This window comes from Haliotis cracherodii, unplaced genomic scaffold, assembly GCF_022045235.1.
Source record: "Haliotis cracherodii isolate W230 unplaced genomic scaffold, xgHalCrac1.p SCAF_14, whole genome shotgun sequence".
Taxonomy (NCBI): domain Eukaryota; kingdom Metazoa; phylum Mollusca; class Gastropoda; order Lepetellida; family Haliotidae; genus Haliotis; species Haliotis cracherodii.
The window spans coordinates 39,588,909-39,660,997 of NW_027266269.1; the positions used below are offsets into that span (position 1 = coordinate 39,588,909).

Below are 72,089 nucleotides of genomic sequence, written 5' to 3' on the forward strand. Positions count from 1 at the left end.
GTTCTTAAAGTGAAACACAACACCAGTCTCTGAGAAAATGCCATCAAAAGTCAGTATCTCGTGTGTCCACCATGTGCATTGATGACTGCCGTGCAACGTCGATACATGGAATAGATGAGGCGGTTGATGAAGGCCATAGGCACTTGAGCCCTCACTCTTGAAGAACGCCTGACGCAGTTCAGCTGCAGTTGTCGACCTTTGTCGGACGTCATTCAGCCGTCTTTGAATCTCGTCCAACAGGTGCTCAATAGGATTTAAATCGGGACTGAAGACGGTGCAGGCGATAACGTGGTGTCAGAATGGGTCCTCGGTGTGGCCTGTGACAGTGGAGGTGTCTGCTCGTCAGTCGTCGACGCACGGTGTCCGCACTAATGTGTCGCTGGTGTGTCCCATGGTCTGTCGAGCAGTTTCCGCAGCTGTAACAAAGCGATCTTGAAGATGCTGTCGCACAATCTGACGATCCTGACGTCGGGTGGTGACCCTTCAACTACGTGGTCGGCCATTTGTAGTATTGATGGTCTGGTACCGTTGCTGGAGCCTGTATATGGTCCTTACGTAGACTTGAAATGCATTGGCTACTAGCAGTGGCTTGTCCAGCTTGCAATCGTCGCTTTCTTCTCAATCTTGGCATGTGGTAGCAATTCAATAACGAATGGATGTTTTCCGATCTGGGTGGAATTTTATAGGGCAAGAAATCGGTGAACGCATGTGCATATCAATTTGCACGGAACTCATGTGCATCGGGTTAACATGGCCGTTGCCGTGATGCTTTTGGGCGATCGGTTTTATTGTCATCTGCTTTGTTTTTTCTTCATCAAATTTCATTTTTCCGGACAAGGTAATGTTAAATTTTAGAAACTTTGACAAAAATTACCCAGATATTTAAATGACAACTTTTCGTGCAATGTTACTTGGGTGACGTTTCTTTTGCGGTTCAGTATATTTGTCATGAGCTTTAGCTTTCACCCATGTCTGTGTGTACTCATAGTGACAGCAATGTGCAAATGAAAACAGGCTACGACAAGACAGAAGTAGGCCAGCATTACTTCCGGCTTGCGAACAAAAACATTCATGCAAACTGAATGTTGAGACTGATGAAATGTTTGGGAAGTCCAACCACATGACAAGCTTCTGTCACAGCATAGTCGTCTTCAGTTACTTCTTGGTGATGTATACATTGAACATACATCGAACGACAGGTTTTATCGAGGAGATAAACTTACTTCTACTGATTCTCAATTGGATGTAGTCCCACTGTATTTGGAAATATATCATTATAATTTGGAGAATTTGAAGATATCTAAGAAGAAGAAGAAGACAATTGTTTTATTAATGCGTTACACTTTTCATTTACAGTGCATAGAATCATGACAGCAACATAGGTAAAACAAGAAAGAAGTGAGCAAAGCTCACATACCCCCGTTATCCCCGCTGGTCAACATCAAATAGTTAATAGTTTGTAAATTAATTAAATATTACATATTTCTAACTGATTTTAACTTCAATGTTTTAAAAACTAAGATTGAATTCCAGTGACAATTCAACCCCCCCCCCCCCCTCTCCCCAATCTCCTATGATACCAGTGTTCACTACGAGGAAGTAGATCAACATGAACACCTTTGAATAAACATTTGATTGAGGAGTTACATAAGAAGAATTATCAAAAGGACCACACATTGTTGATATAAAAAACACATAAAAAATGGAACAATATCATATAAGAAAATCAATAAATAAATAATTTCCATCTAGCCTTAACAGATATGGTAAAGAATTCTTAAATTCAAACTATCACAGAGCACAGATACTTATGATGATCTACATGTGTGGAAACAATTTTTGAAATTATATTAGCTATACAAAACTAGTCATCAAAATTTCTAAATTCCATCATGTTTCCATGAAAACAACAAAAGAGAAAACTTTCAGAATCTTATAAAAAGATAAAAAAAACAATCATAGCGGTTAATGTAGCAAGTTTACTGAAGCTAGGATACATAATATTGTAAACATGGATCGTACAAAAACTCTACCCCAAATTTATGTTTCACCATGATTCCATGGAAACGGCAAAAATTAAAATCTTCAAACTAGCCAAAGGCACAACTACTCCTTGTGGTAAATGTGTGTAGCAAGTTTGGTGAAGCTAGGGTGCATGGTTAAAAAGTTATGGGCCGTACAAAACACCCACCCTAAAAGTTTAAGTTTCTAATGTTTCCATGGAAACGGCAAAAATTAAAAAGTTTAGAATCTTCAAACTAGCAAAAGGCACAAGTACTCATTGTGGTAAATGTGTGTAGCAAGTTTGGTGAAGATAGGGTGCATGGTTAAAAAGTTATGTGCTGTACAATATCACAGTGTAGACATAAAACAAACATGAGCAATATCAAACAAAGAAGTTTTCAGTCAATTAGTTATTAGAAAATAAAACCAGGCTATACACCACAGGCACCCAAAGCTAGACCACCTAACTGGGGATCATGGGGACTTACAGTGCTTTTGCTTCTGATTCCCAGCAGGATTTATGCCATCACTTTGGACACGAATGGTTGTACGCAATGTTAACCAATATTAAAAAATCAAAGCACAATCAAGGAATTAAAACACTATGGCTATTTAATAGTTCAATATAGATGGACTCACGTGCCACTGTTAGGGGAACAATAAATTTACACTACTTTAACCCCCTCAGTGGCACCGCCATCATACATCTCATTTGACAATAATATCCCACTATTCTAAAACAATTCAAAATTATCAAATAATACTATTTCTTTTAAAAATACGAGAATTAAATGAGCACTGATATTATATAAAATAAAATATCCTAGATGTTGAACGATAATAGTTATCCCTTATGAGAGAAAAATCAACGCAGTCAAGCAAAACATGCTTGACTGTGATTATCTCATCACAAGGGACACAGAATGGAGTATCCTCGCCTTTTAATAGATACTCTTGGGCATATCGACTGTGTCCAATACGACATCGTCGCAAAACTACTTCGTCATGTCTCAAATGACAACCCAGTAAGTATATCCAACGGTTGTTTTTTTAGCATGAAATTTGTTTATACCTACTTGAGTGTTTCACTTCTTTTGCATTAGGTCTTTGATGTGGCATCTAATTATTGGCTTGTAATCACTGTATGGTAACAGAATTGGTTTTACTGATTTTTTTTAGTGCTGCCTTTGCAGCAATATCAGCCATAGTGTTGCCGGCGATTCCAACCAGCAAAAGACGATGTCGTATTGGGAAGTAGCGAGAAATTATGCAATTCTAAAATAATAAGTATCAACGGATGCTTGGAAGAAAAAGTATGCATTGTCTGAAGGCATGACAAGGAATCAGAAATGATGATGAACGGTTGAGATGATTGGTTAAACCAGGAACTAATATTTAATTAATGTACAAATTTTCAGTTGTGTCCTGTACATGACACGACTGATAGGGAAATATGTTTATGACGTTGTAATATTGTTTTCAGTTCAGTTCAGTCGTAACTACTTCACCTGGACTCACATTCTAATACTTAAAACAGTTTAATTTCACATGCTGTTACGTGTCGATTCCCAAATTGAAGCATAATGTTAATCCTGAAGTCTTGCCCAAAATAAACGCTGTCTATAGTCATCAGAAATCTTTACTGAAAGCAGTCAGCTGAACGACGTATAAGTATGTGTTTACGAATCACTATCTGATAGTGAGGATACCTGAGGCGAAAAGCTGAGCGTATCCTCCCAACCAGTGGCACAGGGCACAAACGCAGGCAAAGGCAAGTCTAGTGTTCAGTTGAACAGACACGGACACATGGTGAACAAGTCGAAATAGGGAATTGCATCAAACCATTACATTCTCGTCACAACTTTTAAATATATATGGGGTTGGCAATTTGATCCAATATGTGCCTATGGCGGAAAATGCATCATCTTCCCGAGGCAAGTAAGTGAACTGACTATAAAAGTCCAGTTTCCACCCTTGCCGAACTAGGCTGGTATTATGGAGTTACATTTTTGCTGGGCTAACGAGTCTATGCATAGTCGAAATCCGGTTTGTAAAATGTCGTGCAGATTTCTGTCGATTGCAGGATTTGCAAAGCATGTGCACCGCCAACTCGTTGTCAACAAATATTTTCCAAGTCTTTTCATGTTTTTAATCAAGGTGCTCACGTGATTTGATGCACTTCGCGATGTAAGACCCGTTTTATCACAATATAGATCTTGATTATCAATCAGATCGTTTTGACTGGGCGTCACCATTTTGTTTGAAACAAATGCAAGTGATTCGAGAGGTGGAATCTGATTGGTCCATAAAAGAGGCTTAGAAGAAAAATAACTCGTAATAACCACTGGTGGCGCTACGGTCGAGCCCGGAAATTCCAGCCTAGTTCGGCAAGGGTGGAAACTGGACTTTTATAGTCAGTTAACTCCCTTGCCTCGGGAAGATGAAAATGCATATGGACAGCAATATGTATATAAGTAAGACCATACATATAAGTGTGATACCCTATCGTTGATACGCGTTGCATGCTACACGTGAACTGAAGAAAGGCACTAAATCGCAAAACAGAAATATCGTTGCGCATTTATAGATGGATGAATGTAAATATCTGATAATGATTTCTTGGTGATTAAATAAACTGCAACACTCTCATCGAAATGAAAATTTCTTTAAGAGATGATCTATATTATTTTAAGACGCGTACCAACCAGTGACGTGGTCATGAAATTCATAGTATTTGAATTTAAGGTATACATCGGATTATAAATATGATTTCACCTTCGTTTCTCTACAATTGCATCGATCAACGCAAGTGGGATACGATGACATGCATCAACCAAGTCAGCTAGTCTGACCACCCGATCCCGTATGTCGCCTCTTTCGACAAGCATAATCACCTTTTACGACAAGCATGGGTTGCTGAAGACCTATTCTATCCCGGATCTTCACGGGTTGGGATCTTTTCTTGAGGCCTTTGAGACGATGTTTTGGTGTCTGCATCTTATGCGTGACAACGGTATAAGGATCTATATCGAAACGTCGGCTTAACAGTAATTACAGACGTAATTTATCCATAAATTGGGTCTACTTTGTCATCCGTGAACTTCCCAGAAACGCCTATCAAACAATTCAGCTTTAGTGAGGCCTTGTAATGTTGTAACCTTGATCAAACAACTTCTGCGCAACAGTCGTATGACGCTATTTAAAAGCTTGAGAAATATATTAACACCCGTCAACACTCTGGTGATGTTATATATTCTCACAACATAGGCGGTTGTTTCAATAGCTACCACTGAGCTAGAATGTCCAAATATTACATCATGGAGACTGAATAGGCTATGTACATTATACGGAACACATTCAATCATTGACATAGACAAATAGACAAATTACCGGTATATACAAATCATAGAATGTTCAAGCTGGGAGGGGGGGGGGGGGGGGGGGGGGGGGGGGGGGGAGGGGGGGTGAGGGGGGGGGGGGGGGGGGCAGAGTTGCGTCCCTTGGACCAGCCAGAAACCAAGGATCGCTGTTCTAGGTCCATCAGTACTCCAACCGTTCTCGTTGGTTTCACCAAGGTGATAAATATCTGAGACCTGCATCATATCGGGCTTTCCTCCCACATCAGCATTAAAACCAACTCACTCAATCACTCATTCACTCACGCAAACTGTGAAAGGAAAATAATTATTACTCTTTTCCGGTCAAACAGTAGGTGCTTTCAAATGTACAAACTGCGTGCTTCAAAATAATTTGATTATTCATTGATACCGATTTCTAGGTTAACCTTTGCATTTCTAATTTGGAAATCACCCCATAACAGTTTCACTGATACATAACAATCGTTATATTAATAACTAGTATAACGTTGTTTGGAGGTATCATATTAAGGATACATCACCTCTTCTATATACACAGTATACACGTGGCAAAGCGAACCAAAGGATCTTTATGACATCCTTTTCAGTGTGAAATATGTACAAACACATTGTCACATATATCACATCAAACATGTACCATAGAATTATGATGAAGATATACACTGACATGGACAGGCAGTGTATTGATGCCTTGGGAACAACGGGAATACACAGGTATCAACCAAGAGTTGGAATATTGATCAGAAAGTGATTACCATTGTTAAGAATAGGTATGCACATGTGAAAGCATTTGTCTGTATATTCCAGAGGTTTTCTGGACCTTTGGTTCAGATGAGGTAAGACCAAAATAATGATTTGAAATATTCATCAGGGAAGCTTCATGTTTAAGAACGGCACTGCACTGGAAAATGTTATAACTTCAGCGAAACATCATGTCGGCTCATCACTTTGGCACCTTGTGCGCAGATTTGCCCATATCTTTAAAGTGAAAGTTGTTTAGTTGCCGGTTATCCGTGGGTTGTCTTTTGTTATCTTTCCGAGAAATTCGTCTTTTTGAATGTCCCCACAACTGCCAGCGAACATCAGTCTCTCCACCACAGTGTCATGTGAGCCGAGAACCGCAAGGTGCAAAGCTGTTCTGTTCTTAAGAGTACGTAGGTTGACATCACTACGGTCAGCAAGTAGTACCTCCACAACCTCCGTATGGCCATACAGTGCAGCCAGGTGAAGGGCACTGATACATTCCCTGTCATACTCTGACGTGCATGTGTCATTTGTAATGTAATTTTGCCATATGTTTATGGACGCATCTAAGTAGTTATGTGATTCTCCTCCAGGTGATCTTGAACTCGTGAGTCCTGCATCTTCTCTATATCTTGTGGATCTCGGTTGTACCTTTCCTGTTGGTTCTGAGGGTATCTGTTGCATATGTTGCGGTTGTTGCAACTTTTGTTGTACCGCCTCTGTTGACCATGAATTTATTTGTGTGCTGCTATCGGGGCCTGTTGAGTTCACTTGTACTGTAGTATCTGGACTCATTGAAGAGTCCGACACTGCAATAATTGTACCATTGTTCCATGTCTGTGGCACCACCGTGGGAAATGTTTTAACGTTAGTCTCATCATCAAGATGAAGTTTCTCATTTTCCGCGGAAACAGACAATTGTAGACTGTGTGGTGGATCATATGGCTGATTCTGTACGTTACCTTTCCTCAATTCAGATGCTTTATTGGACCTATGCATTCTCGTATCAGATACCCCTGCTGTCAGCAGTGCCTTGACTACACATGCGTATCCCCCTTTTGCTGCTAAGCGTAGAGCAAGTGGGAGCGGGGAGCATTCAGTCGTCCCACTCTTGACTTCATTTTCCTTGTCAATGAGAGTCATAGCCAAATCAACACGTCCACATTCAAGTGCTGTGATGAGTGGATTCGTTGAACATGTTTTGGCACAGCTGTGATATTCACACTTTTCAATAAAGAGATTAACGATACCCAGGTGTCCGTTCATGCAACCAACTTCAAACAGACTGAATCCTCTATGATCTCTTTCATTAATAGCTTCTTGTGGTGTGTAATATTTTAGCAGAAGCCCAGCAATGCCAGTATGTCCCTTCTCTATTGCAAGATGCAGAGGAGATTTCTTTTGGAAATCTTGTACTTTTCTATTGGGCATGTACCTTAATGTTTTTTCCAGGAATTCTTTATTTCCAGATAAGGCTGCCAAGTGGATAAATTGTTGGCCATTCTGTAGACTCATTTTCACATCTGCCCCAGAACTTCTGAGTATGTCAAATACATCAAAGCTCTTCGTTTTAGCTGTTAAGTGTAGAGGAGTGATGCCGCTTTCGTTTGATTGGTCAATTAAGAACCCATCTGTTCCTAAGAACTCATTGATTAAATATTCCACCGAATCACTGTTGTCGCTCTCCACAGCTAAATGTAGGGCTGAGTTTCCATCATTGTCTACTTTTCTGACGTCACAGTTGGTTCTCAAAATGTGTTCAATTATATCACAGTTGCCTGTAGCACATGCCAAAAGAAACTGAGTTTTCCCTTGTTTGTCCTCTATCTCATCACTGCAGCATGGAAGAAGTATATCAACTATTTCCAGATGTCCATTTTCAATTGCCAAATGAAGTGCAGTTTTGTCATTTTCATTTTGACAATTTACATCTGCACCATCATCTAACAATACCTGAACACATGGTGTGTGTCCAGCTTCTGCGGAAATATGCAGTGCAGTGTTGTGTTCATTATCAACTGCATTTGAATCTGCAGAATTACGCAAGAGCAGTTCTACGATGCCGGTGTGCCCAAACCGACAACACACATGCAAAGGTGTTTCCCCAAACTGACTACAATCCACAATTGGTATTTCTGCCCATTTGGCTAATATGCCTTGTAATCCTTGTATATTCCCAAACTCACAGCAACCATACATAGCATTTATTAACAACTCACATGACAGTTCTGTTGTTGACAGAACGTTATAAAGAATGACGTTGGATCCACCGTGTGATATCAGATAAACGTTCATTTTCATAGATGGTGGATCTCTCCCGAGCAGGAACGTTTTATCAACAAACACAGGCATCATTCTCTGCATGAGTTCCGTATTTCTCAGCAGCCTGCTCTTCAATGCACCAAGAAGATCACTTTTTGCCAAGTTAGTTAATCTTTGCAGAACAACATCCAGTAAAATGTCTGGCACAGAAATATCCATGTCAGATTGCGAATTAGCTTCCATGGTAAGATGTTCTTTGAGAAAGCTATCATCTCCATGATGCACAATGAACTCAGGATCTTCCTGTCCAATAGCCAATGCTGTGCTGTCATACACATGTCGGTGACAAAAAGTGGCAAAGTTACCTTTTACTTCTATTATGGTTTCTGACAGGTTGTCCAGGCACCTTGCAACTGTCCTCAGTGGCGTTTGTAAGTCCACGTCTGCCAAAATATCTTCATATTCCTTTCTCTGTAACTTAGAATTTGATTTTAGTTTTACAACATCTAAGCGGCCTCCTTCAGACAACATCAAATAGAAAAGACTTTTCTTCACCTCGTCTCTTGTCAGCGATTGCATCAGTGGTAAGAAGAATTTCATAGAGAAGGTGTTAGCATTCTCTAGGGTGTCAAGCATTTTGAATATCCATGGATATCCAAGCTGCGGGACAATGGCACACACTGTGCTAATGTCCACACTTCTCTGTAGAAAATGTTTTGCAAATTCGGATTTCCTCAGTTTTCGTTCTGCATGATCATCATACAACTTGAAAACAGTAAATCTGCTTATCAGCTGTACAGTTCTTTCACGTGTGTCTCCCCTTGATTCTTTCAAAATATAATCCCTGCTGAGCAGTAGTATTCTTATATTGGTTGAGCTGGTGTCTAATTGGTGGAGAGCAGAAGCCCATTCCTTTGCTATTTGCCTGTCAAAATTGTGGTGACCAAAAACATCATCAATCATGATAACAACTTTCTGTCTCAAACGTATTTGTAACATTTCGTTAGGTACTTTACATATGAATGGCGTAAACCCATCGCTACACATCCTGCTCAGGACTTGATACCCTATGGTTGTTTTGCCCTCTCCGGCCGGCCCAGTGAGCATGACAATTGGATTATCAGCTAGGCAAGTTGATAGTTTCTGAACGACCTCTGTGTCCTGGAACAATTCCTCGAGACCTATCATCTCCTTTCCGGTTCTCTCTGAAATGTAGATATAAAAATATTAGATACAACGGCATGTATTACACCTTGTCATGACCACCTGGTACCACAACTATTTGATAATGATACAGTCGGGATCGTTCAACAGTCTGCTCTCAGCCCAGATATACTATGATTAAATGAAATGTATATATAGAAGTTCATTGAAACAACGTCATGTAATACACATTTTCGCGAGCACCTGGTATCACAACTATTTGATAGTGATACAGTTGGAATCGTACAACAGAGATATACTTTGATTATGGAATAGGTTTTGTCGCATTTAGTATTGTGATAAAGTAGAAATCATACAATGGTCTCTGGTTTTAGCAGACAAGTCTTATATTTATTGAAAGGGTTTTGTCACTGTCTTGCATATTTCCAATCAACATAAATAATAGACACGTCCAACGTTCTTCATGACATCAGTATCATTGTACTTAACATAGCCCATGGCTGGGACAAAAATAATTGTGTAATATCAATCAGTACGTTATAAGCGTGTTCGTTATAAACGTAGTTTTACTGCACGTGGGTACAACCACTGACAACGAGCTTACGCTACTTGTAGTAATTTTTAAGTATCACAGCGGGACGCACAAGAACTGAACTTAACACATTCCGGATAACTAAGTCCCCGGCGTTGGCGTGACGAGCAAACGTTTAAATCACAGGGGATACTCAACAAGATATAGCAATAATCACCACAATTAGTCTTACCTTGTAATTGTCGACTGATATTGGCATCTGATGGCTCGTCATTGCGATTGGGATCTTGCTTACCGGATGGTAGGTTGTCTCCAGTATATGATCTTCCCACCCCTGTTGGTAAGATGATAAGTTAATAGATACACCTGTTTGGTGATTTTACAAAGATAATGACAAACGTGTTTGGTTGAATGATTTTTTAAAGGAAGTAATAATCAATTATGTAATGTAATTATTGATTACACACTATTGCTATTTACTTATGAGAGGAACACTTCATCAGATATTTCTCATGATTCATTCACACCGTTTTCAATTGATTTAATTCGGTGAATTCAGGCTTGTCATCTTCTTACCGTCACAACTGGCCACTGTGTATGGCTGTCTTTCAAATATCCAATCGTTCGACTCGATTGCTATAGAAAATCAAGTAAACATCATTTAAATTGACATCGTTATATGTGACATAGATCTACTATTATGTAAATTAAATATTTTTGCTAATTTGAATTGCGCACCATGGTTATATCTTTTTTATTCATATTAATTTTCAAGTATTATCTACACATGCCCTTAAATCTCAAATTAGCAACTACCAAATTCAAGGATGATTCTTTGAATTTACGCTGATTATTTCCAGACATTCGTTGACAAAATCCAAGACGCTTATCTGTATTTTACGGATTACGACTGGATACAACGAACTGTGTTTTCAAATAGCTCACTTTCAAGGAAAATAACTATTATCATTCCTTATAGGGTTTTGTAATATTCGTTATGGCATACAGGTTGCTATGGTTCTTTAATCTAAGCAGGTTGCTATGTTCTTTATCTAAGCATGTTGCTTTGTTTCTTTATCTAAGCATGTTGCTATGTTCTTTATCTAAGCATGTTGCTTTGTTCTTTATCTAAGCATGTTGCTATGTTTTTCATCTAAGCAGGTTGCTATGTTCTCCATCTAAGCAGGCTGCTATGTTCTTTTATCTAAGCAGGTTGCTATGTTTTTCATCTAAGCAGGTTGCTATGTTCTTCATCTAAGCATGTTGCTATGGTCTTTATCTAAGCAGGTTGCTATGTTCTTTATCTAAGCAGGTTGCTATGTTCTTTATCTAAGCAGGTTGCTATGTTTTTCATCTAAGCAGGTTGCTATGTTTTTCATCTAAGCAGGTTGCTATGTTCTTTGTCTAAGCAGGTTGCTATGTTTTTCATCTAAGCAGGTTGCTATGTTTTTCATCTAAGCAGGTTGCTATGTTTTTCATCTAAGCAGGCTGCTATGTTCATTATCTAAGCAGGTTGCTATGTTCTTTATCTAAGCAGGTTGCTATGTTCTTTATCTAAGCAGGTTGCTATGTTCTCCATCTAAGCAGGTTGCTATGTTCTTTATCTAAGCAGGTTGCTATGTTCTCCATCTAAGCAGGTTGCTATGTTTTTCATCTAAGCAGGCTGCTATGTTCTTTATCTAAGCAGGTTGCTATGTTCTTTATCTAAGCAGGTTGCTATGTTCTTTATCTAAGCAGGTTGTTATGTTTTTCATCTAAGCAGGTTGCTATGTTCTCCATCTAAGCAGGTTGCTATGTTCTTTGTCTAAGCATGTTGCTATGTTCTTTATCTAGGTGTTTGTTATTAATACGTACGTATCCTGTGTTTGCTTGATAAAAAATCTGAAACAGCAGAGTAAATGTATATATGCAGCAAAGGATGTAGGGTTAATAGGACACTTGTTGGCGACTTTAGTTGAACACCGCCTTGAACAGTTTTTCAGTTACGTAACGGCGTGTGAGCTTAATTTGGGATGGAAGCCCGAAATAATGTTCGATTGCAAATTGGTGACATCCCCGAACACCGATATGGTGCTGACAAACCTTAAAACATAATCGGGGCGAACTGGGATTCGACCCGACGATCATTGTTTGCACAAATTGCCGACTGGGCTACTTGTGTCTCTCCACTCTCTCTCTCTCCCACCCCCCCCCCCCCCCCCCCCCCCCCCCCTCCCTACGTCCCCGACCCGTCCCACACCCCGCCCCAATATGAATGGTAAAGATAAAGATTACAATTATTTTGACATGTTTTCATAGCTTTATTACCGTGAGATTATAGATACTTGCGTTGCATCGATAGTTTGATCAATTCATCCAAACTATCAAACATCAATAGCATAGGACATATTTATTCGGTTTGGAATAAAAAAAACAGAGAACAATATCTCTGTAGCAGTTACACAATTCAAACATACAAGATGTTTCGGTCATACATGTATTTGTGTCCTGACTCTGTATACAATGTATTCAGTGGGCCTGGGAAGATCTACGAAAAGAGCAACGTAAATGAAAACATTTATTATTGTGTATATGTATTTTTCATAGCAATATAATTACAGTAAACTAAAGTTATAACGAACTCAAATTAACCACTAATTTTAGTTCGTTATAACCGTAGTTCGTTATAAGCGTATAACGAACATCTATAGAGCAAATGGCTGGGACCAAAATTGAAGTTAGTAATATCCGTCAGTTCGTTATAAGCGTGTTCGTTATAAACCTTTTTTACTGTATTGATAATATTCACTATGAGAAACTAAATTGGATATGCAGTAGAAGCCCATTGTCTCAAACCAAGCGTGAACGTGATGTCACTTCGAGATATCCGGACATGCCAGATAACGAGACATGAATATTGAGACGGATCAAGTGACAGTATTATAGATACGCAGCAATACGATTACATGCACAAGAAATTAGAAACTTAACACGTGGATGTGATGACATATTGAAATCTATTTCACCAGCAATAATTAATAGTGAGTGAGTATGGTTTTACGCCGCTTTTAGCAATATTCCAGCAATATCACGGCGGGGGACACCAGAAATGGGCTTCGCAAATTGTACCCATGTCGGGAATCGAACCCGGGTCTTCGGCGTGACGAGCGAACGCTTTAACCACTAGGCTACCCGACCGCCCCCAATAATTAATAACAACTGTGACAAAGTATGTACAGAGTACCTGTACCTCATTAGGCATAGCAACCGACACTATATAGTCTGGTCACCTGATAAAATAACAAAGGACCATTCTTGCCTCAAGCTTGTTAATTCACACCTTGAATATTGTGAGTAGCGTCAAACCTGTGAATGTGGCAAAGCCAACTTCGAGATAAAGGTACAAAACTCAATTCAATACTAGAAAACTAGAAAACTAGTAAATATATATTGTCAATGCAAGACAAAGTAAGGACCTACTACGACTTAATGCATTTTCTATCTAGGATTCGAGATAAGCCGAAACATTTATATGGTGTGACGGTCGGGTAGGGAGAATAGGTTCGACTGTATCAACACAATTACATTGATCTAATAACACATTACGTTATGTTGAAGATACGTCAATGTATATATTTCTAAATACACTTCTTATTCCTTCTTTTACTTTACTTTTCAAATCATACCAACCTCATTATTCTTTTCATACAGTGTAGATGCATCCACGTTCTTCAATAAATCATCTTCATCTATGAATGTAAACATAATACAACCCTTTGTGAAAATCCTTCCATAATTTGGATGCTGGCAAATAATAATAAATTAAAGCAAGAAAACACTGTCCTGATTCAAAAGAAAGCTCTGCCAACGGCAGAGTCGATTGTACGATTTTAACTTTATCCGGAGCATGCGTTTATGAATCATGTTCAAGTAGTGATGATACCAGGTGTTCGCGAAAAGTTGGGGGTATCCAGCCCCACCAGTGGCACCCGTCACAAATACATGCAAGGCAAGTCATTTGTTCACACGAAAAAACACAAGAAAAAAGGTACAAGTAATCTTTGTCACCGATGCGTCAAATTTGGAAATGTCCTCCACATGTCTACCATAAAACCTTATGAAAGCTCTACTGCATCTTCCTGAGACAAGGGAGTTAATTGACTTTAAAAGTCCAGTTTTCACCCTAGATGAACGAGGCAAAAATTGTGGTTTTACATGGCATAGTCTTATAAGGTTTATAATATAATTTCGTGTAACGAAATCGACAACAGGTTCATAAAGAACATGACAACTGCCGTGCAGATTTCGGTCGATTGCACAATTTGCAGAGCATGTGTGCCGTCTACAGGACGTCGACAGATATCTTCCATTTTTTTCATGCTTTTAATCAAGGTGCTCAAATGATTTGATGCACATCGGGAGGTAAGACCTGTTATAGTACAAGAGAGATCTTGATTATCTTGATTTTGGTGCCGCCATTTTGTTTGAAGCAAAAGCAGATAATTTGAGAGGCGGAATCTGATTGGTCAATAGGAGGAACATACTACGGACATTACTCGTAATAGCCACTTGTGGCACTACAAGCGCGCCACGAAATTCCAATCTTGTTCGGCAAGGGAGGAAACTGGACTTTTATAGTCAGTTGATTGACTGAGGCCTTGAATATTGTAACCTTGATCAAACAACTTCGGCGCAAGAGTCGTGTGAATTCTTGGTAGAAAGTACACGCTTGATTGTACCTCAAAAGTTGTGAAATGTAAACCAAAAAGTATGAAGCCGAAGAAATATTAAAGGGATTCATAACTAATATAATGTGTATTATAACTATTTTACTGACGCCTCAATAATTGTACTAATCACCTAGATTGCATGTGTTGTTCGCCAAACAACGTCGTGTCTCAAGAAACATGGGTCATGTAGTGTTGACAGAACTGTGGTCGTGTATGACGAGACAGACAGTATTACAGTGGGCAATCAATTATTAAAAAAAAATGTATGTCTTCTTGTTCTTCCATCTTGTAAATACTTCAAAAACATTATCAACAATAGTCTTTAGTCGGTATGACTTTTGTGTATTTGAGAGGGAAAGTCAAAGACAATCAATCAAATAACATTGAAGAGAGATAACAAGCAGCTCTCACTATGGAGACAAGCAGCTATCATCTTTATGTGTCAAGAAAATATAAAAAGTATAAATACCTGATTTTGTATTCAGTGAAGGAACCAGTTTGTTGTTTCGGAGATTGTGATCACTGCCACCTAACACTGAAAATAATAATAATAATAATAATAATAATAATAATAATAACAATCTGTACATAATTAGTTTAATCTGTACAAAATAATGATAATAATCTTCACATTCTCCGAAGTCATCGGATAATCATGTACAACGCTTAATGACAACGTGTAAGAGCTTAATTGAAGTAAACCTAGGATGGGTGGGTTTGACTAGGCAGCGCTGCCTGGGAGAAGTCCCATTCTCTGTCTGGTACGCATGTAGAGTAGGGGGGCAAGGGCCCTGAGCTGATGATGAGCCTAACTAGTATGACTGTGCCAGAATCAACCAAACCCTCTTTGCTGCATTTTCTTTTATTTTAGTCTGTACAAAATAATAATAAGAAGAAGAATGACGGATGAAGTCGTCTGGCCTGAAAAGTGAAACAGATAGTTTTCTGTTTGCTGCTCAGGACCAGTCACTATGAAATGTAGATCATGCAATGAGTTTAATGAAACTGTCCAACACATTGTCAGTGGATGCCCAGCTTTGGCACAAACACAGTATCTTAAACGACATCATGGTGTAGCTCGATCATTTTATTACCGTCTTTGCCATGCTTGTGGTTTTGACACAGAGGTCCATCCATGGTACGACCCGGAATATGTAGAGGGCATCATGGAAAATGATAAATACAAAATTCTTTGAAATAGGCCCGTTTACAGCCTCAGACCTATCGAGGCCAACAAACCTGATCTTGTCTTTTTTATAAATCCAATGAATTCATTTATATTATAGAATTTTCTGTCCCTGTTGACACTAATGTGATTGACAAGATTGAAAAAAAACATGCAAATTTGCGGACATCGCTTTCGAAACGTCATGCTTGCATCCCAAGTACCAAGTTGTCCGACTCCCCATTGTTCGGGGTGCCTGAGGTTTTGAACCTCCCAATCTGTTGACTGACATTAGGAGAGTACCCCGGTTTGCTAGCAGGAATACAGCCCTGCTCACAATCTGGATAATGCAGAAGGCTGCAGTGTTGGGGAGCCTTCACATGTGACAATATATGCCCAATTCCATCAGTGGAAAGCCAGTGATTTCAGAGAATTTGTAAAAATGATAAAAACTTGAATTTAAACGTCACTTTCAAACACAAGAATACGCTAACAAATGTCGGCACATCCCTTATCCCTTGTCATAGGATGGAACCCCTGCCACAAGATCTAAATTACATTGTTTATAAAGCTTTAAGCAGGATACTAATTGAGTAGAACTAACCTTGTTCTGTTGCTTGGTCCATCACTTCCCTACTGGGATGATGTCTTTGCGTCGCTACAAAATACCATGCTCATTTCAGGATATTTGGGTAATTCATGTTCATATACATTAGTCTTCTTGGGCTTACATATTGTATCTCCTGATCAATAGTTCGAATTAAAGGCATTAAATGAAGTTACGACATATATCTATTTCTATCCTTCTTGCAATGAAGTAATTGGTTATCGCTAATCACCACATATACATGAGTTGAGTCGTTGCATGCAATAGTTGAGCCTCATCAGGATAACTTGTATATAACTGTGCTTGGACAGGCAAAACGCATGTAACAAGAGGGATGGTGTAAATGCCCGAGTAAAATTCAGGTAACACACGTCCCCATGGTCCCCAGTATAGTGGCCAAACTTTGGTTGATGACATATGCCCTGATAGTTATGGCTTCGTTGTCTGATTGTCTAAATGTAAGTAAATATGTAATATATTACTCAGGATTGTCCTTGACTTCAGCTATTATAAGATACTGTTTTGTGTATACTTGTTCACTATTGTAACATATTTCGGATTAGTTTTATCAATCCATAATTTATATAATAACCAGAGGAATTCCACTAAAATGTATAATATACACCAAAGGCAATAGTGTAACATGTGCGAGGGATCTACAATTAATTCTAAAATGTCATCTGGGTCAAGTGTTGATATGTAATGCCCATCAAAAGATGGCAACCCTGTGGCGGAAATGTGGCCAAGATTACAGTAATTTGAACTCACGCACTTTCTTTTACCTGTTAGAAATCAAGGGAATGGTAATGAAACTTACAATTGTCATGGTTGAAAAACCAGGCATTAGAAATATGTCCCTGATGTATGATGTCATTCATCATCTCTGCTTCAATATCCAATGCTACAATATTCACAAAGTCTTCTTGTGGTTGGTTGTGAAACTCTGAGACCTCTGTCACTTTAGAACACACCTTCCAACTGGAGAAGAACATCATGTTATCATTCATATAGCTCTTGCCACCATCACGTAGAACTGGAACTTCCTGACTTACTATTATTGAACCTTCAACCACTTCTATCAATTTGATATTTTACATTATATGATCCAGGTCTGTGTGCTACAGATATTTCCCTCATATACTGTAAATATATTAGATTTTACTCAATTTAGAATAGAAACGAAAGTTTATCGAAATAATCTAACCAGTTATAATTGAGAACAGATGATGCAAACAAATCATATTCGAAACAATATTACTTTCAATAATTTAGCAAAAGGAATAATCACCTTTGAATCTGTGCCATGTGCCTCTTGGTTGTTATTACAAGAGTTTTCCCCAAAATTGTCAATCTATTGATTACCTCCCTTGTAATATCTAGCATAGAATGTTCACTTCTGCCAATAACTAAAACCCGGCTGTGATCAATGTTCTCTGAAATGACACAAAAATGTTCTTTACAAAGGAGTGACAAACCATCGTTTGCATTTGAACTTTTGACATGAGCAGTCCTGGTTGCTGCAGATGCTATGAGCGCGTCAGTCAAATGTCTGCACTTTTTATCTCCCATGCTCAGAGACTCTGGGATTGCGAACTTCGAGCCCTTCTCCTCTATGCACCGTATAGCATTTTGAAAGAGTTCTTCTGACTCTAAGTCAGATTCACTGATGACACCAGACAATAGAGTGAAATGTTCATCTGTGAATCCCTTCATTGTTGTGATTAATTCTTTGGTGAGAAACAAGTTGTAAGCTTTGGTATCCTTGGATATCAGGATACTTTTGCTGAGAGTCAGCACCAGTCCAGTCTGTCCTGGGACAAGAATACAAACATCGAGTACAACATCCTCTGTGATAGGTTTGTTTGTCTTTAATCCAAAGGAGACTTTCAGTGATCGCCCAATATACACCAAACCTTTCTGACCAATATTTGGCAGTGCATGTATTCCTCTCAGAAGGGATGCCTCTGTCTCTTTTAGGTATTGAGGTATTGTCCGTGGAAATGTCCTAAATGGAACTGCAAGGAAATAACAAGCATGTACACAAGTAGGATCGTCTGATTCATGGAAATAGTGGTAAGTACAATCACATATTACCCTAAAAGGGTGTAAGAATTCTGATTGATTTTTGTATTTTGATTTATACCCTTAAATGAATATATATATAAACCAAATACAGCACACGACATCCTTTGAGTTAAGATATATATATATATATATATATATATCTGTGTGTGTGTGTGTCATTTTGGGGTTATCATCGTAACGTACAGGTACAATTGGATCCGCGCTTCATAGGCTATGCACTGGCTTTCAGATCTTAAAGTACTTGCTCTTGTGTGTAAGGTTCTGTATGGACTGCCACTAGAGAGCCTGGCTGACCTTACAGAACCAAAGAAACCCTTCATGTCCATCCATCATTCTACTCGCAGTGCAGAAAGCACACGCCAATCTGATGGCGATCGGGAATTGCTCACAGACGAACACCTTTGGTACGTTCCAGCTCAGATCACAGTGGGAAGCCGAGTACATCTTAGTGTATACTGAAGACCCACTGTTTTAGTGTGGAATATATTATCTTCAGCAACAGTGAACGTTTCAGGTCTGTATCATAGCGCTCACTCACTCACTCACCCAACTAGAGTGAGGCACATGCTAAACAAATTCACAATCTATACTTACACTCCTGCCCATCGTTCATGAGAACATAGTTTACAATTTGATTCTTCGCATCTTTAGGTTCTTTGACAGAGGATGCAAAAGGGTATGAGGTCGGCATGCCCAATTCCACCAGATTACCATAGTTAGTGCAGTCTGGAATAAGGATTTTACTTTAAAGCGTACTGGTGCAAAAATGTAAGCAAACTTATATGCTCATGCTATATAATGAATTTACTATTGTCACATATTTGCGTCAATCATGATGGAACGTGATACAGGAAGCAGGGTATGTTAAATCCCTGTCATCCCCAATAAGCTGCTCTAGATATCTGACTTTGCACCTGGTCAACAGCCATGTTTATTTGATAAGACTTGTTGTACTGATAAATAATCTGCTTTAATTTTGACAAGGATTGTTTTGTCCCAAAGTGTCATACCCGAATGAACTCCTTTACCATCCTTTGTCTTTTCTATGTTCTCACCGCGTTATGGTTGAAATATTGCAGATTTTAAGACACTCAAACACTGGATTCACTAACTCTTTCCTGTCTGGCTCTGAATATGATAATGTCTCACCTGATAACTGAACTCTACGGATCCCTTCTAGTCGGCTGGTATCTGATAAAAAAAGTCATATTTTAAACCTGCCCAAGAGTTTACTCGTTTATCCCGTCTAAGAATTATGCGATGTCTTTAGTTTAAAAAGAAGTTGTATGACCTGTTCATAACACTATGTGGGGCGTTAACACCATTTAGATTAAGTGTGTTTGTTTAATGCATTCAGCATTCAGAATTTTAGAAATATGACGGAGGCCTGTATATAATCAAGTCTGGACCAGACAATCCAGTGCTTGATGTTATGAGCAACGATCATTCACCACGCGATCTATGTGGTCGCCTCTTACGACCAGCGTAGGTTGTTGAGGACTGTTCTAACCTGGACCCCCCATGAAGCTGTATAAACATTATGCAGAGGCCTACCAGCTGAGTGAAACCAGTGACTGATATTACGAGAAACACCCCACGCCATCGGACTACAATGGTAATGTAAGTACAGTTGTCATCAAATACGTTCTGAATAGACAATGAAAATTAAAAAAGATATTGGTATTCTTATGAATATATTGTATATCGTTACCGTCTTTGTCCATAGTTTCGCTTGAAGTGGACGATATTGAGATGACACAGGCGCCTGAAACAGAAATCTGTGATACAGGTCATTCCACTACAGAGATGACAACAATGAAAAAAATAATTTCATTCGGACATTAATTTATTACCACACAAACTTACATGACCACAATGAAAAAAATAATTTCATTCGGACATTAATTTATTACCACACAAACTTACATGACCACAATGAAAAAAATAATTTCATTCGGACATTAATTTATTACCACACTGTTATCCACTAAATTATGTCTATTTGTAAAATATGTATCGAGGGATGTCAGTGTGAATGGGACAAAGGAAAGACTAGAAACAACCAATAAAGACCACAGGGATCGGTCGTCTGAAAATATGAACGTCAGTGACGGGTCCAACACGTGAACGCCGAGTATGCAGACTAGCTGCAGGCAGACGAGTTACATTCTTCTGGTCAGTAAACTTGAACTAAGCTGGTCTGCTGCAACTATAGAGAAAGCTGATTGGCTGTTTGGGCTTGATCTCTGAAAGCATGGTGAATGATTATTCGATGCTGGGCTTATGTTGTTGACCTAGGGCGCCGCGTTCTCGTGCCTTAAAGATTTGGTGAATTTTAAACGTCCATATTTGAAACAGATATGTTTAACTTTCATGTGAAAAAAGGTATTGTTTCATTCTGTTTATACTTGTCTCTGGCTAGGTACATTTGTGTATGTTTTAACATGTTGATAGGGACTTTTTACCACATTGAATATACAAATATTTTATGTTGCAGGTTTATTTGCTATTTGACATGCTATAATTCTATGAATGTTTAAATCCATCGTCACCGGTGACGTTCACAGATAAACACGGATTCTAGACAAGTTTGGTCGTCTTTGACATAGAATATATGAACTGGTTGAGTGGTTTCCCACAAAGAATGAAAGGATTAAAAATCCTTCGGACATCCTATCTGAATAGTGTTCACAAGTATTCACTGCTAATTTCTTCTAATAATAAATTTTGGTATTCGCAAGCACCAATACTCGGTATGGTCATTAAGCAATTGGAAAAAAACACAAACACACAAGAGATCCTATCTACATGGTCACATTCGATGATTGTTAAGATCACAATAGCAGGGGTCCCGTGTCATACCAATTTTATGAAACGAGTGAATAGTTTTGGTATTTGACTAGCGAAAAATTGGTATTACACGGGGGCAAGTTAAGTATTTTATTTATTACTTGCCATTTATAACTATTTTTAGAATTTCACTGTCGTGTATGAATGAGGCAGACACCTACATATGTACATGATCCACAACGTAATCCAATTGAGTTTAACAGAATAATACTTCAAACACGTCAAACGTTGATACATATTGATTTAATGACATACAGCGGCCAACCTTTAGAATCCAGGCGTCCGTTCCACAGTTATGGTGGCGTTAATGTTATCGTTACTCACATACTTTAACAGAAACTTACGACTGTCGTTGCGCTACAATCCGATCGCCTTGTGGAACGAGACCTCCGCCACAAAGTTTACAAGCACTTCACAATACTCTATGACGTGATTTGAATAATTTTGTTGCATGATCCATCGGCGAAACAATGTCATGTGACATCAGCCTAGCAACGGGGTTGCTGGGGTCATTGAGTGTGCATAAGCTCCTCTCAGTGTTCTATCATCTCCTCGCGCAATGTCGTTGAATAATCCAAGAGATGTTAAGAGCTTTCAATGTTTGTTAGTGGAACTGCGCGTTCGGTTCCAAATTCAATTTAGCGGGGTTAAATCTACAGGTAACCTAGCTCTACATTGAAAACACAGTATGTTTATCTCCTAATTGGTCGTTGTGCATGGCTTGCCTTTTTATTTGCATTTCACTTGTTTCTTGCAGTTTCTCCTTTTTACGAGTGATTGATGTTGGTATGGATAATTTTGGTTTGTTTCCAGGAAATATTGTTGCCAGGGTGGTCACAATATCTAACTTTTTGTAAACATGTACCCATAACTCAATACTGATCAAGTCGACGTAAACAATAAAGTGGTTGTTATTCATGAACAAGTGTCACACATTCATCATGTGTCATGTTTTGTTTTGACAATACGCGCCGAAAGGGGACTTTTTCTTTGGGGATTCCAATATACCCATGGGCACCATCTATTGATAGACAATATATGGTGCGGGGATATGTCACAATGTCCTATTGGCTGCGTTGAAATGTAATTACTGTGATATATGCACAAACAGGGCCGTTCAATGGACTTAATTGAATACCATTGAACATTAATTCCCCTAGGAAAACATGCCGCGAAAAAACGCCACCAATCGCTTTAAAAAAAGGATTAAAATTAGGTCGGTCGAAACCAAGGCGTTTCAATTGCCTATAAACATCATAACGAGACTCTGGAACACCAAGGGAAAACAATGATCAAGGACCGCTCCATCCACGCTCTTCACGTGTGATTAAGTGGCACCACAGCAGGACCACGATATAAAAGGAACAAGTTTCTCCAATGTTCATGTTGTAGTATACTGTTAAGGTTGTAGCATCATGTTAAGGTTGTAGTGCACAGTTAATGATGTAGTATACTGTTAAGGTTGTAGTATACTGTTAAGGTTGTAGTATACTGTTAAGGTTGTAGTAGACTGTTTAGGTTGTAATATCCTGTTCAGGTTGTAGCATCATGTTAATGTTGTAGCATGATATGAATGTTGTAGTATCACGTTAAGGTTGTAGTATCATGTTACGGTTGTAGTATCATGTTAAGGTTGTAGTATCCTGTTAAACTTGTAGTATAATCTTAAGGTTGTAGTATACTGTTAAGGTTGTAGCATCCTGTTAAGGTTGTAGTATACTCTTAAGGTTGTAGTATACTTTTTAGGTTGTAGTATACTGTTAAGGTTGCAGTATACTGTTAAGGTTGTAGTATACTGTTAAGGTTGTAGAATACTGTTAAGGTTGTAGTATCATGTTAAGGTTGTAGTATACTGTTAAGGTTGTACTATACTGTTAAGGTTGTAGTATCATGTTAAGGTTGTAGTATACTGTTAAGTTTGTAGTATACTGTTAAGGTTGTAGTATACTGTTAAGGTTGTAGTATACTTTTTAGGTTGTAGAATACTGTTAAGGTTGTAGGATCATGTTAAGGTTGTAGCATACTGTTAAGGTTGTAGTATATTGTTAAGGTTGTAGTATCACTTTAATGTTGTAGTATCATGTTAAGGTTGTAGTATACTGTTAAGGCTGTAGTATCCTGTAAAGGTTGTAGTATACTGTTAAGGTTGTAGTATCCTGTTAATGTTGTAGTATCATGTTAAGGTTGTGTACAGTAAAGGTAGTACTATACTGTTAAGGTTCTAGTATTCTGTTAAGGTTGTAGCATACTGTTAAGGTTGTGGTATATTGTTAAGGTTATAGTATCACGTTAATGTTGTAGTATCATGTTAAGGTTCTAGTATACTGTTAAGGCTGTAGTATCCTGTTAAGGTTCTAGTATACTGCTAAAGTTGTAGTTTCCTGTTAAGGTTGTAGTATACTGTTAAGGTAGCAGTATACCGTTAATGTTGTAGTATCATGTTCAGGTTGTATTATACTGGTAAGGTTGAAGTATCATGTACAGGTTGTAGTGTACTGTTAAGGTTGTAGTATCATGTTTATATTGTGGTATACTGTTAAGGTTGTAGTATACTGTTAAGGTTGTAGTTTACTGTTAAAGTTGTAGTATCATGTTCAGGTTGTATTATACTGGTAAGGTTGAAGTATCATGTACAGGTTGTAGCATGATGTTAATGTTGTAGCATGATATGAATGTTATAGTATCACGTTAAGGATGTAGTATCATGTTACGGTTGTAGTATCATGGTGAGGTTCTGGTATCATTTACAGTTTGTAGTATACTGTTAAGGTTGTAGTATCGTGTTAAGGTTGTAGTGTACTGGTAAGGTTGAAGTATCATGTACAGGTTGTAGTATCATGTTAATATTGTAGTATGCTGTTAAGGTTGTAGCATCATGTTATGTTTGTAGTATCCTGTTAGGGTTGGAGTATACTGGTAAGGTTGAAGTATCATGTACAAGTTGTTGTATCATGTTAATGTTGTGGTATACTGTTAAGGTTGTAGTATACTGTTAAGGTTGTAGTTTACTGTTAAGGTTGTAGTATCCTATTAAGGTTGTAGTGTACTGGTAAGGTTGAAGTATCATGTACAGGTTGTAGTATACTGTTAAGGTTGTAGTATCATTTTAAGGTTGTAGTATCATGTTTAGGTTGTAGTATCATGTTAAGGTCGTAGTATACTGTTATGGTTGTAGTATACTGTTAAGGTTGTAATATCCTGTTCAGGTTGTAGCATCATGTTAATATTGTAGCATGATATGAATGTTGTAGTATAACGTTCAGGTTGTAGTATCATGTTACGGTTGTAGTATCATGTTAAGGTTGTAGTGTCCTGTAAATGTTGTAGTATCATGGTGAGGTTGTAGTAACATGTTAAGGTTGTAGCATCATGTTAAGGTTGTAGTATCCTGTTAAGGTTGTAGTATACTGTTAAGGTTGAAGTATACTGTTAAGGTTGTACTATACTCTTAAGGTTGTAGCATAATATTAAGGTTGCAAAATCAAGTTAAGGTTGTAGTATACTGTTAAGGTTATAGTATTCTCTTAAGGTTATAGTAAATTGTTAAGGTTGTAGTATCCTGTTAAGGTTGTAGAATCATGTTAAGGCTGTATTTTACCGTTAAGGTTGTAGTATCATGGTAAGATTGTAGTATCATGTTAAGGTTGTAGTATCATGTTAAGACTGTAGTATACTGTTAAGGTTGTAGTATTATGTTCAGGTTGTAGTATCATGTTAAGGTTGTAGTATCATGTTATGTTAGTAGAATACTCTTAAAGTTGTAGTATCATGTTATGGTTTTAGTATCATGTTAAGGCTGTAGTATCATGTTAAGGTTGTGGTATCATTTTAAGGCTGTAGTGTACTGTTAACGTTGTAGTATCATGTTAAGATTGTAGTATCATGTTAAGGTTGTAGTATCATGTTAAGGTTGTAGTATCATGTTAAGGTTGTTGTATACTGTTAAGGTTGTAGTATCATGTTAAGGTTGTAGTATCATGTTATATTTGTGGAATACTGTTAAGGTTGTAGTATTATGTTAGGGTTGTAGTATCATGTTAAGGTTGTAGTATCATGTTATGTTAGTAGAATACTGTTAAAGTTGTAGTATCATGTTAAGGTTTTAGTATCATGTTTAGGTTGTAGTATCATGTTAAGGTTGTAGTATCATGTTAATGTTTGTAGAATACTGTTAAGGTTGTGGTATCATATTAAGGCTGTAGTATACTGTTAAGGTTGTATTATCATGTTCAGGTTGTAGTATACTGTTAAAGTTGTAATATCATGTTAAGGTTGTACTATCCTGTTAAGGCTGTAGTATCATGTTAAGGTTCTAGTATCATATTAAGGTTGTAGTATCATTTTAAGGATGTAGTATCATCTTAAGGTTATAGGATACTCTTAAGGTTGTAGTATACAGTTAAGGTTGTAATATACTATTAAGGTTGTAGTATCATGTTAAGGTTGTAATATCATGTTAAGTTTGTAGTATCATGTTATGTTTGTGGAATACTGTTAAGGTTGTAGTATTATGTTAAGGTTGTAATATCATGTTAAGTTTGTAGTATCATGTTATGTTAGTAGAATACTGTTAAGGTTATAGTATCATGTACAGGTTGTAGTATCATGTTAAGGCTGCAGTATCATGGTAAGATTGTAGTATCATGTTAAGGTTGTAGTATCATTTTAAGGTTGTTGTATACTGATAAGGTTGTGGTATACTGTTAAGGTTGTAATATCCTGTTCAGGTTGTAGCATCATGTTAATGTTGTAGAAGGATATGAATATTGTAGTATCACGTTAAGGTTGTAGTATCATGTTACGGTTGTAGTATCATGTTAAGGTTGTAGTATCATGTTAAACTTGTAGTATAATCTTAAGGTTGTAGTATCCTGTTAAGGTTGTAGTGTCCTGTAAATGTTGTAGTATCATGGTGAGGTTGTAGTATCATGTTAAGGTTCTAGTATACTGTTCAGTTTGTAGTATCACGTTAATGTTGTAGAATACTGTTAAGGTAGTAGTATCCTGTTAAGGTTGTAGTATACTGTTCAGGTTGTAGTATACTTTTTAGGTTGTAGTATACTGTTAAGGTTGTAGTATACTGTTAAGGTTGTACTATACTGTTAAGGTTGTAGCATACTATTAAGGTTGCAGCGTCAAGTTAAGGTTGTAGTATACTGTTAAGGTTGTAGAATACTGTTAAGGTTGTAGTATCCTGTTAAGGTTGTAGTAAACTGTTAAGGTTGTAGTGTCCTGTTAAAGTTGTAGTATACTGTTAAGGTTGTAGTATCATGGTAAGATTGTAGTATCATCTTAAGGTTGTAGTATCAAGCTAAGGTTGTATTATACCGTTAATGTTGTAGTATCATGTTAAGGTTGTAGTATACTGTTAATGTTGTAGTACCATCTAAAGGTTGCACTATCTTGTTAAGGCTGTAGTATCATGTTAAGGTTGTAGAATCATGGTGAGATTGTAGTATCATGTTAAGGTTGTAGTATCTTCTGAAGGTTGTTGTATACTATTAAGGTTGTAGTATCATGGTAAGATTGTAGTATCATGTTAAGGTTGTAGTATCATGTTAAGGTTGTACTATCTTGTTAAGGCTGCAGTATCATGTTAAGGTTGTAGGATACAGTTAAGGTTGTAGTATACTATTAAGGTTGTAGTATCATGTTACATTTGTGCAACACTGTTAAGGTTGTAGTATTATGTTAAGGTTGTAGTTTCATGTTAAGGTTGTACTATCATGTTATGTTAGTAGAATACTGTTAAAGTTGTAGTATCAAGTTAAGGTTGTAGTATCATGTTAAGGCTGTAGTATAATGGTAAGATTGTAGTATCATGTTAAGGTTGTAGGATCATGTTAAGGTTGTAGTATCATGTTATGTTTATAGAATACTGTTAAGGTTGTTGTATCATATTAAGGCTGTAGTATCATGTTAAGGTTGTAGTATCATATTAAGGTTGTAGGATCATGTTAAGGTTGTAGTATACTGTTTAGGTTGTAGTATCATGTTAAGGTTGTAGTTTTATGTTAATGTTGTTGTATACTGTTAAGGTTGTAGTATCATTGTAACACTGTAGTATCATTTTAAGGTTGTAGTTTAATGTTTAGGTTGTGGTATCATGTTAAGGCTATAGTATACTCTTAAGGTTGTAGTATCATGTTCAAGTTGTAGTATACTGTAAAGTTTGTAGTATCATGTTAAGGTTGTACTATCTTGTTAAGGCTGTAGTATCATGTTAAGGTTGTAGTATCATGTTAAGGTTGTAGTATGATGTTAAGGTTGTAGTATGATATTAAGGTTGTAGGTTCACGTTAAGGCTGTATTATACCGTTAAGGTTGTAGTATCATGTTAAGGTTCTTGTATACTGTTAAGGTTGTAGTATCATGTTAAGGTTGTAGTATCATGTTTAGGTTGTAGTATCATGTTATGTTAGTAAAATACTCTTAAAGTTGTATTATCATGTTATGGTTTTAGTATCATGTTAAGGCTGTAGTATCATGTTAAGGTTGTGGTATCATATTAAGGCTGTAGTATACTGTTAACGTTGTAGTATCATGTTAAGATTGTAGTATAATGTTAAGATTGTAGTATCATGTTTAGATTATAGTATCATGTTAAGATTGTAGTATCATGTTAAGATTGTAGTATCATGTTATATTTGTGGAATACTGTTAAGGTTGTAGTATTATGTTAAGGTTGTAGTATCATGTTAAGGTTGTAGTATCATGTTATGTTAGTAGAATACTGTTAAAGTTGTAGTATCATGTTAAGGTTTTAGTATCATGTTAAGGCTGTACTATAATGGTAAGATTGTAGTATCATGTTTAGGTTGTAGTATCATGTTAAGGTTGTAGTATCATGTTATGTTTATAGAAGACATATACGGTTGTGGTATGATATTAAGGCTGTAGTATACTGTTAAGGTTGTAATATCATGTTCAGGTTGTAGTATACTGTTAAAGTTGTAATATCATGTTAAGGTTGTACTATCTTGTTAAGGCTGTAGTATCATGTTAAGGTTGTAGTATCATATTAAGGTTGTAGTATCATTTTAAGGATGTAGTATCATCTTAAGGTTATAGGATACTCTTAATTTTGTAGTATACAGTTAAGGTTGTAGTATACTATTAAGGTTGTAGTATCATGTTAAGGTTGTAGTATCATGTTAAGGGTGTAGATTCATGTTAAGGTTGTAGTATCATGTTAAGGTTGTTGTATACTGTTAAGGTTGTAGTATCATGGTGAGGTTATAGTATCATGTTAAGGTTGTAGTATCATGTTAAGGTTGTAGTATCATGTTAAGGTTGTAGTATACTGTTAATATTGTTGTATCATCTTATGGTTGTAGTATCGTGTTATCTTTCTAGAATACTGTTAATGTTGTAGTATCATCACAAGGTTGTAGTATCATGTGAAGGTTGTTCTATACTATTAAGGTTGTAGAATCATGTTAAGGTTTTATATCATGTTAAGGTTGTATAATCATGTTAAGTTTGTAGTATCATGTTAAGGCTGTAGTATCATCTTAAGGTTGTAGTATCATGTTAAGGTTGCTCTATACTGTTAAGGTTGTAGTATCATGTAAAGGTTATACTATCATGTTAAGGTTGTAGTATACTGTTAATGTTTTAGTACCATCTTAAGTTTGTAGTATCATGGTAAGATTGTAGTATCATGTTATGGTTGTAGTATCATGTGAAGGTTGTTTTATACTGTTAAGGTTGTAGTATCATGGTAAGATTGTAGTATCATGTTAAATTTGTAGTATCATGTAAAGGTTGTAGTATCATATTAAGGCTGTAGTATCATGTTAAGGTTGTAGTATCATGTTAAGGGTGTAGATTCATGTTAAGGTTGTAGTATCATGTTAAGGTTGTTGTATACTGTTGAGGTTGTAGTATCATGTTCAAGTTGTAGTATACTGTAAAGTTTGTAGTATCATGTTAAGGTTGTACTATCTTGTTAAGGCTGTAGTATCATGTTAAGGTTGTAGTATCATGTTAAGGTTGTAGTATGATGTTAAGGTTGTAGTATGATATTAAGGATGTAGGTTCACGTTAAGGCTGTATTATACCGTTAAGGTTGTAGTATCATGTTAAGGTTCTTGTATACTGTTAAGGTTGTAGTATCATGTTAAGGTTGTAGTATCATGTTTAGGTTGTAGTATCATGTTATGTTAGTAAAATACTCTTAAAGTTGTATTATCATGTTATGGTTTTAGTATCATGTTAAGGCTGTAGTATCATGTTAAGGTTGTGGTATCATATTAAGGCTGTAGTATACTGTTAACGTTGTAGTATCATGTTAAGATTGTAGTATAATGTTAAGATTGTAGTATCATGTTTAGATTGTAGTATCATGTTAAGATTGTAGTATCATGTTAAGATTGTAGTATCATGTTATATTTGTGGAATACTGTTAAGGTTGTAGTATTATGTTAAGGTTGTAGTATCATGTTAAGGTTGTAGTATCATGTTATGTTAGTAGAATACTGTTAAAGTTGTAGTATCATGTTAAGGTTTTAGTATCATGTTAAGGCTGTACTATAATGGTAAGATTGTAGTATCATGTTTAGGTTGTAGTATCATGTTAAGGTTGTAGTATCATGTTATGTTTATAGAAGACATATACGGTTGTGGTATGATATTAAGGCTGTAGTATACTGTTAAGGTTGTAATATCATGTTCAGGTTGTAGTATACTGTTAAAGTTGTAATATCATGTTAAGGTTGTACTATCTTGTTAAGGCTGTAGTATCATGTTAAGGTTGTAGTATCATATTAAGGTTGTAGTATCATTTTAAGGATGTAGTATCATCTTAAGGTTATAGGATACTCTTAATTTTGTAGTATACAGTTAAGGTTGTAGTATACTATTAAGGTTGTAGTATCATGTTAAGGTTGTAGTATCATGTTAAGGGTGTAGATTCATGTTAAGGTTGTAGTATCATGTTAAGGTTGTTGTATACTGTTAAGGTTGTAGTATCATGGTGAGGTTATAGTATCATGTTAAGGTTGTAGTATCATGTTAAGGTTGTAGTATCATGTTAAGGTTGTAGTATACTGTTAATATTGTTGTATCATCTTATGGTTGTAGTATCATGTTATCTTTTTAGAATACTGTTAATGTTGTAGTATCATCACAAGGTTGTAGTATCATGTGAAGGTTGTTCTATACTATTAAGGTTGTAGAATCATGTTAAGGTTTTATATCATGTTAAGGTTGTATTATCATGTTAAGTTTGTAGTATCATGTTAAGGCTGTAGTATCATCTTAAGGTTGTAGTATCATGTTAAGGTTGCTCTATACTGTTAAGGTTGTAGTATCATGTAAAGGTTATACTATCATGTTAAGGTTGTAGTATACTGTTAATATTTTAGTACCATCTTAAGTTTGTAGTATCATGGTAAGATTGTAGTATCATGTTATGGTTGTAGTATCATGTGAAGGTTGTTTTATACTGTTAAGGTTGTAGTATCATGGTAAGATTGTAGTATCATGTTAAATTTGTAGTATCATGTAAAGGTTGTAGTATCATATTAAGGCTGTAGTATCATGTTAAGGTTGTAGTATCATGTTAAGGGTGTAGATTCATGTTAAGGTTGTAGTATCATGTTAAGGTTGTTGTATACTGTTGAGGTTGTAGTATTATGGTGAAGTTATAGTATCATGTTAAGGTTGTAGTATCAAGTTAATGCTGTAGTATCATGTTAAAGTTGTTGTATCATGTTAAGGTTGTAGTATCATGTTAAGGTTGTAGTATCATGTTAAGGTTGTAGTATCATGTTAAGGTTGTAGTATCATGTTAAGGTTGTTGTATACTGTTAAGGTTGTAATATCATGTTAAGGTTGTAGGATCATGTTAAGGCTGTAGTATACTGTTTAGGTTGTAGTATCATGTTAAGGTTGTAGTATGATGTAAAGCTTGTAGTATCATGTTAAGGTTGTAGTATCATGTTAAGGTTATAGTATCATCTTAAGGTTGTAGGATCATGTTAAGGTTGTAGTATACTGTTTAGGTTGTAGTATCATGTTAAGGTTGTAGTTTTATGTTAATGTTGTTGTATACTGTTAAGGTTGTAGTATCATTGTAACACTGTAGTATCATTTTAAGGTTGTATTTTAATGTTTAGGTTGTGGTATCATGTTAAGGCTATAGTATACTCTTAAGGTTGTAGTATCATGTTCAAGTTGTAGTATACTGTAAAGTTTGTAGTATCATGTTAAGGTTGTACTATCTTGTTAAGGCTGTAGTATCATGTTAAGGTTGTAGTATCATGTTAAGGTTGTAGTATCATGTTAAGGTTGTAGTATGATGTTAAGGTTGTAGGTTCACGTTAAGGCTGTATTATACCGTTAAGGTTGTAGTATCATGTTAAGGTTCTTGTATACTGTTAAGGTTGTAGTATCATGTTAAGGTTGTAGTATCACGTTAAGGTTGCAGGATACTGTTAAGGTTGTATTATATCGTCAAAGTTGTAGTATCATGTTAAGGCTGTAGTATACTGTTAAGGTTGTAGTATCATGTTAAGGTTGTAGTATCATGGTAAGATTGTAGTATCATGTTAAGGTTGTAGTATCATGTGAAGGTTGTTTTATACTGTTCAGGTTGTAGTATCATGGTAAGATTGTAGTATCATGTTAAGTTTGTAGTATATGTTAAGGTTGTGGTATCATATTAAGGCTGTAGTATCATGTTAAGGTTGTAGTATCATGTTAAGGATGTAAATTCATGTTAAGGTTGTAGTGTCATGTTAAGGTTGTTGTATACTGTTAAGGTTGTAGTATCATGGTAAGGTTATAGTGTCATGTTAAGGTTGTAGTATACTTTTAAGATTGTTGTATCATCTTATGGTTGTAGTATCATGTTATGTTTCTAGAAAACTGTTAAGGTTGTAGTATCATCACAAGATTGTAGTATCATGTTAAGGTTGTAGTATCATGTTAAGGTTGTATTATACCGTTAATGTTGTAGTATCATGTTAAGGTTGTAGTATACTGTTAATATTGTAGTACCATGTAAAGGTTGTACTATCTTGTTAAGGCTGTAGTATCATGTTAAGGTTGTAGTATTTTGTGAAGGGTCTTGTATACTGTTAAGGCTGTAGTATCATGTTAAGATTGTAGTATCATGTTAAGGTTGTTGTATCATGTTAAGGTTTTGGTATCAAATTAAGGCTGTAGTATACTGTTAAGGTTGTAGTTTTATGTTAAGTTTGTAGTATCATGTTAAGGTTGTAGTATCATGTTATGTTAGTAGAATACTCTTAAGGTTGTAGTATCATGTTAAGGCTGTAGTATCATGTTAAGGTTGTAGCATTTTGTGAAGGGTCTTGTATACTGTTAAGGTTGTAGTATCATGGTAAGATTGTAGTATCATGTTAAGGTTGTAGTATCATGTTAAGGTTGTGGTATCATATTAAGGCTGTAGTATACTGTTAAGGTTGTAGTATTATGTTAAGGTTGTAGTATCATGTTAAGGTTGTAGTATCATGTTATGTTAGTAAAATACTCTTAAAGTTGTATTATCATGTTATGGTTTTCGTATCATGTTAAGGCTGTAGTATCATATTAAGGTTGTGGTATCATATTAAGGCTTTAGTATACTGTTAACGTTGTAGTATCATGTTAAGATTGTAGTATAATGTTAAGATTGTAGTATCATGGTAAGATTGTAGTATCATGTTAAGATTGTAGTATCATGTTAAGATTGTAGTATGATGTTATATTTGTGGAATACTGTTAAGGTTGTAGTATTATGTTAAGGTTGTAGTATCATGTTAAGGTTGTAGTATCATGTTATGTTAGTAGAATACTGTTAAAGTTGTAGTATCATTCTAAGGTTTTAGTATCATGTTAAGGTTGTAGTATCATGTTCTGTTTATAGAAGACATATACGGTTGTGGTATGATATTAAGGCTGTAGTATACTGTTAAGGTTGTAATATCATGTTCAGGTTGTAGTATACTGTTAAAGTTGTAATATCATGTTAAGGTTGTACTATCTTGTTAAGGCTGTAGTATCATGTTAAGGTTGTAGTATCATATTAAGGTTGTAGTATCATTTTAAGGATGTAGTATCATCTTAAGGTTATAGGATACTCTTAATTTTGTAGTATACAGTTAAGGTTGTAGTATACTATTAAGGTTGTAGTATCATGTTAAGGTTGTAGTATCATGTTAAGGGTGTAGTATCATGTTAAGGTTGTAGTATCATGTTAAGGTTGTTGTATACTGTTAAGGTTGTAGTATCATGGTGAGGTTATAGTATCATGTTAAGGTTGTAGTATCATGTTAAGGTTGTAGTATCATGTTAAGGTTGTAGTATACTGTTAATATTGTTGTATCATCTTATGGTTGTAGTATCATGTTATCTTTCTAGAATACTGTTAATGTTGTAGTATCATCACAAGGTTGTAGTATCATGTGAAGGTTGTTCTATACTATTAAGGTTGTAGAATCATGTTAAGGTTTTATATCATGTTAAGGTTGTATTATCATGTTAAGTTTGTAGTATCATGTTAAGGCTGTAGTATCATCTTAAGGTTGTAGTATCATGTTAAGGTTGTTCTATACTGTTAAGGTTGTAGTATCATGTAAAGGTTATACTATCATGTTAAGGTTGTAGTATACTGTTAATGTTTTAGTACCATCTTAAGTTTGTAGTATCATGGTAAGATTGTAGTATCATGTTAAGGTTGTAGTATCATGTGAAGGTTGTTTTATACTGTTAAGGTTGTAGTATCATGGTAAGATTGTAGTATCATGTTAAGGTTGTAGTATCATGTAAAGGTTGTGGTATCATATTAAGGCTGTAGTATCATGTTAAGGTTGTAGTATCATGTTAAGGGTGTACATTCATGTTAAGGTTGTAGTATCATGTTAAGGTTGTTGTATACTGTTGAGGTTGTAGTATTATGGTGAGGTTATAGTATCATGTTAAGGTTGTAGTATCATGTTAATGCTGTAGTATCATGTTAAAGTTGTTGTATCATGTTAAGGTTGTAGTATCATGTTAAGGTTGTAGGATCATGTTAAGGCTGTAGTATACTGTTTAGGTTGTAGTATCATGTTAAGGTTGTAGTATGATGTAAAGGTTGTAGTATCATGTTAAGGTTGTAGTATCATGTTAAGGTTATAGTATCATCTTAAGGTTGTAGGATCATGTTAAGGTTGTAGTATACTGTTTAGGTTGTAGTATCATGTTAAGGTTGTAGTTTTATGTTAATGTTGTTGTATACTGTTAAGGTTGTAGTATCATTGTAACACTGTAGTATCATTTTAAGGTTGTAGTTTAATGTTTAGGTTGTGGTATCATGTTAAGGCTGTAGTATACTCTTAAGGTTGTAGTATCATGTTCAAGTTGTAGTATACTGTAAAGTTTGTAGTATCATGTTAAGGTTGTACTATCTTGTTAAGGCTGTAGTATCATGTTAAGGTTGTAATATCATGTTAAGGTTGTAGTATGATGTTAAGGTTGTAGTATCATATTAAGGTTGTAGTATCATTTTAAGGATGTAGTATCATCTTAAGGTTATAGGATACTCTTAATTTTGTAGTATACAGTTAAGGTTGTAGTATACTATTAAGGTTGTAGTATCATGTTAAGGTTGTAGTATCATGTTAAGGGTGTAGATTCATGTTAAGGTTGTAGTATCATGTTAAGGTTGTTGTATACTGTTAAGGTTGTAGTAACATGGTGAGGTTATAGTATCATGTTAAGGTTGTAGTATCATGTTAAGGTTGTAGTATACTGTTAATATTGTTGTATCATCTTATGGTTGTAGTATCATGTTATCTTTCTAGAATACTGTTAATGTTGTAGTATCATCACAAGGTTGTAGTATCATGTGAAGGTTGTTCTATACTATTAAGGTTGTAGAATCATGTTAAGGTTTTATATCATGTTAAGGTTGTATTATCATGTTAAGTTTGTATTATCATGTTAAGGCTGTAGTATCATCTTAAGGTTGTAGTATCATGTTAAGGTTGTTCTATACTGTTAAGGTTGTAGTATCATGTAAAGGTTATACTATCATGTTAAGGTTGTAGTATACTGTTAATGTTTTAGTACCATCTTATGTTTGTAGTATCATGGTAAGATTGTAGAATCATGTTAAGGTTGTAGTATCATGTGAAGGTTGTTTTATACTGTTAAGGTTGTAGTATCATGGTAAGATTGTAGTATCATGTTAAGGTTGTAGTATCATGTAAAGGTTGTGGTATCATATTAAGGCTGTAGTATCATGTTAAGGTTGTAGTACCATGTTAAGGGTGTAGATTCATGTTAAGTTTGTAGTATCATGTTAAGGTTGTTGTATACTGTTGAGGTTGTAGTATTATGGCGAGGTTATAGTATCATGTTAAGGTTGTAGTATCATGTTAATGCTGTAGTATCATGTTAAAGTTGTTGTATCATGTTAAGGTTGTACTATCATGTTAAGGTTGTAGTATCATGTTAAGGTTCTAGTATCATGTTAAGGTTGTAGTATCATGTTAAGGTTGTTGTATACTGTTCAGGTTGTAATATCATGTTAAGGTTGTAGGATCATGTTAAGGCTGTAGTATACTGTTTAGGTTGTAGTATCATGTTAAGGTTGTAGTATGATGTAAAGGTTGTAGTATCATGTTAAGGTTGTAGTATCATGTTAAGGTTATAGTATCATCTTAAGGTTGTAGGATCATGTTAAGGTTGTAGTATACTGTTTAGGTTGTAGTATCATGTTAAGGTTGTAGTTTTATGTTAATGTTGTTGTATACTGTTAAGGTTGTAGTATCATTGTAACACTGTAGTATCATTTTAAGGTTGTAGTTTAATGTTTAGGTTGTGGTATCATGTTAAGGCTATAGTATACACTTAAGGTTGTAGTATCATGTTCAAGTTGTAGTATACTGTAAAGTTTGTAGTATCATGTTAAGGTTGTACTATCTTGTTTAGGCTGTAGTATCATGTTAAGGTTGTAGTATCATGTTAAGGTTGTAGTATGATGTTAAGGTTGTAGTATGATGTTAAGGTTGTAGGTTCACGTTAAGGCTGTATTATACCGTTAAGGTTGTAGTATCATGTTAAGGTTCTTGTATACTGTTAAGGTTGTAGTATCATGTTAAGGTTGTAGTATCATGTTAAGGTTGTAGGATACTGTTAAGGTTGTATTATACCGTTAAAGTTGTAGTATCATGTTAAGGCTGTAGTATACTGTTAAGGTTGTAGTATCATGTTAAGGTTGTAGTATCATGGTAAGATTGTAGTATCATGTTAAGGTTGTAGTATCATGTGAAGGTTGTTTTATACTGTTAAGGTTGTAGTATCATGGTAAGATTGTAGTATCATGTTAAGTTTGTAGTATATGTTAAGGTTGTGGTATCATATTAAGGCTGTAGTATCATGTTAAGGTTGTAGTATCATGTTAAGGATGTAAATTCATGTTAAGGTTGTAGTATCATGTTAAGGTTGTTGTATACTGTTAAGGTTGTAGTATCATGGTAAGGTTATAGTGTCATGTTAAGGTTGTAGTATACTTTTAAGATTGTTGTATCATCTTATGGTTGTAGTATCATGTTATGTTTCTAGAATACTGCTAAGGTTGTAGTATCATCACAAGATTGTAGTATCATGTTAAGGTTGTTGTATACTATTAAGGTTATAGTATCATGTTAAGGCTATAGTATACGCTTAAGGTTGTAATATCATGTTCAGGTTGTAGTATACTGTTAAGGTTGTAGTATCATGTTAAGGTTGTACTATCTTGTTAAGGCTGTAGTATCATGTTAAGGTTGTAGTATCATGTTAAGGTTGTAGTATCATGTTAAGGTTGTACTATCATGTTAAGGTTGTTGTATACTATTAAGTTTGTAGTATCATGTTAAGGTTTTATATCATGTTAAAGTTGTATTTTCATGTTAAGGTTCTAGTATCATGTTAAGGTTGTTGTATACTGTTAAGGTTGTAGTATCATGTAAAGGTTATATTATCATGTTAAGGCTGTAGTATCATGTTAAGGTTTTAGTATGATGTTAAGGTTGTTGTATACTATTAAGGTTGTAGTATCATGTTAAGGTTTTATATCATGTTAAGGTTGTATTATCATGTTAAGGTTGTAGTATCATGTTAAGGTTGTTGTATACTGTTAAGGTTGTAGTATCATGTAAAGGTTATATTATCATGTTAGGTTTGTAGTATCATATTAAGGTTGTAGTATCATCTTAAGGTTGTAGTATCATGTTAAGGTTGTAGTATCATGTAAAGGTTATAGTATCATGTTAAGGTTGTAGTATACTGTTAATGTTTTAGTACCATCTTAAGTTTGTAGTATCATGGTAAGATTGTAGTATCATGTTAAGGTTGTAGTATCATGTGAAGGTTGTTTTATACTATTAAGGTTGTAGTATCATGTTAAGGTTTTATATCATGTTAAGGTTGTATTATCATGTTAAGGTTGTAATACCATGTTAAGGTTGTAGTATCATGTAAAGGTTGTAGTATCATGTTAAGGTTGTAGTATCATGTTAAGGTTGTAGTATCATGTTAAGGCTGTAGTATCATGTTAAGGTTATAGTATCATGTTAAGGTTGTAGTATCATGTTAATGCTGTACTATCATATTATGGTTGTTGTATGATGTTAAGTTTGTAGTATCATGTTAAGGTTTTTGGATCATGTTAAGGTTGTAGTATCATGTTAAGGTTGTAGTATCATGTTAAGGTTGTTGTATACTGTTAAGGTTGTTGTATCATGTTAAGGCTGTAGTATACTGTTTAGGTTGTAGTATCATGTTAAGGTTGTAGTATCATGTAAAGGTTGTAGTATCATGTTAAGGTTGTAGTATCATGTTAAGGTTATAGTATCATCTTAAGGTTGTAGGATCATTTTAAGGCTGTAGTATACTGTTTAGGCTGTAGTATCATGTTAAGGTTGTAGTTTCATGGTAAGGTTGTTGTATACTGTTAAGGTTGTAGTATCATTGTAACACTGTAGTATCATTTTAAGGTTGTAGTTTAATGTTAAAGTTGTGGTATCATGTTAAGGCTACAGTATACGCTTAAAGTTGTAGTATCATGTTCAGGTTGTAGTATACTGTTAAGGTTGTAGTATCATGTTAAGGTTGTACTATCTTGTTAAGGCTGTAGTATCATGTTAAGGTTGTAGTATCATGTTAAGGTTGTAGTATCATGTTAAGGTTCTAGTATCATGTTAAGGTTGTAGTATGATGTTAAGGTTGTAGTATGATGTTAAGGTTGTAGGTTCATGTTCAGGCTGTATTATTCCGTTAATTTTGTAGTATCATGTTAAGGTTGTAGTATCGTGTTAATGTTGTAGTACGATGTTAAGATTGTAGTATTATGTAAAGGTTGTAGTATCATGTTAAGGCTGTATTATACCGTTAAGGTTGTAGTATCATGTTAAGGTTCTTGTATACTGTTAAGGTTGTAGTATCATGTTAAGGTTGTAGTATCATGTTAAGGTTGTAGGATACTGTTAAGGTTGTATTATACCGTTAAAGTTGTAGTATCATGTTAAGGCTGTAGTATACTGTTAAGGTTGTAGTATCATGTTAAGGTTGTAGTATCATGGTAAGATTGTAGTATCATGTTAAGGTTGTAGGATCATGTGAATGTTTTTTTGTACTGTTAAGGTTGTAGTATCATGGTAAGATTGTAGTATCATGTTAAGTTTGTAGTATATGTTAAGGTTGTGGAATCATGTTAAGGTTGTAGTATCATGTTAAGGTTGTAGTATCATGTTAAGGTTCTAGTATCATGTTAAGGTTGTAGTATGATGTTAAGGTTGTAGTATGATGTTAAGGTTGTAGGTTCATGTTCAGGCTGTATTATTCCGTTAATTTTGTAGTATCATGTTAAGGTTGTAGTATCGTGTTAATGTTGTAGTACGATGTTAAGATTGTAGTATGATGTAAAGGTTGTAGTATCATGTTAAGGCTGTATTATACCGTTAAGGTTGTAGTATCATGTTAAGGTTCTTGTATACTGTTAAGGTTGTAGTATCATGTTAAGGTTGTAGTATCATGTTAAGGTTGTAGGATACTGTTAAGGTTGTATTATACCGTTAAAGTTGTAGTATCATGTTAAGGCTGTAGTATACTGTTAAGGTTGTAGTATCATGTTAAGGTTGTAGTATCATGGTAAGATTGTAGTATCATGTTAAGGTTGTAGGATCATGTGAATGTTTTTTTGTACTGTTAAGGTTGTAGTATCATGGTAAGATTGTAGTATCATGTTAAGTTTGTAGTATATGTTAAGGTTGTGGTATCATATTAAGGCTGTAGTATCATGTTAAGGGTGTAGATTCATGTTAAGGTTATAGTATCATGTTAAGGTTGTTGTATACTGTTAAGGTTGTAGTATCATGGTGAGGTTATAGTAGTGAGTGAGTGAGTGAGTTGGGTTTAACGCCGCTTTTGACAGTATTCCAGTTATATCACGGCGTGTCAGCTTAGTGTGGGAGGAAAGCTCGAAGTGATGCAGGTCTCAGACGTTTACCACTTCGGTGAAACCCACGAGCACGGGTATGGTGCTGAGAAACCTAGAAACATAATCGGGGCGAAACGGGATTCGAACCCACAATCATAGGTTTCTGGCGTGTCCAAGGGACGCAACTCTGCACAGCAAATCGCGGCGCCTTAGACGACTGGGCCACCCGTGCCCCCTGAGGTTATAGTATCATGTTAAGGTTGTAGTGTCATGTTAAGGTTGTAGTATCATGTTAAGGTTGTAGTATACTGTTAAGATTGTTGTATTATCTTATGGTTGTAGTATCATGTTATGTTTCTAGAATACTGTTAAGTTTGTAGTATCATCATAAGGTTGTAGTATCATGTTAAGGTTGTTGTATACTATTAAGGTTGTTGTATCATGTTAAGGTTTTATATCATGTTAAGGTTGTATTATCATGTTAAGTTTGTAGTATCATGTTAAGGCTGTAATATCATGTTAAGGTTGTAGTATCATGTTAAGGTTGTTGTATACTGTTAAGGTTGTAGTATCATGTAAAGGTTATAGTATCATGTTAAGGTTGTAGCATCATGTTAAGGTTGTAGTATACTGTTAAGGATGTAGTATCATGTTATGTTTGTAGTATCATGTTAAGGTTGTAGTATCATGTTAAGGCTGTAGTATCATGTTAAGGTTGTATAACATTTTAAGGTTGTAGTATCATGTTAAGGTTGTTCTATACTGTTAAGGTTGTAGTATCATGTTAAGGTTGTAGTATCATGTTAAGGTTGTAGTATCATGTTAAGTTTGCAGTATACTGTTAAGGTTCTAGTATCATGTTAATGTTGTTGTATACTGTAAAGGTTGTAGTATCATGTTAAAGTTGTAGTATCATGTGAAGGTTGTAGTATCATGTTAAGGTTGTAGTATTATGTTAAGGTTGTTGTATACTGTTAAGGTTGTAGTATCATGTTAAGGTTGTATTATCATGTTAAGGTTGTAGTATCATGTTAAGGCTGTAGTATCATGTTAAGGTTGTATAACATTTTAAGGTTGTAGTATCATGTTAAGGTTGTTCTATACTGTTAAGGTTGTAGTATCATGTTAAGGTTGTAGTATCATGTTAAGGTTGTAGTATCATGTGAAGGTTGTAGTATCATGTTAAGGTTGTAGGATCATGTTAAGGCTGTATTATACCGTTAAGGTTGTAGTATCATGTTAAGGTTGTAGTATCATGTTAATGTTGTAGTATCATGTTAAGGTTGTTTTATACTGTTAAGGTTGTAGTATCATGTAAAGGTTGTAGTATCATTTTAAGGTTGTAGTATCATGTTAAGGTTGTAGTATCATGTTAAGTTTGTAGTATGATGTTAATGTTGTAGTATCATGTTAAGGTTGTTGTATACTGTTAAGGTTGTAGTATCATGTTAAGGTTGTAGTATCATGTTAAGGTTGTAGTATCATGTGAAGGTTGTAGTATCATGTTAAGGTTGTAGGATCATGTTAAGGCTGTATTATACCGTTAAGGTTGTAGTATCATGTTAAGGTTGTAGTATCATGTTAATGTTGTAGTATCATGTTAAGGTTGTTTTATACTGTTAAGGTTGTAGTATCATGTAAAGGTTGTAGTATCATTTTAAGGTTGTAGTATCATGTTAAGGTTGTAGTATCATGTTAAGTTTGTAGTATGATGTTAATGTTGTAGTATCATTTTAAGGTTGTTGTATACTGTTAAGGTTGTAGTATCATGTTAAGGTTGTATTAAACCGTTAATATTGTAGTATCATGTTAAGGTTGTAGTATCATGTTAAGGTTGTTGTATACTGTTAAGGTTGTAGTATCATGTTAAGGTTGTTTTATACTGTTAAGGTTGTAGTACCATGTAAAGGTTGTAGTATCATGTTAAGGTTGTAGTATCATGTTAAGGTTGTAGTATCATGTTAAGTTTGTAGTATCATGTTAATGTTGTAGTATCATGTTAAGGTTGTTGTATACTGTTAAGGTTGTAGTATCATGTTAAGGTTGTTTTATACTGTTAAGGTTGTAGTATCATGTTAAGGCTGTAGTATCATGTTAAGGCTGAAGTATCATGTTAAGGTTGTAGTATTTTGTTAAGGTTGTAGTATCATGACCAATCATATTAACGATGGTAGACATCACGATTTTGTTTTCACTTTTGGACCAATTATATTAACGATGGTAGACATCACGCTTTTATTTTCACTTCTGGACCAATTATATCAACGATGGCAGACATAACGCTTTTATTTTCACTTTTGGACCAATTATATTAACAATGGTAGACATCACGCTTTTATTTTCACTTTTGGACCAATTATATTAACGATGGCAGACATCACGCCTTTATTGTTCACTTTTGGACCACTCATACCGACGGTGGCAGACATCACCTTTTTATTGTTCACATTTGGACCAATCACTTTCAACAATGGCGCACATCACGCTTTTATTGTTCACTTTTGGACCAACCATATCAATACATTGTTGTGTGGGTTCACTCGCTGTCCTGACAACGTACTCCATTAACACCGGCGTGTCGTTGTACGTGTCGTTATAGTTATAGATTATTGGGGGATTACAACTATTCATTGTGGTCAATATTTCTCACTTGGGTTATCAAAAACAAATCTTCACTGAAGGCTAAAGGCAACATGAAATAATACACGCTATTGGTGTATTAAGAAAACATTGAAGGTTCATTATGCTCTAGCATAATTTGACATATATACAATAAATATACACAGAGAGAAAGCGTGAGAGAGAGAGAGCGAGAGAGAGAGAGCAATGAAATTCTATGTATATATATATGTGTGTGTGTGAAATGTATATGTATATATATTACACATATTTCGTGTGTGTGCATATATATATATATATATATATATATATAGATAGATAGATAGATATATAGATTTATATATATATATATATATATATATATATATATATATATATATATATATATATATATATATATATATATATATATATATATATATATATATATATATATATATATATAAAGTTCATTTACCTACATAATTGTATTCTACTTACTTAATTCCCCAGAATCCTTCGGTACCACTCTTCTTCGGTAATCCGTTTGGGTGTATTGCTTTGGAGGTCCCAGTAATAAGCTCTTGGTCCCTTGGGGTCATAAAACAGGATGCCCGGCAAGAAACACACTGCAACTTCCAAGATGTACCTTGAATTTCCCAGGTCACGAAAACTTATGTGAAAGGATGTTTCTTTCGGGCGTTCAAAATGTCCTTCATATGTACAGAAGAGCATTTCGTCCACACACCGACGTTTCAGTTGGTCCTTGCAGATATTTATTTGTTGCGGGGTTGCTAGGAACGAAATGTCAATGCCCTTTTCAGACAAGACCTTCGTTTTATAACCGTCACTCTCGGTTTCTTGTTCCTCAATTCCCACATAAAATGATCCTCCGTCACTGCATTTGGCAAAGGCACTCAGATATTCTCTAAGGCGTAAAGTCTGCCATATGTAATCAGTGAGGGCCGATGTTTCAGGCAATGGGATTTTTGGTTGGAACCGCTTTGTCTGGATATTAAACGTTTCGTTGTCAGGTTTGGGGCGACTTAAGTTTAGTTTACTGGCAAATTCATTTTTATTCTGTAAAATAGTTCTTACAACTGTTCCTGTGGCTTGTAGTATTCTGTCGTCAAGGGTAATTGCCGTATTAAGATTTGCAGTGACAAAGGGCTGGCCTTGCGCTACAACTAACAACAAATATCCCCTATAAGTGGTATCAAGGCTTTCAAGCCAAATCTTTTTGTATGCATTTGAAAACAAGGTGCCATTTTCAATAAGACCATGCAGTTTTTCGTCAACCATTTCATCAAAGTAGCCATGGTATGTATCATCCGGGGACACCCGGCCAATGTGAACCAACACAGCACCTCCCCCGGAGTTTCCAACAGCAGACACGAGGACTGCAAGGCTATCGGTAGCAGTGCGGCGTTGTTGACGACGTTCATTTGATGTAGGTTTGGTGGCAGGGGGGTTCACTAAAGTCACATCAAAATGTATGCAGAAAGGTATTGGGTATGTCAGTCCTTCATCTATATACACATCCGACTCCGGTAATGACGCACGGACACGTTCACATCCATCACAAGTGTGACCTTAAAGTAAAATAAGTACTTGAGTTCTTCAACTTGCAAAAAACAAGTTGTCATTATTGACAATTATTGGAATTGATTATGACTTATGTAAAACTTTTCATTGATAGAAAAATACCTACCCTCGAATTGTGACATATTTTGGAGTTTCCACCATGTTCACAGTTCATTTCACTGTTTAGGACAGTCACAGATGGGAAATATACAGGATGTCGGTATGACCCGTTCCGCTGATGCGTGTCCTTTCAGTGGGAGTGATTCTGAAACGAAATGTTCTCATGTTTATAATCTTAACACGAAATCCTGTGTCGCTTCAGAGAACGTGAAACTTATTTCACCCCCGATTGTCCAGAGTGAGTGAGTGAGTATGGTTTTACGCCGCTTTTAGCAATTTTCCAGCAATATCACGGCGGGGGACACCAGAAATGGGCTTCACATATTGTACCCATGTCGGGAATCGAACCCGGGTCTTCGGCGTGACGAGCTTTAACCACTAGGCTACCCGACCGCCCCCCGATTGTCCAGACCCGTGGGAATGCCGGGTAAGAACATAGAACCTGTTGCTCCTCCTGTGCCGTATATAGATTGAATAAGTCTTCAGCAACCCGTGCTTCTCGTAAGAGACGACTAACGGGATCGGATGGTCAGATTCGCTGACTTGGCTGATTCCATGCCTTCGTTTCCTCATTGCGTGGATTGATGCTTATGGTGTCAATGACTGTCTGGTTCAGACTGAATTATATATAAAGTGCCTTCAAATAGATGGACTATTGCTGAGAGCGGCGCCGAACAACAAACACACTCTCTGCACGTCCTAAGCTATATCGCGGCGGCCAGGACACCCAGTATCTGAATGCACAAGGGCCGACGATCCATGCCATGGAGGAGTATCTCCCGTTTGTTAGACAGCCAGTTGTCAGACACCTTAAAACAACAACGTTTCTGGTCGAGTGCACAGCACGGCATCATACTGCTATCATACTGGCATCATACTGGTATCGTACTGGCATCACACTGGCATCATACTGGTACCTCAGATGAATAATATGGATTGACCCGTAGGTCTATACTCAACAAAGTGTTAAGTGTTAAATATTATTTGATATCATCTCATAGATAATGCGAGTATCATTCATAGCACTATAAAATGTAAATGATATGAATATTATATTTTTTTTATATTTAATCAGTGCTGAGCAGGACTGTTCCATTATAGCTGTGGGTTTTGCCCCAATTAACCCCCTACTCCACTGTCCAACAACTGTCTGCCCAACGAAAGAGAGATAACCCATGGAGGCACTGTAACATGCATCAACACCCGATAATCTATCATTGTCACCTCTGCAGCTATATCCTCGATACGACCATTCAAAGGCAAAACAATCTTATACAACTAGCAGATACTTGATACTTTCCAAATGCTAATTACAGAGGAATCACCTAACCCAAATGGAGGTTAAGATTCATGTGATAATCACTCCCCCCCCCCCCCCCCCCCCCACCACCACCAAAACCACCACCACAGCAAAAAAAATGCAGTTTCCGGTATCCGGATACCTGCCGGATACCACCGGACACTTACCCAAAACGCGTCCGGGTATCCGGTGGCAGAAACCTTGCCGGATACCAGATCCGTGGTATCCGGCATGGACACCTCACCTGAAAGTATGCCACCTGGAATCCGGGTATCCGGCACCGGATACCTCACCGGATACCTCAATCTGGGTGTCCAGGGATCCGGCACCGGATACCTCATTCTGAGTTTCCAAAAACATGTCACAATTTGGGGGGTGCATTTTGTTCAATTAAGTGTGAAACACCTAAAAATATATTGGAAACTAACCATGAAAATTGAACATTGCTGAAGGTATCCGGCAGGTATCCGGCAGGTATCCGGATGCAATTTTTCGAGATGTCTTTCTCCTAGTAAATAATGTTAGCCTGGGCATAGCAGATAGCTGTAGTAATATTCTGTGTTATTTTGGTTGTAAATATCCCCTTAAAGTTGAGATCTATGGGCAGGTACTTTTGGTGAAAACATTTTTCAAATTCATATATATTTCATTTTAGATGTTCAGCGTATTAAATGAAAAGCATTCAGTCCTGGTATGATGGTATCCTTACATTTCATCTTCATATTCCCAGTTTGTTCTAGCTTCTCGTGGTTGAAGCGCTCGATTCACCACATCGGTACATTGCTTGGTGTCACCCATCATGATATTGTTGGAATTTTGCTCATAAAGTGACATGACACCATATTCACTCTGACAAAACAAATGAAAGTCATTGGCTATGTGCTCACTTGGGCCTTTGTTCCTGGTGAGATTAAAAGATTATTTTGGAACTGTATCAGTACTTGTTACATCTTGACAGACGAGTTTCATTGAAGTTTGAAACAGAATATCATTAACCCAAATGGGTGCATCCACAGAAAACACCTAATAAAGTACCGGTACATAAAAACATCAATGTAATTTTTCTACTGACATGGAACTAAAAACTTCATTCAGTGAGCTGTATTAATTGTTGGAAAACATTCAGGGCATTAGTATATTTGATATATGTTAGCACCTATGTTATGAATGATCAATATCATATTTCTTTAAAGAAGCAAAACAAAAAAATTTGTTAAGATAACAAATCATATTTATTGATTTTATGACATTTCATTGGTTCAGTAACCAAAGGTGTTTGCAAGAACATTCAAAAACAGAAACAGATGCTTCAATGCCATTTTCTAAATAAACAAATCGGTCAAATCTCAGAAGAATTTCAAGGGAGAAGAATATCTAAAGTCAATTATGTTTGTGCAGTAAACCACAAAAGTCATTCAGATTTGTATAGTCAGCGTCAGTGTACACCACATAAACATAGTCTCACTGCTGTGGTATTAATTCCTTTAGACTTGATTAATGTCGTAATAAAACAACCTACAGAATCACACTGATGTGGCATTAGTCATTCAGAATCATCACTTTCTGAGGTGAACCTGCTAGTTGTTCTGGGGAGGATTATTCATCACCCTGAGAGTCCTTTGTATGACTTGTCTGATCTGGTGTCATTGTGAAATCCAGGTGCCTGAAACAATTTATAACATCTTTAAGATCTTGTTATTAAAAATATAAGAAACACACATATATTGACAAAGGGTAAAAAGTTGGTTTCTCAATGAGTAAGGTAATGACAGTTTATCAAGCAACTGTTAACCAAACAATGTTAATCAATGTAAAAAAGCCATAGCAAACAGTAAATTTTACAGAAAATACAAAATTGTAATTGATCTTCTGAAAACAATTCCTGTAGTGCCATAAGGCAGGCTCACCTGATTTTTTCTCAAATGTTTGCATTACATCAAAACATAAGGAAGGTTAAACAAGGCAATGCAAATTGCATAAAATAGGTTCTTATACATAAAACAGAACTACCGTATTTGATGTAATAAGCGCCTCGCTCTAATAAGCGCCCACGGGAATATTTGCTAAAATATTGTCTCGTTAACAATCCCAAATAGCACCCTTTCCAATTGATCAATGTATACAAGACTTATTTATTTGCATATAATACTCATTCGTGTGTGATATGCACCCTTAATTATGGGGAATTTCATTCTGGAAAAATATATTTGTCGTACATTAACATTTCAGGCTGCCAGCATAAAGCAGGAAATTTTGAGAGCGCCCTGGGCGCTTATTCTGTCGAATACGGTATTCATAATTATCAAAACTTTCAATCACACAAGTAATGTAAGTGATCTCAAAATATTATATAATGAGTGTGCAAGTTAGTATAGTTCCACACAGCTTTTAGCAATATTCCAGCAATATATCTGCGGGGACACCAGAAATGGGCTTTTCACACAGTACCCATGTGGGGAACAGAACCCAGTGCTTCGGAGAACGCATTACCCACTAGGCTACCAAATACAAATATCATCTCAAATACAAAAGTAAGTAACATTAGGATTTCATACAACAGATATTTTCTCCAAATATCAAGTCACTATACAACTGATTGAATTACTGATTAGAGAAGCAAGGACATATAAATGTAGCAGCTGAATCAGGCTTAATTTGAATCGTTCCTTGCTTCAGTTGCAATGGGAGCCACATTGAAAATAATTATCTCACTTATTATTGATAATTAATATCTACCATTAATTGGTAGGCCAAAATAGACACTGATACAAAAAATCAACTGAAAAGAACCACCTGAACAATCGACTAAAAACTATGTATATTACATTTGGGGGACCTTATTTCGGCTGCTGGCAATAGCATGGGCGGATACAGAGGGGGGGTTGCTGTGGTGCGCACCCCACTTTTTATTTCGAAAATAAATCTTTATTTCTGTATAAATTTCCACCAAAGACAATAAATAGCTGTAAAAAAGCTGTATCCGCCCATGATTAGTCATGAGTAAAATCATTATCATATTTTTATCATTTATCCTATCTTTAATTAAGATTAACAATAACGGGAAAAGCTGCCAAATATATTGGTCAAGTGTAATCATAATTTAAGTAGTTCTATTTGGTTTTGGAACTTTTCAAGGGTCATTGTAAATATATGTGTATTCCTATTTGAATACTCGTTTGATTGTTATAAAGTTACACAGTATTGCATCTATCGTCTGTTTCTAAATACAGTGGAACCCATCTTTGACTTGTGTGACATAATTGAATCATACCCCAAGTGCATTGTTATGCATCTGCACAGAGTGGTCAAAGTCCTTGTCACACACATAGTTTGCTACAAGGCAGAATCCAATAAGTACAGTTGAGACATCAGGTTGTATCCAGACAAACTGTCTGATAATCTCAAGTATGGTCTTGGTAGGATCAAGGGATGTAGCTAATCCTAAATAAACATTAAACAAATGACATAATCTCTTCTACAGAACACTTGATCAAAGCCTGCCCCACCTTTGATGTTTATCATCTTGTTACGCTCACAACAGCTCATTAGCAAGATGAACTCAATGTCAACTCATGGTGGATTAGGGATTAACAGGGCAATTAGTGTCAGGTGGGTATTATCACTTGCAATTATCTGTTAATTACTTAATTGAGTAGTGACGGCTTAGTTAGTTTCCAACCACACTGACAAGTCAGTTTACAGTTTACTAGTAACATGTTTCTGTGGACCAAGGAAATGTATCTTGCCAGATACTTAAAAAGTTCTACTCATAAGTAATAAAATAATGACAGTTTTGATATGCAATTCTCCCTACAAAGACATTTAACATTTGATATACATAAACTGTCTGTTGAAACTATGATGATGCTAATATACAAGTCGCACAAAACAACTAATTCATATACTGGTACCTAGCCAAACATACATAATTTTTATACGCGTATGCACATGCTTGTACATATATACCTCTACTGGCACAGCACACATACAAACAATCATTAGATGGATGTAATCGTTGAAAAAATATTTTACATACACAAACAAGTGAACAGATTCTGTAATAGCATGGTTAATATTGGGAGATGTTTAAGCATTTCCATTTTCACAGAATCGAAGGCATATCCTTTCAGGACTCAGATCAGCTTGTAGTGATTTAAATTCACATAAAAATGATTCATGTGAAATGACCTATCCCGCACGTGTGGCACCTGTTATAAAAATACCATTCATTACTTATTTGTGTGTCCAAATTATGCTATTATTAGAAATAATAGGTATTATTATACAGCATGGATATAAGAAAGCTTTATATGGAATTGTTGAAAATTATGTACAGGAAAACATTGAAATAAATCAATCAATACGTGCATTTATCTCAGAATCTGGTAGATTTAATCAATATGGACTTCTCCTTCATTATCTAATTATAATCAGATGATTACATTATTGCTCAACTGATAGTTTGCAATAGTATAGAATTAGTATTTTATTAATAATTATTTTGTATTTGAGCATCATTTAGATAAGCCAATGAAATAAATATATGTTTAAAACACATGTAGTAGAACATATTGCAATAGTTAAGACCCGAAAAGAAGTTATGTGTAGGATCCTCAAAATGGTATCCACAAGAGCAGGTTGTAGAATCATGTTGGTGTTTGTTGTTTAACTCTGTACTCAGCCATATTCCAGCTAAATGACGGCGGTCTGTAAATAATCAAGTCTGGACCAGACTATCCAGTGATTGACATCATGAGCATCCATCCACACAATTGGGATACAATGACATGGATCAACCAAGTCAGCGAGCCTGATCAGCCGATCCATTAAGTTATCTCTTACAACTAGCATAGGTTGATCATGTTGATGGGGACTAACTTCAACCTGGAATCCCCATGTGAGTATGTATGCGGCTGTTAGCTTTGTTTGATGTTTAACGCCACACTCAGCAATATCGCAGCTATGTGGCAGGAATCAAACCTGCATGGGTCAAGAGTGAACGCTTCAACCACTAGGCTACCCCACCACCCAAAATTCCCCCATGATAAAGTTGTCATCATGGTTATTGTTCAGCTAGTTCAAGTGAAAATGTTCATACCCTTAAAATGTCTTATCTTCCACTTCACGATGATCTCTGATGCAAAACTTCCCTGTCATTAAAGCTGTTCTTGATTCTTCACATCTGGAAAAATATGTTGAGGCTATTAATCATCTCACAGAGTAAAGGGAGTATATGAAATAAGACAGTGAGTCACATTAGCATACAAATTATCCAGTTAAAGTAAACATATTTCTTCATTATATACATAAGCATATACTAACATATGATAGACAGGCTACTTGTTATATAAAAATATAATTATATCCTGATACATTTACTTACATGTTGGTTATGAAAGTTAATGTGTCACATGTGACAGGCTTACATGTGGTAAATTACTTTAATACGTGATCATTGTAATATTCACATATTCCTTACCTTAATGTGTCACTTCAGCTGCCAGCATTACCTCAGCTGCAATCTCAATATTTGGCCAGTTTTGACGAAATGACCGATTGTGTTCAGTGTATAAGCTGGGCCTCGTCTCTAATATAACTTGGCGCAAGTTGACGACGCGCATAGAGAGCCGGGAACTAGCTTATGTCGTGTTAAACTAGTTCCCGGCTCCCTATGCGCGTCGTCAACTTGCGCCAAACAATATTGTGATATTAGAGACGGGGGCCCAGCTTTGTGTTAACCCGGAACAAGCCAATTTACCCATATTCCCCTGCGGTCCAGGGCGCCATTTTAGAACATGGATGTAAACAAACCTCGTGTATAGATATACACCGTGATGCTTGATTACGATAAGCTTACCTCGTGTATCGATAGATTGTTCTCATTCACCTCCACCACGGAAATGCCGGCCGAAGTTCCTCTGAGCCATCCACAACGCGGAAGTCAACAGTATTTGGAAAGGCGATTGGCAGCAAATGCGGATGCCAGGTACGTAGCAGGGCTTCGTGACCTTATGATTTCCGTGCAGAGATCTTATGGAATGGATTGATTTAGATATTTTCCTGCTCTACATACTTTACTGTAAACGCCAAGGGTCCTTTTTTTAGTATTATGGTCAACTGTTTGTTATGACGACAAGGATTTGCATAAGGGGCGTAATGGATTTGTGGTCAAAACAAGATGATCCAAATTAGATCAGCTTTTTATAGATAATGAAGAAATGTACAAAGATCTAGGAACGATTATTAACTCTAAACTTTTGTGGGATGCTAATACAGACTATAATTTACAATAATGGCCACCAAAGACTTTACTTTTTTTACGCTTAACATATTTTTATAATTACACTGTTATGTCCTTGTTTTGTATAAGCTTCATAATTAAATAATATATTTCTGTAATGTGAATGCTACTTATTTTTGCAGAATGTCTGGATAAATGAATGAGTCAGTCATCTGCACAGCATCAATGGAAAAAGGGAAGCAATGAGGAACAAGAGAAGAGTAGCAGTGAGTGGTAAATATTTGAAATTATTCTGTTTGGTTCATCATGTTCATGTAGCTATTCTGCAAATATTTCTTCAGTTTGCTTGTTCTTTATCACCTGTTGGCATGGATGGCCTAATTATCAAAGGCACCACAACTTGCTGTGCATAGTTGCATCTCTTGGGCTTGACAGAAACCAATGGTCGTGGGATTGAATCGAGGGTAGCATCATACACTTGCTTGTGGGTTTCATCAAAGTGGTAAACATGTAAGACCTGCATCACTTCGGGCTTTCTTCCCATTTCACTCATTTAACACCACATCCAACAATAGTTCAGCTAAATGACAAGGATTATAAATAATCAAATCTCAAATCTCAACTAGGCAAACCAGTTATGAGCTCGATCAAGACGCACCGATGATGACTGTTATGGACAACATCCCACGTTATTGGGTACGATTACGAGCGATCAATGAGCCCACTTGCTACCTCATCTATTACTTTGGCTTGTATGGCAAGCATTTTTAAGAGATGTCAGTTAATGATTGTTTCAACTCATCAGCATGGAACAATATATATCTCAAATGTTTGGTATATAACAAAACTCAAAGACGATAAATTAAGTGAATTTGCTGCCTTTTATCTGTAAGTACATGTTGCAACGATTCTTTTTTATTGCTACAATCTTTATACATAATTTTGCAGAAACTGAAGTCCAGCTTGAGATACCCGGATGACTGGTTGACAGTCTGGAAGGACCCTTCCAGATATCAGAAGTGATAGGCAGACAGTGATGAGGAGAATCCTGTTATTTCAATGGGGGCCTACCAAGAAGTTATATCCCAATTGACACTGGGACACACTCACACAGGCTGGTCTGGCTAATGTGAGAAGACCAGCCAATGCCAAGTCGGAGTGGGACCCTTCAAGGACGTTGAAGAAATTATTGTCTTTGGCCATGTGGTAATCACTTGAAAGGAATGATGTTTGCGACTACTTGTCTATAAATGTGGACCCAAACACCAAATAGAATTTTCACAATTCTACTAACACAATGCAACAGGGATAGAGCCGATCTGGCCTCCCCTCATCCTGGTTCCTGTTTTTCCATGGCAATATAGAAGGGAAAGGATATTTGAGGGCAAGTAACTCTGAACTGGTGAGCATGGTCTGCTTATGCTTTCAAGCGAACAGTTATCCCACTCTGTTATGAGTATTGAAGAATAGGAGGAAATTGCATACTGCATCAGGAACCATCATGTGAACAATGTTCAGTGTGTGATATAGGCATATAAATAAAAGAAATTGATAATTTGTTTGTTGTTTATGTTTCTTTAGCCAGGTGTGTAAATGGGGATTTTCCAATATTTTGCCTCACTTTGATAGCCATAGTTATCGGATGAAACCATGCATTGCTTGGACATCTTTGGAATAACACATTGATCTGCTATGTCAAAGGTCAATGTCATAGCCAGACAAAAAAATTGTTAATGGCCAAACTCTTCCTTAGGGCAGGGATAGAAGTTGGCAACAGGTCATACACTTACTTTTTATCCCCCCGGCATATAATACGGGGTGATGTAGCGATCAGCCAGTCTGTCTGTCCGTCCGTCCATCCGTAATCATTTCCTTTTCCAGGGGAAGGATTCCCAAACCATTCAGTGTATTTGATCGAAACTTGGCAAATCTATCAGGCACATACTGAAGTGGTGCCTTTCGATATTTTGGGATTTTTCTAAAAAAAATTTTTTTTTTTTTTTTATGGAATGACGTTGGACATAGACTCAATTGGGGATGGGGTTCGTTTCCGGGGCAGAATTCAAAAACCATTCAGTGTATTTGATCGAAACTTGGCAAAGCTATCAGGCACATACTGAAGTGATGCCTTTTGATATTTTGGGATTTTTCTAATTTTTATTTTTTTAAATTTTTATGGAATGAAGTTGGACATAGATTCAATTGGGGATGAGGTTCGTTTCTGGGGCAGAATTCGAAAACCATTCAATGTATTTGATCGAAACTTGGCATTCATATGGATGCGACCATGGTGGATCTTTTGTGGATAAACAATGTATGCTTCTTAAAGAACTTTAAACTGTTGACTCATTACATACAGAATTGCACATTTACTAGTGGTTACTTTACAGACAGCTGCCGGGGGGTTATGTCATCTTTCTGATGACTCTTGTTCTCTAATGTGCCTTTTCCTGCAGAAGTCTAAATAACTCTTATACATATAGTTGTATATCATTGTCATATGTTTGTCAATGTTATACTGAATGAAGCAATTTACAATTGTTTTTGAAATAGTCGCAACTGATATTGAAGGTCAAATTAGCTTTCAATGTCTTTCAGTAAAAATGTTCACAGTAACTGAGGAACAGCTCTCTGTAGTGTGATGAAATCTGGTACATGTCACCCTCAGAGTGAGGCATATTGTGTTTCAAAACTTAAATGAAGCTGGTATGCTCGTAACAAGTACTTGTACCTTTACAAATAATCATATTATCATCTCACTAGGACCAAAGGCCAAAGTGAGCACACAGTCGATGAGTTTATACTTTCACTCAGAACAATCTGGAAGTCTGAACATGAAATTTAAGGGTATCATCATACATGTATTAGAACTGATGTTTGTTCATTAAACAGCTTAACATCTAAAAAGATTGAAAAAATTGTCTTCTCCAAAAGTACATGCCCATAGATCTCAACTTTAAGGGGATATTTACAACTAAAATGACACAGAATGTTACTACAGCTATCTGATATGCCCAGGCTAACATCATTTACCAGGATTAAGACATCTCGAAAAATTGCATCCGGATACCTGCCGGATACCTGCCGGATTCCTTCAGCAATGTTCAATTTTCATGGTTAGTTTCCAATATATATTTAGGTGTTTCACACTTAATTGAACAAAATGCACCCCCAAATTGTGACATGTTTTTGGAAACTCAGAATGAGGTATCCGGTGCCGGATCCTTGGTATCCGGTGCCGGATCCTTGGACACCCAGATTGAGGTATCCGGTGAGGTATCCGGTGCCGGATACCCGGATTCCAGGTGGCATACTTTCAGGTGAGGTGTCCATGCCGGATACCACGGATCTGGTATCCGGCCTGGTATCTGCCACCGGATACCCGGACGCGTTTTGGGTAAGTGTCCGGTGGTATCCGGCAGGTATCCGGATACCGGAAACTGCATTTTTTTTGCTGTGCACCACCACCACACCCCCGTAATCTAGATAATACAGGCGTCAAACCGGGAATCGTATCCGGAGCTTCGGCGTGATGAGCAACACAGAGCAGAGTCCCTATTAGCCTCTGTCTGTCTCCGTGTGTCTTTCTCTCCGTCTCTCTCTCTCTCTCTCTCTCTCTCTCTCTCTCTATCTATCTATCTCTCTCTCTCTCACACACACACACACACACACACACAGAGTCAACTATTATAAGTGAACAATATAAAACACTCACAATTTAGTTTAAAATCCTTGAACTGCCCGTAATTGAATTCTAGAAAAAGATGCTACTAAGTAATTTGATAGTGCTCAGATTCTATGTTAACAACCGAGGTGGATTTTTATTCGTCACATTTCAATCCAAATGTGTAGCAAAGATGGCGGATACTACAATGTACATCTGGTTTCGGTTTAATCTGACCTGGTGGAGATCACTCTAAATATAGACAACACTACATACGTGTATTTAGATGTCCATTAACTTTTAATGTCGATTGTTTTCATTAACGCAGGAAGTCTTGAGGCTTGACAGAAATCTGGTTGTACTTACATGTTGGCGTAGATCACCCGATCGACAGTGTAGGTGTTCGGTGCATACAACAACCACAGCGAGGCTTGTGTTTATTTATGTCCTTGTTGTATTGACTTGTAATTATGTGACACTATGCTATGCACCTACCACAACAAATTACCTCCCTTAGAGTGGTGTATGCTCGACTAGCATTCCCCGTGATGTTATGGTATGTTACAAGCCTTAATTAAGACAATACTCTTACTGTAAGAAGAAATAAATTATATTAAGAGTAACACCCCGCAACCCTTAATGTAAAAAAAATCATATTTTGTTACATTAAGGGTTAATATCGTACATATCGCCCCTTATTGTAAACGATTCTTATCAACAAGTTTGATTTGAAATATAGGGTAAGTTTTACTATTTTCCCATTTTCCATTGCTTTTGCTCGGTTTCCTAATAAGCGACAGCGTTAGAAACTGACTTTGCTCAGATCTGAGAACAGAGGGGCTTTTATAAGAATGACAAGCTCGTTATTAGGGAAATGCCAGCTTCTATACTCTCGAAGGTGATGAGCATCCGATCGCGACTCACGTGGAGCGGGTACGGGTGCTGCGGTCAAGGTCGAAGGTTAACTCGGCCTCTGGGAAATAACAGGGTGGCCAGGGCTGTTACAGCTAGTCAACAGGCAAAAGCATATCTTACATCGCTTGGAATATAGAAGTCTTAAGCAACAAAGTGTCCGATATTGGCTTTGCTTTTTTTGTATCTCAACAGGACATTGTTGCTTAATATGAAATATAGTCAATAGAAAATGACTTTTACCAGCCACACAATTTGTCCCAGTTCGGGAGGTACCGGGGAGGAATATTGGTTTTGATGAAATATTCACTGGTAATATATGTTGTTGATGTTCGACACGGAGAAAATGCTATCACTATTCTGCTTATTAAAAGTATGTTTGGTTTCAGAAGAGATACATTATGTGTGTTTACATATATCCATGCGGATAGATCGACCAGGTGAAGAAAGACAAACCGGGGTAGAGAATTTCCTGTAAATTTTATTGAGTACACTGGAAGTGTACCCAGCTGTTTCTATTATTGCTCTTGGATTTGTTTGTTTGTTTGTTGTTTTATCGCCACACTCAGCAATATTCCAGCTATATGACGGCGGTCTGTAAATAATCGAGTCGGGACCAGACAATCCAGTGATTGGCATCATGGGCATCGATCTACGCCATTGCGATACGATGACATGCATCAACCGAGTCAGTGAGCCTGACCACCCGATCGCGTTAGTCGCCTCTTACGACAAGCGTAGTCGGCTTTTATGGCAAGCATGGGTTGCTGAAGACCTATTCTACCCCGGATCTTCACGGGTATATTATTTGAAAAGGTTTTAATCTACAGTGTGTGATATCATTCTGACATCTAATTGTCCTTTGTGACAGGTGTTTATCTATGTGAGTGCTCGTCACTATACGGCCGATGTGACTCATTCACTCAATGTGGTTACAAGATGTACAGCGACAGAGCACACACTGGCGTTTCACAACTGTCATTCACACGTTGGCCCAATAGGTAAATGACAAATTTCTAATACAGTCGAAAGGTAAAGTTACTGTTCTGAGAACAATTACAGTTGGTTTAATCTCATTAAAAAGTTCTGTTACCGCTAATCAAATATCTGAGGAGATCGGGTCACATGACAACGGCCTTTCATCCGACCAATCAGTTGGAGCGACACTTGCCAGACTGGGAAAGTCGGAATGTGTTTTCTAATTAATGACGTAACCCCTGTCAACGCGCATGTTTACGGGGAATTAGCTCTTGGGGGAATAAAGGACAAAATCGACATCACTGTCCCGGAACGCTTTATGCACAACATGTAAACAATAAACAACAATTGCACAATGAGCGGAATACCTGCTCTGACAACACAAACACAGCAATGAGCAGACTTTCCAGCTCAGGCGTACAAGAGGTGAGCGGAGCTCCAGCTCACCTCAGGGCGTTTCCTACGAGCAGCATATCCTGCTCGAGGTCGTCCCTATGCCAGCACTCGGAATACCAAGCCTGACTAACACCCTAGTAACTGTGTAATGGTAGCACATATATAGTAATGAACAACAATGGACAGACAAAGAGACAACGACGTTGCTTTGGACATATGGGCGTGATTAACAAACACAGTTCATGGGATGATCAATTAGGGCAATAAATGCCATAAAAGAAAAAGCAGTAGGGAAGTGAATTGGTAGTCCAGGCTGACTGACAGTCAAAATACAATGAAATGTTGGTGAGGATTAACAACGGGGATTAGCGCCTAAAACGTAAAGACAATTAAGTTATGGAGACATGGCTACAGGGTAAATTGCCCTTGAAGTCAAATGTACTTCAGACAATGGTAGTCATAAATCAGTCGCTATGACAACTTCCCTCCGTTCCGTGAAGCTTGGACCCCAAGCTTTGACAAGTCCAAATTGATATGTGTGAACTTTTTCACCAACGGAAACAATAGTGCAAAATGTGAACAAAATCAGTTAGATGAATTCATGATATCGTTGAAATTCTTGTGCAACAAATATACCTATGCAATGACGGTATGAAAGTGGTCATCTAGCCAATTTGATTAAGTGCCAGTTTGAAAGTGATCTTTGTAATATGCAATTTAACTACGAGTTAATTACCCCTTTGGACAGATTCAATAAATATATTATTGAGGTTCTTTGAATTCAGGAGTCTGGTTTGGCGGTGCGACTCAGTACTGAATAATGATAATGAGTAATGTCATAAAAAGTACAAATTAAACATCTCAGCAAATATTTCACATAAAGAAATTTGAAACCAGGAGTCTAACTTTACCGCGCGACTCAAACGTTACTTGTGGGTACGTTTGCCCTTTTAAGTACAATGGATGCTCTTCCCGTGTCTTCAACGGAGCTTGCCCATATGTTATGGGTGCTATGCCCAAGGAAAATAATAATCCTTAATTCCGACATCAAAATTCTGAAATGCTGAATACCGCTGTGCTGTTAATTACTAAATACTGACATACAATATACATGTGTGTGGGTGGATAACCCAAGAAAATCCCTAATCTGAATTCAAAGTCCAAGACAATACTTTCAATTTTGTACCAAACTGTGCACATTAAAAACTTGTAACGAATGACAAATTTGGTCGTTTAGATTTTTGAAATTACGAGTCTAACTTTCAGGTGTGACTCGATAACCCTACAGCTTAGGTTTGTCTGGGCCCTAGCTGTATCTATATGTCTGGCGTGGCCTAGAGACATTTCCAAGATTCCCTACACAATAACTTCAAAGATCTAGCGTGACTAAACATGGAATTGGAGTATATTGCACATATAAAAATTAATTTTGGAAAGACACATTTTGGCATTAATATACTGGCTTTGATTAAACATACCTGGTTGCACTTATCAACAGTCACACATCATATATCCTGGATTGAGTCCATGTAAGTAAACACAAATTAGTAAGTCCCAATGAGATATCTTGTACACAGTGTCCATCTTGTAGGTGCCCGTGAGGCGGTTTCTGTATGATCTGCATCTTGATGGCTGTGGTCAGGATCACTGCGGGATAGGCGTTTATACTTCCTTGGTCCTGTGTATGAACGAAATCTTGAGAGATTCGGAGAGATTCCTGTTGTTTTCTTCAATCTTGTTTCTTCATGGCTCAAGTTGATGATTGTTCTTCAGGGTGGTAGGCATACAGAGAGGTTACGGGATCGGGAGTAAGCTCAAAAGTTACTCCAGCCGGATTCTAACACCAGTTGTCAACGCGCATGTTGACGGGGAATTAGCTCTTGGGGGAATAAAGGACAAAATCACTGTCCCGGAACGCTTTATGCACAACATGTAAACAATAAACAACAATTGCACAATGAGCGGAATACCTGCTCTGACAACACAAACACAGCAATGAGCAGACTTTCCAGCTCAGGCGTACAAGAGGTGAGCGGAGCTCCAGCTCACCTCAGGGCGTTTCCTACGAGCAGCATATCCTGCTCGAGGTCGTCCCTATGCCAGCACTCGGAATACCAAGCCTGACTAACACCCTAGTAACTGTGTAATGGTAGCACATATATAGTAATGAACAACAATGGACAGACAAAGAGACAACGACGTTGCTTTGGACATATGGGCGTGATTAACAAACACAGTTCATGGGATGATCAATTAGGGCAATAAATGCCATAAAAGAAAAAGCAGTAGTTAAAGGCAATTAAGTTATGGAGACATGGCTACAGGGTAAATTGCCCTTGAAGTCAAATGTACTTCAGACAATGGTAGTCATAAATCAGTCGCTATGACACCCCGAAGAGGCTAAGACGGGGAATTCCAAACGACAGTTACGGGCTGTAGGACGGATTCAGTCTAAATCATTCTCAAGACTTTCCGTAGGCCGTGGGAGGTATATGTACTGCAATACAGTCCCGGTCATTGTTCATAATTTTCATGTGTACGGTTTTCAAATTTTGTCTTGGGAGCTTAAGCAAATATTTTGCAAAGTGTTGTCTGGTATGGTCGCCGCCAGAGCTTGTGTCATACAGTATTTAGCTCAAGAAAGGTGTCAACATCTCGTTACATTCGTGACAAACTCGTGTTATTCCGGGACAAGCCGAATGCAGGTTACGGAAAGGGGCGGGTGGTGACGAGTGCATCTCGTTAGACATTTCAGTGGTCGGTCAAAGTTCGGAAAAGGTGCCTTAAACGTGAGCCTTAAACATTATTGAAATATGAATCGCCGTTTTCTTCGAGGATTCAAAATTTGATCATTTAGGACTAAATTGTTTCGACTGGTTCAACTTGTGTTCGGTGATATTCTCGGTGCGCTGCTCGACGTAACACAAATCAGAGGAGCGAAGGAGAAGCCGTAAAATCATCAGGTAATGGAGGAAGAGCTACATGCAAACTATCACTTGGCCGGCATTGCGGGCTGATTGAAACGGCACCGACAAGACCACTGAGCGTTGAAGTGTTGTTTCTTGAAATTTGCCCTCTAACCCACAACGCTCTTTTGGTTGGGAGTCCAACTCCACGCATTGTTCTGGAGTGCTAGCACAGTGGGTAGCTGTGACCAGTGGTATAGTCCGGCAGAGAAATGAATATTTTCACACAACCCAGAATTAGGGGATTAAGTTTTATTTATTGCTGGATTTGTTTAATGATGTACTCTAGATTATGAAACTGACTGATGACACTCTGTCATCTTTGGGCATTTTGAAATATTCAAGATGGCCGACAAGATGGCCGCCAAAACATGAAAATATCGCTTCCTTGCTAACAGTATGGAATATGATACCACTTTTGGAGCAAATCACTAATATTTTGATTTCAACTAATTAGAATATGGTATTCTAAATGAACTGGTATCATTTAAAACATAATTTGATTCTTAAATAAGCAAGATAACTGGCAAAATGCCTGTCGAAACATTATAAAGTCAACAAGCACGGCATTCTTTTTAAGGATAATTCTGAACTTTCAAAAATGAATATTGGCTCAAGGTTTTCTTCACATACATATAATCATCATCAACAACACGGTTAGTGAGTTGGTTGAAGCAGACACTGGAGCTACAATGTAATAGGAGAAGGCCTCGTAAGTGTGTCACTTGTGCCTAATCCATTTGGTTTTCCGAAATTAAATATGTTTAAATCAATACCGCAGCTGGTAGTTTAATTTGTGAAAAATAGTAGGACATTTAGCTGTCGGGGCTATGGGTCAGTGGGTGATTGACGATTTGCGATGGCGCCAGCTGGGGTAGAAGACGACACACTTTCCAAATTATTTCTCAACCTTATCTGATGCTAATTCAACAAGAAACACAGAGACACATAGTTTTTGATAGAGGCTACTTGTTATACTATATTGTTGATTAAAATATGTCAAACTATGTATCTCTGGCTGTATTGTCATCCCTTCAATCAGTAAAGTGGACTGTTCCAACTACCCACATTACCTACTTATAAATCTCATCCAGGCATGGCATACCCACATCACCTAATTGTATTTTGGTACCTTGTGGGGAGAAATTAGGCGATCTGGGAGGACACCGTTATATCATCTAACATGGCCAACTCTGCTCTTAAGTAAACAAGAACCTAACCAGTGAGGGGTCCTTTATCATCCATATTTGACTGCTTATAAAAATCTTATATCTCTCCTCACAGCTGGTTATCATATTTTTGCTGCTGAATATTCGAAACAGAGTGATTGAGTTGGTACAACACATGTATACGGTTCCATTTTAAATGACTGCATTATGAAAACAAGTTGTTTTAACGCCGCTCTCAGCAGCATTCCAGTGATATATGACGGCGGCCTGTTGTATATGAAATAAATGCAAATTGAATCTTGAATCTTGAAAGTTGCAGCTTTTCCGCAAATCAGTATGACATGCAGTATACAGTATATCAACTGCAATTTACTGTATACAACATGCAGTATACAGTGTGTCGCGAGCTCCGCGCTGGGCTGGAGCACACATTTCCTGCCCCTCTCCCTTCGGCAAACACCTCATGGGGGGGGTGTAATGAGGTCACAGGTCAGGCGTGCACTCGTCAGTTGTCTGATACGGTCAAGAGTAAGATCTTCCGGACTATCACAGCACTAGAGGAATGTGGATTGTTGATGAGGTACAACGTGTTTGAAACTGGGAGTTGAACACAAACACTTATAGAGAAGAGCTCACCATAAAACGTTATGGACTCGCGGACGGACTTGTGTTTTCAGTTCAAGACGTACATGTATCAAGTTGAACTTCTACGACAGCTATAACTTGGTTATCGCTTCCTAACTGTAACATTAACTGAACATTACGCCTTTTATACATATTTGTGATGGGGCGACAATGCGACAGCGAGACATATTTTGACATTGAAAAATGTCGCGTTACGGCATTGTCGCCCTTTTGTAAAATATAGAAAAAGATTATTCAAAGAGCGACAATGCGACAAATTGCCAAAATATCGCGTTGTCGAATTGTCGTGCTTTGGTTAATTTCGACACATTTTGCTTGTTTTTGTAAAGGCGTCAATGCGGCAATACGACAACGCGACAATGTCCCTTCCAAGATTCCATAGTGATCCGTGCAAATAAAACTGAGTTATGAAATAGAAGTTTAACATGCCAGTTAAAAGATAAAGTGTAAAAATGCGCTGATGAGTTCATCTGCATGCCGAGTCTATACGCTGTGATGAACAATAATGCTCTGAGCCAATACATTTTGTCAAATGTATGACATGTATTACCTGTAGGAACATATTGCTTATACTCGTCCATGTTTTTGACGGACAATATAATTTACATGCTCGGTAATAGTGAGGACGGGCATCATTGTGTGTTTCCGTGCTCACCTTTCGCGAACACCCGTTGGATGGCCTGAACCACTTCGGATTTTTATCCCACATCAGTCTGATACACCGTGATATAACTAAAATACTGTTCAAAGTGGTGTTTAATGCGATCACCGTAGTGTGTTACTGCAACTGTCCAAATTTTGTGTAGTGATATTATGTAATATGTAAAATAAAGCATATTCAATTATCCAATTGATTTGATTAGAATATACTTGCGTCAGTGTATTTTATTAACGCCCAAAACCGTCTTTGTTAAACACATATAATAACAGATCATATACACGCATTGTGCCTTGACTTACTATTAGCTTTAATAGGCCATTCCGGAATAAAATAGTTCCCCCCAAAGCGAGGAACATCTGTTTTAGTTTGTTTATAAGAAATGTATTCCAAAAAATACCCTCATTAGATGAGAAGGTCCATTAAGAACTACCTCAGTAAGTCAATCACAATGACAGAGCGTTGTAATACATTTACATCAAGTACAAAATGGCCGACACGATAAACGTGACGGGAGATATTTCCGAAGTTGTTAATTAACCTGTGACGATTTCAAGCCTTTGTCATCACTGATCAATTGGCCGATCATTGAAAGGTGATTGTAAAGATGTGTCAAATAGATACTAAGGTAAATTCATAGATTGCTGTAGATTGTCACTACGATAGTTTGGATTTTTGGGTTGTTTTTTTTCTCTAGGATGGGTATCCTTGAACGGCATGCAACCAAACTCTATGACTTATCCCAGAGTATGCTAAGACGCTACGTTCAAAATTAAATTGTCTAAATGATGAAAAACAACGCTTCTGTATGAATTCTTACTTGGGAATTCCCAGGGTTTTCCCCAGGAATGTGGAAGGAGTCAGTGTTTACGTAATTTCAAGAATACATTCACCTGATAAACGTCATGTGACCCACCTCTCGTCCCATGGAAAAGCCGTATATCGTGTAAACTTCACATTACAAAATTAGTTACTGTTATAACCAAATGAAACACAACCCATTATCCGATAGAGGTAACTGTTCATAGCGGAGGGATATGTTATCTCAATAAACTTGGTAGCATGGTTTGGTTTGACTTCTTGGCACGTGTCTGAATTCCATTAACATGTTACATATCCTAAAACTAACTTATCAGCAAATCTCGCTGCACTGCGCGCGACAGATACTAGAGCAAGGCATGCCAGAAATACGAAACCTAATGCTTCCGAAAAGAAGCCTTGGGTATCACGTGCGTCGGTGGACCAGCGCCATCTGATTGGCCGTTAACAGTTGTACAAGGCGGAGCAAAAAGCATCGTTTTTCCGTCCATTTTACGCTTGAAAAAATCGACGCTTTTTCGGACACTTTCTAGACGCTAACCAATTAATCAGTTTTAATGAATTTTTAGTCGTTTTTCCGTCCAATGACCATATACGGGAAAAAAACGTCGTTTTCGTGTTTGCAGTGCATGCTGAGATGTCAAGTTCAAGCTTTGAGGCAGCCATTGAAAGGGACCAGTCATTAATTGTTCCATTATTTTTTTCCAAAAAAGTTGGCCCAATCTTTTTTGGCCCAGTTTGTTTTGGCATGAATTTCTTAAAAGTATTTAACACAATTTAACATAACCATGTGTATAACAGACATAATAGGTTTTGCTTTATTTGCGCCTCTTTTGAGGTTACTATTATTTTTATTTATCTTTATTGTTTTTTATAATTTCATTTCAAAATGCAGTGGGAATTTATCTTATTTTGTAACTATAGAACATTAACAATCGTTAGAAAATCCACAAGCATCCCAGTTGACACTGAATAATATAATAACAAATGTATATATAACGATATATACTGATTTGGGGGTTTTCATAGACAATATTGCCTATTATTTTGATTAATTACATTTCCAAATGAAACTATTTCATTAAGAATAACATATTCTAATATGTTGATGGCAAAACAATAGTGATATGCACCAAAAGTAGTCCCATATTCCATACAATTAGCACGGAAGAGATATTTTCATGTTTTAGCGGCCATCTTGGCGGCCATCTTGGCGGCCATCTTGAATATTTTAAAATGCCCAAAGATGACAGAGTGTCATCAATTTCATAACCTAGAATGTGTACTTAAACAAATCCAGCAATAAAAAAAACTTTATCCCCCAATTCTTGGATTTTGTCCTCTCTGCCGGACTAGTAGGGAGAGTATAGAAAGCTTCGCGAACGGGCTATCGTTGCGAGGAGCTTTACATTATCCCAAGTAACATCGCGATTGTACAGAGAGCTCCGCGAACGGGTTATCGCTGTGAGGAACTAGGCTCGCAATCCCTTCTAAGCTCCTCACAGCGATAACCCCTTACCGAGAGTGTAACGAAGGTGTCACGCGCTGGGAAGGAGCTTGTCCCTTCAACTCAAGAGCAGATAACTCTATACATGATTACACGTCTCCGTTTACAAACATATGACATTTCATACTCTGTGAGTCGGTTACCAGAACGCCGAGAGACGGTTGTCAGCTAATTGCGTGTTACATTCGACCCGTATCGCCATAGCGTGGACGGTATGTGGCCTCAGCGAGGTATTGCTATGGTTTTCTTGATATTCTGGGGTGGGAAACAAACACTTGTTTCTGTCAGTAAAGTAGGCCAGTTCTCAACTTTGACGTCACCTATTTTCGTGAGACATCTATTTTAGTCGTTATTTCTATCTGTTAGTGTGAGGTCTAACATTTGATATTTCAATTTATCGTGTTTTAAAAACTGCAATACTGAAGCTGTTTTGGGCGTATTTAAATTGTATTTTTATAAAATGGACTTAATATTTGTGTTTTGTAATAATGTAGGGTTATGTCTTGACAGTCAGGCCCCATTGTTGATCACATGGTGTAGGGTTATGTCTTGACAGTCAGACCCCATCGTTGCTCACATGGTGTAGGGTCATGTCTTGACAGTCAGACCTCATCGCTGCTCACATGATGTAGGGTCATGTCTTGACAGTCAGGCCCCATTGTTGCTCACATGATGTAGGGTCATGTCTTGACAGTCAGACCCCATCGTTGCTCACATGATGTAGGGTCATGTCTTGACAGTCAGACCCCATTGTTGCTCACATGATGTAGGGTCATGTCTTGACAGTCAGACCCCATCGTTGCTCACATGATGTAGGGTCATGTCTTGACAGTCAGACCCCATCGTTGCTCACATGATGTAGGGTCATGTCTTGACAGTCAGACCCCATCGTTGCTCACATGATGTAGGGTCATGTCTTGACAGTCAGACCCCATCGTTGCTCACATGATGTAGGGTCATGTCTTGACAGTCAGGCCCCATCGTTGCTCACATGATGTAGGGTCATGTCTTGACAGTCAGACCCCATCGTTGCTAACATAATGTAGGATCATGTCTTGAAAGTTGGACCCCATCGCTGCTGTAGGGTCATATCTTGACAGTCGGACCCCATCGCTGCTGTAGGGTCATGTCTTGACTAGGGATGACTATTGGTCTGGAAATCACTATTGCAATAGCTATTGATATTGAAAGAAACTATTGCGATAAATATCGATAGTTTTCAGTGTTTTATTTTGGATAGAGTTTAGAGTTGAATTAAACTGAAGTTTCCTTTGAATGTGATAACAATAACAACAAATAAAAAGTTAAGTTTGAGATATGACTGATTTGGTTTTTTTTTACCCTAATAATTTAAGAAAAAGAAAATTCATGTGTAAATTACTACCCCTCATGATCAAAAGAGAAACACATTTGTACAGCATTGCATGTAATTAATTGATGTATTTAATACAATCGAAACTATCAATAATCCTAACTGAAATTGATACTATTGATCGGAAACTGATTTAACAATCGATTTATTGACTTTAAGTGCTTCCCAATAGCAATATGTCGATATTTCAATTTATCGTGACACCCCTAGTCTTGACAGTCTGACCCCATCGCTGCTGTAGGGTCATGTCTTGACAGTCTGACCCCATCGCTGCTGTAGGGTCATGTCTTGACAGTCTGACCCCATCGCTGCTGTAGGGTCATGTCTTGACAGGTGGAAGCCATCGTCGCTTTTGGTTGGCATAAATATCGTCCACAGAAACCTATGCTTGTCTTAAGGGGTTACAAAGTCACTTGGGTCACTTTGTCAAACTGTTCAGTAGGTAGCCAGTATTAATCATAGTTGAACATTGCTCATAATGCCAGTCCCAGATAGTCAAGTTCAGGCTTGATTATATACAGACCGCTGTCATATAGCTGGAATATTGCTGAGTGTGGCGTTAAGCAACAGAAAAGACAAACTACGACTCCTTTTTTGGAAACCAACAACAAATTTACACTTTGTTACAACAGTGAGCTGACTGCTGTGTGGTCGGTCGCCAATGTGGTCATTTGTCGATGTGGTCTTTTGTCGATGTGGTCACTTCCTGATGTTCCACCATGGACAGATTCAAACTGCGATGTCGTCGGTGTCGCTACGTCCTCCTTGTCAGTGACAACATCATCAATACCCACAGTCAACCGGTGAAAGGTCAGAAGTGTCAACATAAATCAAGTTTGCATTGATCACATTGACATACATATTCCACACATTTACATGTAATTCAATACATTGACATATTACTCAACACAATTACAGAGCTACAGATAAGCCCATTGCAAACATCATAGTATTTGCCCCTTGCAGTTAAAGGTTATGTTGTGAGTTAAGCTACATGAGGTAAGATATTCAATAAGAAATGAAAACATAACTTGAAATATACTTTAAAAAAAAAGCACATTTTTATTAAACTTGATCTGATGATAATTTTGCATCAGAACAATCCTATGCTCCAATGATGTATCAGTTGCTGTTTGTAAACTTCCTGTCTGTAATGTCATGTGACTGATCATGTTGTGCATCAATTTTTAACTTGACTGTCATGGAGGGGATCGAAATTATGTGACGGTAACAAAATGGCACCTGACTGACACATCTCTCTCAGAGAGGCAATATCACAGTAAAATTAACAAGACATGGTATTTTGACCATCCAAGTGCTAACTGATAAATTTGCATTAGTTTGGGAGAAATAGTGTCTGCAATGACTGCAGCACGTCACTTAAATTTACATTTCAGCTTTGTCCTTTAGTGGCTTTGACTGATGGATGGCCCAGCCGTCTCTTCAAGGCGTTGTTGTCCTTTATCAAAGCCGTTCAACGCAAGTGTAAATGTCTTTGGAAATTCCATTCGGAGAGGGTGTGATCCAGGGATCCGGAAACTGGTCTGTGCGCCGGACTTGCCTGTTTGTATCGTGCAAACAGGACATTTTACAATTTGCCAACAGAACATTTTCGAAAAAGTATAAGCAGCACATCACAACCTGAGACCGGATATCATAACAAAGGACACAAAATGTCAACCAACTGTGGTTTCTCATAGGGGTTGTTTCAAATTTGGGGTCATCGACTCTCATCCCAGTCAACATTTCCGGTGGGAAAATTCTACTCTGTAACAATTTTGAAATATTTTAGATATCTCTAAAAACTAGCTTGTATGATAACCAGTTAATGTTCTAGAAGTAGAATTTGTACTTTACTAAGAAAGTGTAATCCCAAATATGACATGTGTTATCTGTGACTACTTTCTGAAAGACAGTGTGTTTTCATAGCTTTTGGCCATGGGAGCTGTGCCAATTTACACAGAGTATGGCTGAGTGGGTTAGATCACTGACTTTGTGAGCTGGAGATTAGTTGCCTCACTGGCAGCGTGGGTTCGAATCCTGCATAGGACTCAACCCAAAAAGATGCATGAATTTGTACTTGTACTTTGTAATTTGAATTTGAAAAAGTGAAATCCCAAATAAGACATTTCTTACTTTTGACCACTTTCTTAAAAGCATTGTGTATTCAAAATGAAACCTAGTTTTTCTCTGAGATAAAACACATACTCTTGTTACATGATGTGAAACATCCAACATATTAGAAATGCCTCCTCCACTTAACAAACTCTACCTCACAGCCAACTAAACAAATAGCAAAAAATCCATCAAAAGAAAAATGCTAAACTTTGTACAGCATTAGAAATTGGCACTAGTCTGTAGTCCCTGCAAAAATGCACAACAGTTAAGTTGGCGTACATACAAATTTGCCATTTTTAAGGGTTTTGCAGTATGTAGTGTAGTGGACTAAAACTGTCAGTTTTTACCGTTGTTGTTTAATTAATGTGGTGCTGGAATAGGTGTGATGCTTCTCGTAAGGCGACTATGCTTCTCGTAAGGCGACTATGCTTGTCATAAGAGGAGACTATGCTTCTCGTAAGGCGACTATGCTTGTCTTAAGAGGAGACTATGCTTGTCGTAAGAGGTGACTAATGGGATGGGATCGTCAGGCTTGCTGACTTGGTTGATGCATGTCATCGTATCCCATTTGTGTGGATCGATGCTCATGATGTCAATCACTGGATTATCTGGTCCAGACTTGTCTATTTACAGACCGCCGTCATATAGCTGATTTCAGGGTTAAGAAACAAATAAACCCAAAAGAACATACATTAGGGGCGGTGGAGGAGCCTCGTGGTTAAAGCATTTGCTCGTCAAGTGGATGATCCGGGTTCGATTCCCGACATGGGTACAGTGTGTGGTGTCCCCCCACTGCCTTGATATTACTGGAATATTGCTCGAAGAGGCGTAAAACCAAACTAACTCACTCACTCACTCATTCTGTCCACAGAATCATCATGTTCAAGTTCCTCCACCTTGTCAGTTTGGTACATCTCTATGGAGAATGAAGAGTTGTCATGGATACGGGAAGCTATCAATCAGGTTAGAGTTGTGATACAATCTGGCTGAAATGTTTTTTCATTTCTTTGAGCATCTTGTGTATGTGATAAGTTTATGACCACTATAACCATGGTAACTGTGATGAAATTGACTGACGTTGCTATCTTGGCAGCCTGTAAGTTTGTTTGTCTGTATACTCTTTAATACCAGCAATATTCCAGCTATATGTCAAGTCTGGATCAGACAATCCAGTGATTGACATCATGAGCATCGATCCATGCAATTGGGATACGATGACATGCATCAACCAAGTCAGCAAGCTTGACCCCCTGATCTGGTTAGCCTGAATAGTCACCTCTTTTGACAAGCATGGGTTGCTGAAGAACAATTCTTCACCAGGATGTGAAGGAGCCTAGACTTGGCACGTCAACAATTGATATCCTGAGTATCGAATCCTTCCACAATCAGCAAGGCCACACACTGGGACCACTCGATCCTTATGTTGGTCAGATACACCTGTGAAAATCTGGGGTAGAATAGTGCCTCAGCAATCCATGCTTGCCGTTAAAGGTGACTGACTATGTTTGTCGTAAGAGGTGACTGAAGGTCAGGTCTCTCGGACTTGGTTGATGCTTGTCATCATATCCCAATTGCGTGGATCAATGCTCATGATGTCAGTCACTGTATTGTCTGGTCCAAACTTGATTACTTACAGACTGCCGTGTTATAGTTTGAATATTGCTAGTGTGGCGTTAAACAACAAACAATCCAAAAAATGTTTGTCAGCTATAACCATGAATATGGGATGCTAGGATTGGGGACGTATTTTGCCCATGAAACTGTATTAGGGTCTCATGTATTATAGGCATGGGGCACGAGAGACCCCACCCCTACCTAAATCCTATCTTTCTGATTTATTATTTTTTTATTTACACACACACACACACCAACTGCTGCTGTGTTTGAAAAAAGATCCAGCTGTAATATGTTTCTGTTTCAGTCCCTGTGGATCAAGATCCAGCTGTGGCATGTTTCTCTCAATGTTTCAGTCCCTGTGGATCAAGATCCAGTTGTGACATGTTTCTCTCAAAGTTTCAGGCCCTGTGGATCAAGGTCCAGCTGTGACATGTTTCTCTCAATGTTTCAGGCCCTGTGGATCAAGATCCAGCTCTGACATGTTTCTGTTTCAGTCCCTGTGGATCAAGATCCAGCTGTGGCATGTTTCTCTCAATGTTTCAGGCCCTGTGGATCAAGATCCAGTTGTGACATGTTGCTCTCAATGTTTCAGGTCCTGTGGATCAAAGTCCAACAGTGATATAATTCTCTCAATGTTTCAGGCACTGTGGTCCAAGGGCAAGCTGTGATATAACTCTCTCAATGTTTCAGGTCCTGTGGATCAAAGTCCAACAGTGATATAATTCTCTCAATGTTTCAGGCCCTGTGGATCAAGATCCAGCTGTGACATGTTTCTCTTAATGTTTCAGGCTCTGTGGATCAAGGGGAAGCTAAACTGCCCAAAGTGTAATGGCAGACTTGGGTCTTTTGATTTTGTGAACACCACACACTGCCCTTGTGGTGAACAAACCCTGCCAGAAGTTCACATACTTCGCGACCGAGTGGATAAAATGTTGCTGAAACAGGCAGCACAGCAGCAACATTTCAGCAGCAGGGTGGCAAGATCAAACAGTCCTCTCATCAAAGGAACTTCCATTGATCTAAAACTGACTTCTTGTCAGGAGAGTACTGAGGGCAGCAGAAGTGTGTCGGGGGCCTCACAAAGCCAGGGGACACTACCCCGGGGCTGTGATCCAGTGGGATGGTTAGATGAATCAGGAGATGACACCCCGGGACGGGTGTCCAGGACTGGGGGGCTCGTGTGTGGTGAGGATGGAGCAGACCAGCCACCCAGGTGGGATGTCATTACTGCAAATGCTGCTGACGAACATCCCTCCTCCACTTCGAGTGCTGTGGAGATAGATCGTTTGTTCAGTCTTGATGTTGGCGTGAACTCTGATTGGATGTGTGAGGGGTTTGGTGATTCTCTGCATAAACAGTCAGTGATTAATCCAGCTTGTGCTTCATTGAAACAAAACAATGTCAGTCAGACAGTTGTCAGACATGGGTGTGACCATGTTCACAGAACCATAAAGCAAGGCATTGGTGTTGGTGACAGATCGTCCAGCGTCAGTCAGAAGAGTCTATGCCAG

General features: G+C 37.3%; 1 protein-coding gene, 2 long non-coding RNA genes and 1 pseudogene across 3 annotated transcripts in view; 2 read left to right on the top strand and 2 right to left on the bottom strand.

The window, feature by feature from the left end:
- Positions 1-6,324: 6,324 nt before the first annotated feature.
- On the bottom strand, positions 6,325-55,841 carry LOC139460441 (uncharacterized; annotated as a pseudogene).
- LOC139461249 (uncharacterized) lies at positions 46,739-51,123 on the bottom strand. Its single transcript, XR_011652882.1, has 3 exons — positions 50,996-51,123; positions 50,615-50,698; positions 46,739-47,179 (listed from the first exon to the last, which is right to left on the bottom strand). It is a non-coding gene; the product is annotated as an uncharacterized lncRNA (long non-coding RNA).
- On the top strand, positions 51,274-53,677 carry LOC139461251 (uncharacterized). Its single transcript, XR_011652883.1, has 3 exons — positions 51,274-51,502; positions 51,940-52,030; positions 52,706-53,677. It is a non-coding gene; the product is annotated as an uncharacterized lncRNA (long non-coding RNA).
- Positions 55,842-65,575: 9,734 nt separating the features above from the next.
- The window catches only part of LOC139460833 (E3 ubiquitin-protein ligase RNF180-like), a 9,803-nt gene continuing 3,289 nt past the window's right edge, over positions 65,576-72,089 (top strand). The window contains exons 1-4 of the mRNA XM_071242307.1: positions 65,576-65,701; positions 67,476-67,653; positions 69,833-69,924; positions 71,367-72,089. The exon at positions 71,367-72,089 is cut by the window's right edge and continues 153 nt beyond it. Of these exons, the coding sequence (XP_071098408.1) occupies positions 67,563-67,653; positions 69,833-69,924; positions 71,367-72,089 (906 nt within the window). The 5' untranslated portion in view covers positions 65,576-65,701; positions 67,476-67,562. The remainder of the gene's footprint in view (positions 65,702-67,475; positions 67,654-69,832; positions 69,925-71,366) is intronic.